Here is a 66198-nt window from a genome sequence, read left to right as displayed (position 1 = left end):
ACCTGGCCAATTTGTTGTAATTTAGTCTTTTGATAGTAAATTTCCACCCACAGACGCCCCCACTCAGCTCCTTGGCTATAAATTCCCACTTATCCGTGTTGCATTTGGAGTTGCGTCTGATTCCCCGCAATCTGTTGCAACACCCCTACTGCAATAGTCTTAAAGTTCTCTTCACCATTTTGACAAGTGTCAGGATAATTTTCCTTTCACATCTCCAATCTGAACAAAAAATATAAAAGTTAACCCAGGAGAAAACCCATGTCAGACAGTAAAATCCCACACTCCCATCGTAAATTCCATACTATCCCAGTACCTGGCACAAATGTCCAACCCATGATCGGACAAATACTCAGAAAGTATTTGTTGAATGAATAATTGCTGAGTGTCCCTGGCATGGCAAAAATAATGGAAGCCATAGTGTCTGGGAGGTGGGTCTGATCTGTTCCTTTACCTCTGGAAGGTGGGATGGTGTGGGGAGACAGGACACTGGGAGTCAGAAACCCCAGTGTCCAATCCCAGCCCCATTCTAACTCTTTATAAGCCTCAGCCCCCTCATCTGTGAAATGAGCAGGCTGGGTTTGGTAAGAAGTTAAAACTTTTTTTTTTCTTACTGCAATCCATGAAAGATTCATTTTATATTATGACTCAATACACATATAAGGCCGGGAGCAGTGGCTCACACCTGTAATCCTAGCACTTGGGGAGGCTGATGTGGGAGGATCACCTGAAGTCAGGAGTTCAAGACCAGCCTAGCCAACATGGAGAAACCCTGTCTCTACTAAAAATACAAAAATTAGCCGGGTGTGGTGGTGCATGCCTGTAGTGCCAGCTACTCGGGAGGCTGAGGCAGGAGAATTGCTTGAAACTGGGAGGTGGAGGTTGCTATGAGCTGAGATCACGCCACTGCACTCCAGCCTGGATGACAGAGCGAGACTCCATCTCAAAAACAAACAAACAACAAAAAAACAAAAAACAAAAACAAAAACACATATAATACATACTATATGTAAAATTGCAACTTCAGTTTCATGAAACCAATAATTCTTACTATATGGGATACACTCTGATATTTTCCTTTTTATTTTATTCAGTTCTAATTAATTTTATCTAATTTAACTATGCCATTTGTGGCCAAAGAAATAATTTTTATTACTCACCAATGGATCACAAGCTGAAAACACTTATTAGAGGGCCTCTTCTCTAGGTCTGGTATTCTAATCTGCCCACATATTTCCACCTCTACACCTTTGATTCTCTTAGCCTGCAATGCCCTCTGCCTCCTACTTATCAATTTGGTCTTGACTCCTTCTTCCAGGCCCAACATAAGTCCTTCTTCCTCCAGGAAGTCTTCCCAGCTTGTCACAAGTCCCATTTCTCAGTCAGTTTTTGTTTTGTTTCCTTAAATTGCTGTATCTGTCAATTAGCCAGCAAGTATTTATTTGTCTGTTTTATGTGTCTAGAATTGTGCTTGGAGGAGGAGTCAAAAAGGCATAAGATGCGTTCTGGGGCCCAGGTGCTGAGTTGGAGTGATCAGCAGGACACAGAGGACAGGGGACATGAGAAGGTAGCCCATTAGGGGGTGCAACCTCTTGGAGGAAGAGGGACAAGGAAAAACCTGCCTTCCACTTCCCACTCCCATCCTTGCAAGGGTTCAGAGACGTGGAGGGAGGGCAAAGAGAGTTAGGGATAAGGACAAAACAGAGCCCAAAGGGGCTGGGGATGGCAGGAGAGCTGTCTTCTGTACAAAGAGAAGTCAGAGTCCAGGGCCCCAACATAGGGGTTAAAACAAATGGGTCAGAGGGAGGCGCTTCATGCCGCTGGACTGGCTGGGTCACCGGCGACTGAGCAACCGCAGCAAAGTCTGCAGCTGCAGTTTCCACTCTGAGCAGATGCCAAAGCATCCAACTGGCTGGGCACTCCCGACTCCAGTTGGCTGGAGAAGCTGTGGATAGGTTTGAACTTCCAGGAAAAGTTGACTGAACGACTTCATGGTTTTACATGAATAGTGACAAAGATTCCTTGACCAAACTCTACTCAGGCCTTGAACTTTTCTTTTTTCTTTTTTTCTTTTTTTTTGATGGAGTTTCGATCTTGTTGCCCAGGCTGAAGGGCAATGGCACACGATCTCAGCTCACCACAACCTCCACCTCCCGGGTTCAAGCGATTCCCCTGCCTCAGCCTCCTGAGTAGCTGGGATTACAGGTATGTGCCATCATACCCGAATAATTTTGTATTTTTTGTAGAGATGGGGTTTCTACATGTTGGTCAGGCTGGTCTCGAACTCCTGACCTTGGAAGATCCTCCCGCTTCAGCCTCCCAAAGTGCTGGGATTACAGGCAAGAGCCGCCGCGCCCGGCCTAGCCTTGAACTTTTCAACGAGACCTTGACTTCTGTGTTCATCTCTGCATTAGTCAATGTCAGCAAGAATCCTGTGAAGTTGATTTAGCTAGAATCTCCTGTCCTCCATGTCTGATCACCTTCAATATCTGATAGGGTCCTTCATCCTCCACCACCTCCCAGGTGACATCTGATGATCCTGGCTTGCCTTCAGCCAGGATGTTAGGTTAGTTTAGCCAGAAGCCCCCCTCCCCTTACTTCTGATGTATCCTCTTAGTAATTTTTCATCCAGTGGTCCCCATCCTGTTCCTTGGCTATAAATTTCCACTTGCTGATTCTGTATGTGGAGTTGAGTCCAATCTGTCTCCCCCACTGCAAAACCCCATTGAAGTGGTCTTTATACCTATCATGATGCGCCCCGCTTGAATAAACATTTCTTTACCATCTTGAATGAGTGTCACTAATAATTTTGTCTTTAACAATAGCTTGCAGGACCCATAAAAGGGTATAGCCAAAAGTTAATAACCGGGGGTTCGGGAGATCCTTGGATGGATGAGGAAGCAACAGAGGAGGAAAGAGCAGATCAGAGACCAAGTTCTAGTTCTGGCACTGCCTCATCCTGCCATGTGGCCTTGAACAAGTGTGAGCCTCAGATTCTTCTCCTACAAAAGCAGAGGATGGGAGAGACCATCCTGCTCTGACTTTCCGTGTGGGACTAAATTAGACATAACTCCTGCCCTCAATGTGTTTATAGTCCAGTTAGGAAGGTGAAGCATTGGCTGAACTGAGTTATAACACAGCCCCAGGTGGCTGGTTCTGGTGTATAGTCAATAGTTAGTAAATGTCTACTGAATAAATGAAAGGAAAACACTAATAAACCTCCTCACTGAACCCTCATTGTATACCAGTCACAGAGTTAAACTTTTCACAAATATTTTCTCATTTAACCCTCACAACACTTAGCAGTAAGGATTATATATCTATATTGTGTTACATATTCAAATATAACATAATATTCCCCAGGAAGTAGGTAAGAGGAGCTCTAGGTGTTTTGAGTAAGACCAAGTTCACCATCCTTTGTACTCCGGACTCTAATCTTCACATGGTCCTATAGGTCAGGAGGCAAATCTCCCACCTCACTCCAGAATTCCTGTTCTCTGACTCATTTTATTTTTAAAAATTTTATTTATTTATTTATTTATTTATTTGAGATGGAGTCTCGCTCTGTCACCCAGGCTGGAGTGCAGTAGAACTATCTTGGCTTACTGCAGCCTCTGTCTCCTGGGTTCAAACGATTTTCCTGCCTCAGCCTCCCGAATAGCTGGGATTATAGGCTGGGATTACACCAAACCCAACTAATTTTTGTATTTTTAGTTGAGACGGGTTTTTGCCATGTTGGCCAGGCTGGTCTCGAACTCCTGACCTCAGGTGATCCACCGGTCTTGGCCTCCCAAAGTGCTGGGATTACAGCGTGAGCCACTGCGCCTGGCCCCCTGACTCATTTAGTATTTCTCCAAAGCATTTATCATCACATGACACCTACTGTATATTTCTTTTCTTTTCTTTTCTTTTCTTTTTTTTTGAGACAGAGTCTCGCTCTGTCCCCCAGGCTGGAGTGCAGTGGCGCCATCTCGCTCACTGCAAGCTCCGCCTCCCGGGTTCACACTATTCTCCTGCCTCAGCCTCTGGAGTAACTGGGACTACAGGCACACGCCACCATGCCTGGCTAATTTTTTGTATTTTTATTAGAGACAGGGTTTCACAGTGTTAGCCAGGATGGTCTCGATCTCCTGACCTTGTGATCCGCTGGCCTTGGCCTCCCAAAGTGCTGGGATTATAGGCATGAGTCACCATGCCCAGCCAATACCTGTTGTATATTTCATTTGTTCATTTTTCTGTTCCTCCTTCCTAAAATATAAACTTCATGACAGCAGGGATCTATATCTATTTTGGTCACTTCTACGTCTCCCGTGTCTAGACCAGTGTTTGGTACATCCCCAAAATTAGGTGTTCAACATCCATTAGGTGCTCGACTAATATTTGTTGAATGAATAAATGAATAGACAAATGAGGTAGGTGAGTCTCAGAAAAGTTAAACAAAGCAACTTACCCAAATTATCCAGCCAGCAAGTGGCACAGCTGGAATTCAAACCTAGAATTGGGACTGGCTTGGAGTCAATCCATTTAACCACTTAACCATAATTGTCTCATTCATTCAACAAATATTCACTGAGATCCTAATCCCTGAAGGACACTATTCTAGGCACTGGGGATATAGCAGGGATGAAAACAGACAAAATCCTTGCCCTTGTGGTGCTTGCTTCTTAGTATTGACCCATATGAAAAGAGATGTGGTTTTGTAAGATTGGGATGCAAGGCCCGTGTGCCAACATACCTGGTTATGTATCAATGGCAGACATAACTAATGGATCAAGTCCCTTATTCCTGCCCAGCCCAGAGTCTGCTCACGATCTTTCTCAACTCAGCACTCCATGCTGACACTCAGCTGACTTTTGAGTTGGCACCAAAATAACTCCTGTTGGTCATGTGTGAATAGGTGTTGTCTCCTCAATAAGGGCATGAATCCCAACCCTGCACTGTGCAGCCAGAACCTCTGGGACCACAAGTGGAAGTTCCATAGCTGGCACAGGACTTGGGGTTCCTTCCCACTGGCCCCATACAGTATTTCCCTTGTTCCTTTCCCCAGCCCCTCTGACCAGTCCTGGGGGCATGAAGAGCACAGAGCTTAGCCAAGGTACAAACTCAAAAGCCTTGAAGGCAGCAAGGTTATGCTGATCCTGGGAGGGCAGTCTGGTTAAGGAATGGGCATAGGCTCTGGAATGGACAGTTATGGGTTAAAATCATGGGTTCTCGACTCATTCACATGACTGCACCATTCTGAACCTTAGCTTCCTCACGTGTTAAATACGGGGATTATGCATTTACTTCAAAGGGTTGACCTGAATATTAGATGAAATAATCTATATAAGGGGCCTACCTTAGTGTTTGGAGAGCAATAGGCACTCAACAAATGTTGAATGAGGGAACAAATGAGCACCTGAGTGACTGCATGAATGAGTGTTCTGGCAGGAAAGGTAGACACAAAAGCACGCCTGGCGGGTTGTATTTTCCAAAGATAACCTGAGAAGACATTTAAGACCATTTCAACCAATAGAGTATGTTAGAGTGATAATTTTTTTTTTTTTTTTTTTTTTTTTTGAGAAGGAGTCTCGCTCTGTTGCCCAGGCTGGAACGCAGTGGTGTGATCTGGGCTCACTGCAAGCTCCGCCTCCCGGGCTCACACCATCCTCCTGCCTCAGCCTCCCGAGTAGCTGGGACTACAGGAGCCCGCCACCCACGCCCGGCTAAGTTTTTTGTGTTTTTAATAGAGACGGGGTTTCACCGTGTTAGCCAGGATGGTCTTGATCTCCTGACCTTGTGATCCGCCCGCCTCGGCCTCCCAGAGTGCTGGGATTACAGGCGTGAGCCACTGCTCCCGGCCCGCTCTGAGAGTAAATGAAGGCAGAGCTATGCCCATCCAGCTCCGTCCACCATTCACCACCAGCAACCACATGAGAGACCCCAAGTCAGACCACACAGGCAATCCCTTTCTGAATTCCTGACCCTCTGAAACCTTGAAAGATGATGAAATGATTGTTGTTGCCTTAAGCCACTAAATTTTGGGGCAATTACTCTTCAATAACAGAATTTGTACAGTGTGTTTGGGAACACAGAAGAGAGAGCAATCAAAAGTAATTGAACATTCAGCTGGGCACAGTGGCTCACACCTGTAATGCCAACAGGGAGGCCAGGCAGGTGGATCACCTGAGGTCAGGAGTCCGAGACCAGCCTGGCCAACACGGCGAAACCATGTCTCTACTAAAAATGCAAAAATTAGCTGGATGTGGGGTGGCATGCACCTGTAATCTCAGCTACTCAGGAAGCTGAGGCTGGAGAATCACTTGAACCTGAGAGACAGAGGTTGCAGTGAGCCGAGATCACGCCACTGCACACCAACCTAGGTGACACAGTGAGACTCCATCTCAAAAAAAAAAAGGTGTTGAACATTCAATGTAAAGAAAGAAATTACACTAATACATTGAGTAGGATACCCAATAAATTGAGTTGCTGTTGAAAATAATCCTTAGACGAAGGCTTTCACATACAGCAGCTCAAAGAAAGTCTCCATTACATGTTATCGTAGGAGACCTCTCTGGATCGCCACTCCTCCCACTTTCTACTCTTCCTCCGCAGCCCCTGGGTCAGGTCCTGGCCTCCCATAGCTTTCAGGCTGCTAAACAACAGAACGAGCACTGGACTTGGAGCCAGAAGTCTTGGGCTCAAGTCCTGCCCTTACTGCTTACTAGCTGAATAATTCTGGGCAAATCAGTTGGACCAGTTACACCTCAGCCTTCTCATTTAGGAAATGGAGATGTCACAACTGCTAATTCATTGAATGCTCTCTATGAACTGACCACTAAACCCTTTAAACTGACCACTTCACTTAATCTGCATAACCACCCAACAAGATAAGGAATATTATTACTATTATTATTATTATTATTTGAGACAGGGTCTTGCTTTGTCACCCAGCCTGGAGCACCATCACGGCTCACTGCAGCCTAGACCTCCTGGGCTCAAGTGATCCTCCCACCTCAGCCTCCAAGTAGCTGGGACTACAGATATGTGCCACCATGCCCAGCTAATTTTTGTATTTTGTAGAGATGAGGTTTCGCCATGTTGCCCAGGCTGGTCCTGAACTCCTGGGCTCAAGTGATCCTCCCGACTTGGCCTCCCAAAGTGCTGGGATTACAGGCGTCAGCCACTGTGCTGGGCCAACAGGAAATATCATTTTTACTTTCCCAATGGGGAAACTGTCCCAGATATGTTAAGTAACTTGCCCAGAGTTATGCATCGTCTGCACGGCAGAGCTGGGATTCAACACCAGGCTGCCTTGCTCCAGAGCTTGTGCTCTTAACCTGTGCTGTCCCCGCGGGGGTGGGTGAAACTCTCAGGACAGCTTGTGAGAGTGTAGAAAAGGGCTTCTGTAAATGAAAGGAATGCCATGTGCAAACGGGAGGAAACTTTATTTATTTATTGGAGATGGAGTCTCACTCTGTCATCCAGGCTGGAGTGCAATGGCACGATCTCGGCTCACTGCAACCTCCACCTCCCGGGTTCAAGCGATTCTCCTGCCTCAGGCTCCCGAGTAGCTGGGATTACAGGCATGCGCCACCACACCCGGCTAATTTTGTATTTTTAGTAGAGATGGGGTTTCTCCATGTTGGTCAAGCTGGTTTCGAACTCCCGACCTCAGGTGATCCACCCACCTCAGCCCCCCAAAGTGCTGGGATTATAGGTGTGAGCCACTGCACCCGGCTGAAAACTTTTTCTTTTTTTTGAGATAGATTCTCACTCTGGTTGTTGCCTGGGCTGGAGTGCCGTGGCGCAACCACAGCTCACTGCAGCCTTGACCTCCCAGGCTCAAGTGATCCTCCCACCTCAGCCTCCCAAGTAGCTGGGACTACAGGCTTGAACCACCATGCCCTGCTCTTTTTTTTTTTTTTTTTTTTTTTTTTTTTTGTAGAGACTGTGTTTGGCACATGTTTATGGTTACTTGCAACTCCCTGATAGCATCTGGCCTGTTCTGCCTTATAGCAGACATGGCTGCTCCTATTTCTGGGTCTTCCTGTTAAAGCTCCTTAAGGGAAAGCCCCACGTCTTATTCCTCTCTGCACCCTCACAGCATCCCATCCAGTGCCAAGGACTGAGTTGGGATTCAGAAAAAAAAATATTTGAATGGAGTGGATTCCTCTATTAAGCTGAAGCACTAAGACAATTATACCTGCTCATAAAAACATAATGAGAACAAGAACCTTTAAGAACACATTCTAGGCCAGGTGCAGTGGCTCATACCCATAATCCCAGCACTTTGGGAGGCTGAGGCAGGTGGATCACCTGAGGTCAGGAGTTCGAGACCAGCCTGGCCAACATGGTGAAACCCCATCTCTACTAAAAATACAAAATATTAGCTGGGCCTGGTGGCGGATGCCTGTAATCCCAGCTGCTCAGGAGGCTGAGGCAGGAGAATCACTTGAACCTGGAAGGCGGAGGTTGCAGTGAGCTGAGGTTGCGCCACTGCACTCCAGCCTAGGCAACAAGAGCGAAATTCTGTCTCAAAAAATAAAAAAAAAAGAACACCTCTAAAAATTCTCAGCATTCCTGAAACATTTCTAATGCCAGCTTTCTATTCTGGGTTTTAAACCCAAACCAACATGTTCTTTCTTCAGAGTTTGCAGATGTGGTCACAAAAGAAGGGGGAAAAGAGGAGAAGAGAATCTTTATAACTCATTCAGACACTCCCTGACACGTTCCCCAGGGTGAGAAGGAGGTTGTCTCTTCACACCAGTGTTAGAATCTGGCTGGGGAGGAGGTGCGGATGGAGTTATTTGAAAGCAGAACTTTCTTAGGAGGAAAGGCTCTGTGGAAACTTGTTTTCACCAAGTTCTGTCATGTGTGACGTGAGTCAGAAGCTCTAGGAGATGTCTGAGAGAGATTTTTACGTTATGATGCAGCTGCTTATGAAATTAGGTCCAGAAGCTTCCTTCGAGCCAAGCTTCTTCTTATAGAAGCCGGAGAACATAAATAGTTTCCATTGCGGCAAGAAGAAAAATTCTTCAGTATGTTTGTGGGTTTGTCCTTTCTTTTCCACAGTGGGTAGCAAACTTCTATAACAAGTTGGCATTGAACTAAAATAGGATTTCTCAAATTCATTTGACTAATACTAAATTCAGCTGAGAGCGCTTATTCTTCTACTCATGAGCAGTCATCTGAGACTTTTGCAAATTATCAAGCTAAGCTCTAAATGATAACCAGCAACATTTCCCATTCATCTGAGACATGGAAGTAATTATGTGTGCATAGGCAGTGTAAGGATTAAAAGCACAGCTTTGGAGTTGGACAGACTGGGTTTGAATCCCAGCTGGAGGGCCATGGGTAAATTGTTTAATCTCTTTAAACCTCAATTTCCTCTGTTACAAATCAGGCATAGTAATATTTCTGATTCCCAGGGCTGTTGTGAAGATTATACGAGTATATACACATATGGCTTACTATATTAAGTACTCAGTAAATGTTAGCTATTGTAGGCCGGGTGCGGTGGCTCACGCCTGTAATCCCAGCACTTTGGGAGGCCGAGGCGGGCAGATCACGAGATCAGGAGATTGAGACCATCCTGGCTAACATAGTGAAACCCCGTCTCTACTAAAAATACACACACACACACACAAAAATTAGCGGCCCCCAGGCCCCGCCTGCCCCGTCTGCCGGGCCATGGTGGCGCTGAAGGGTATCCCCGCACTGCTGTCCCCCGAGCTGCTCTACGCGCTGGCGCGGATGGGGCACGGGGACGAGATCGTTCTTGCGGACTTGAACTTCCCGGCCTCCTCCATCTGCCAGTGTGGGCCCATGGAGATCCGTGCAGACGGCCTGGGCATCCCGCAGCTCCTGGAGGCCGTGCTGAAGCTGCTGCCCCTGGACACCTATGTGGAGAATCCGGCTGCAGTCATGGAGCCGGTGCCCAGCGACAAGGAGAGGGGCCTGCAGACCCCGGTGTGGACGGAGTACGAGTCCATCCTACGCGGGGCCGGCTGCACGAGAGCCCTGGCAAAGATAGAGAGGTTTGAGTTTTATGAGCGGGCTAAGAAGGCTTTTGCTGTTGTGGCAACGGGGGAGACGGCCCTCTACGGAAACCTCATCCTCAAGAAGGGGGTGCTTGCCCTCAACCCCCTGCTGTAGGCCTGGTGAAGACCACCTGGGCCAGAAGAGGAATTGGGGGCACCCTGAGCTCCAGTACCACCACTCACAACAGGCCTCCCAGTGACAACTCCCAGACCTGGGCCCTGGCCAGGGCTCTACGGGGCCGGCAGTCTTGGGGTGGGCCCTGGCCAGGGCTCTAGGGGGCCGGCAGTCTTGGGGTGGGCCCTACCAATTGGGATAAGTGTCCCTGATTTGTGAAAATGATGGAAAAACGTAGTCGCCAATCAAAAAAAAAAAAAAAAAAAATTAGCTGGGCGTGGTGGCGGGCGCCTGTAGTCCCAGCTACTCGGGAGGCTGAGGCAGGAGAATGGCGTGAACCCGGGAGGCGGAGCTTGCAGTGAGCCGAGATTGCGCCACTGCACTCCATGCTGGGTGACAGAGTGAGACTCTATCTCAAAAAAAAAAAAAAAAGTTAGCTATTCTGGTAGTCAGCCCCTAAAATGTCTTGCAGTAATTTCTGCCTCCCTGTATTCAAATCCTTTGGGTAATCTCCCCTCCTTGAGTGTGGGGATTAGTGATTAGCGTCTAACAAATAGCATATAGCAAAAGTGATGGCATATTAGGGACCTCGAAAAGCCAAAACAACTGAAAAAGACCAAAGTTGGAAGTCTCACACTTCCTGCTTTCAAAACTTACTACAAACTGCAGTAACAAAAACAGTGGGAACTAGCATTAAGACAGACATAAGATCAATGGAACAGGGCTGCCAAGACCATTGAATGGAAAAGGATGATAACTTTTCAACAAATGGGGCTGGGAAAACTGCATGTCCACGTGCCAAAGAATGAAGTGAGGCCCTCACCTAACATCATATACAAAGATTAACTTAAAAATGGGATCCCTTGAGTCCAGGAGTTCGAGGTTACAGTGAGCTATGATTGTATCGCTGCACTCCAACCTAGGTGGCAGAGTAAGACTCTCTCCAAAAAAAATAAAATAAAAAATTGACTCTTAAAACTGATCAAACATCTAAATGTAAATGATAAAATTATAACGTGCAAGAAAGCATAGGACAAATGCTTCATGACACTGGATTTGACAATCATTTCTTGGCGATGACAACCAAAAACACAGGCAACAAAAGAACAAAACAGACAAGACTTCATCAAATTTAAAAACTTTTCTAAATCAAGGGATAGTATCAACAGTTTCTCAAAAGGCAACCTAGGGAATGGGAGGATATATTTGCAAATCATATAACTGAGTAAAGATCGTCTAGGGAGAAACTGTCCTAACACTGGGTTTTTCCTCTACTCTCACACCACAACGATCAACTACACAGAAGAAAACTTCTGTGACTAAGGGAGGAGACCACCCCTCATCTTGTCTTATGCCCAATTTCTGCCTCCAATGAAAGAAGAAGTAAAAACTAAAAGGCAGAAATGAAATCCACAGGCAGACAGCCTGGCGCCGAGCCCTGGGCCTGGTTAAAGATTGACCCCTGACCTAAACCAGTTATGTTATCTATAGATTACAGACATTGTATGGAAAAGCACTGTGAAAATCCCTGTCCTTCTCTGTTCCGTTCTGATTACTGGTGCATGCAGCCCCCAGTCACATACCCCCTGCTTGCTCAATCCATCACGACCCTCTCATGCGGACCCCCTTAGAGTTGTAAGCCCTTAAGAGGGACAGGAATTGCTTACTCGGGGGACTTGGTTGTTGGAGACGTGAGTCTGGCCGAAGCTCCTGGCCGAATAAAGCCCTTCCTTCTTTAACTCAGTATCTGAGGGGTTTTGTCTGTGGCTTGTCCTGCTACATAACCAAACGTGTGCGGGTCTCTCCCCACCACCAACCAGCAGACACCAGCCAGGTGGCCTCCAATTCAGGTCTGACGCTATCTACCCGGAGACAGTGCCAGATCCCACAGGTTGAGGGTTCAGTCCCCAAGACTGCTCCCTCCTTCTCCACTCTCCCAGTCACAAGTCTGGCCTCCAGAACTTCTGACCTACTGGCTTCAAGCTGGGGTTCCCCCAGCCTCCTCTTTGGATTCGATTAATTTGCTAGAGTGGCTCACAGAACTCAGAGAAACACTTACATTTACTGATTTACTAAGAAAGCTATGTTAAAGGAAACAGATAGCCAGCCAGATGAGGGGATACATAGGGTGAGGTCTGGAAGGGGCCCAAGCGCAGGAGCTTCTGGCCTTGTGGAGTTGGGGTGCGCCACCCTCCCAGCACCTGGACCAGTTTTTCTTCCCCTTCCTGCTGGCTTCCACGTGTTCAGCTATCTGCAAGCTCTCTTGACCTAGTCCTCTTGGGTTTTTATGGAAGCTTCACGATATTAGCATTCTTTCCCACAGGGTATAGAGTGGGACCCTCTCATCGGAGAGTCTTAAGACTCCAAGTCCTGCCTTGGGGCAGATGAAAGGAGGCAGGAGAAGGTCAGAGACCTGCCCCTGAGGCCTAATGCATCCAACATTATAACAAAAGACTCTAGCCTTCATAAACAATTGTTGGTGATCGCAATGGGAAAGATATAATGAGAATGGACAAGGAAGCTTTTTAAAATGCATTTATTTGTTTATTTTTTGAGATGGAGTCTTGCTCTGTCACCCAGGCTGGAGTGCAGTGGTGCAATCTTGGCTCACTGCAACCTCTGTCTCCTGGGTCCAAGTGATTCTCCTGCCTCAGCCTCTGGAGTATGGGATACTTCTGAGATTAGGTTTCAGAAAGACGATGACTTCTACCTTGCTGGCTCTCATCCTCCCTAACTTACCCTGAGGGAAAACAGTTGCCATAATGTAAGCTGCCCCGTGGAGAGGTCCACATGGCAAGGAAATGATGCCTCCAGTCAACAGCCATGCGGTGAGTTTGGAAGTGGATTCTTCTCAAGTCAAGCCTTGAGATGACTACAGCCTCTGCTGACACCTTCACTGCAATCTTGTGAGAGACTCTGAACCAACTCTCAATCTTGAGAGACCCTCGTCTTCTGGACGAGCTAAGCTGTACCCAGATTTCTGACCTACAGAAACCGTGAGTAAAACGTGTGTTGTTTCAAGCTGCTAAATTTTGGAATAATTTGTTATGCAGCAATAAATAACAAATACAGCTGTTATACTTTTTATAAAACTGGGTTATTATTGAATATACTTTTATATCATACTATAAAACTTTTTTTAACTTGGCAATATATTTTGACACTTACCTTTAACAAAACATAACTTTTCTTTTTCTTTTTTTTTTTTTTTTTGAGATAGGGCCTTTCTCTGTCGCCCAGGCTAGAGTGCAGTGGTAAAACCATGGCTCACTACAGCCTCAACCTCCTAGGCTCAAGTGATTCTCCCACTTCAGCCTCCTGAGTAACTACAGGCATGTGCCAGTACACCTGGCAATTTTTTGTTTTTTGTAGAGATGGGGTCTTACTATATTGGCCAGGCTGGTCTGGAACTCCTAGACTCAAGCAATTCTCCTGCCTCAGCCCCCACAATGTGCTGTGATTACAAGGATGAGTGACCATGCCTAGCCATGAAAACATACTTTTCTTCAACTTGATTTTTTATTTTTATTTTTATTTTTATTGTTTATTTTTTTTGAGATGGAGTCTCGCTCTGTCACCCAGGCTGGAGTGCATTGGTGTGACCTTGGCTTACTGTAGCCTCCACCTCCTGGGTTCAAGCAATTCTCCTGCCTCAGCCTCCCAAGTAGCTGGGACTACAGATGTGCACCACCATGCCTGGCTAATTTTTGTATTTTTAGTAGGGACGGGGTTTCATCATGTTGACCAGGCTTGTCTCGAACTCCTGACTTTGGGTGACCTGCCCACCTTGGTCTCCCAAAGTGCTGGGATTACAGGTGTGAACCACCGTGCCCGGCCCAACTTGATTTCTTTAATGCCACAGTATGGGGCACAGTTTAGGACATGTTACCCCAAAATACGGCCCCTTTGACATTTGAGAAAACAGCAGAAGCATGAAGGTCTCTCTGACTTTCTATTATTCTTCCCTAAAGTAAGCCATTAAAGAATTCTCTGACTTTCCTTTAAAGCTGGAGTTATTCCCTGTACCCAGAGGAAGGGAATGAAGACACAGACACAGAGAAGAATTGGGACAAACAGGTCTAAGTTCCCCTGGTGTATTATCAGAAAAGGTATTAGATTATACCTTTTCTTCTTCCAGTCATACTTCTGCATAACTGTCCATAAAAATAAAGTTTCCCCTGTTTCTTTGAGTCTTCATTTCTTTTTGTTTCCTTTTCTTTTCTTTTTTTTTTGAGACAGAGTCTCGCTCTGTTGCCCAGGCTGGAGTTCAGTGGCACGATCTCGGCTCACTGCAGCCTCTGCCTCCTGGGTTCAAGCAATTCTCCTGTCTCAGCCTCCTGAGTAGCTGGGATTACAGGAGCCCGCCACCACACCCGGCTAATTTTTTTATTATTTATTTATTTATTTATTTATTTATTTATTATTATTTTTGAGATGGAGTCTTGCTCTGTTGCCCAGGCTGAAGTGCAGTGGCATGATCTCGGTTCACTGCAAGCTCTGCCTCCCGGGTTCAAGCAATTCTCCTGCCTCAGCCTCCTGAGGAGCTGGGACTACAGGCGCCTGCCACCACGCCTGGCTAATGTTTTGTATTTTTAGTGGAGACAGGGTTTCACTGTGTTAGCCAGGATGGTCTTGATCTCCTGACCTTCTGATCCGCCTGGCTAATGTTTTGTATTTTTAGTGGAGACAGGGTTTCACTGTGTTAGCCAGGATGGTCTTGATCTCCTGACCTTCTGATCCGCCTGCCTCAGCCTCCCAAAGTGCTGGGATTACAGGCGTAAGCCACCACGCCTGGCCTATTTTTTATTTATTTATTTATTTTGAGACGGAGTCTTGCTCTGTCGCCCAGGCTGGAGTGCAATGGCACAATCTCGGCTCACTGCAACCTCTGCCTCCTGGGTTCAAGCGATTCTCCTGCCTCAGCCTCCCGAGTAGCGGGGATTACAGGCGCTTGCCACCATGCCTGGCTAATTTTTACACCTGGCTAATTTTTGTATTTTTAGTAGAGATGGAGTTTCACCATGTTGGCCAGGCTAGTCTTGAACTCCTGACCTCAGGTGATCCACCCGCCTTGGCTTCCCAAAGTGTTGGGATTACAGGCATGAACCACCGTGCCCGGAGGAGTCTTAATTTCTTAGTCACCTATGTCACATAAAATTTGTATTAAATAGATTTGTTATGCTTCTCTGTTGTTCTATGTTCTTTCTTTCTTTTCCTTTTTTTTTTTTTTTTTATTAGACAGAGTCTTACTCTGTCACCCAGACCTGACTGCAGTGGGGCAATCTCGGCTCACTGCAACCTCTGCTGCCCAGGTTCAAGTGATTCTCCTGTCTCAGCCTCCTGAGTAGCTGGGATTACAGGTGCCTGCCACTGCGCCTGGTTAATTTTTGTATTTTCAGTAGAGATGGGGTTTCACCATCCTGGCCAGGCTGATCTTGAACTCTTGACCTCGTGATCCACCCGCCTTGGTCTCCCAAAGTGCTGGGATTACAGGCGTGAGCCACCATGCCTGGCCTATCTGTTCTTTCTTATGGACTCTCAGCCGTGAATCCTGCGATGGGTAAGGGAAAGATCATCTTCTCTCCCTTACAGATGCCTAATTAATTATGTGAGGCCACGTCTTTTTCAACAGACACATGGAGAAGTTTGAACAGGCTGCATCCTGTCAGTCAAGGGAATAGTTTGGCAAACAGGCAGCCATAATGGGATTTCCTACCGGGTTTCCAGGAAGGAAAGTCCCTGTGTATAGAGCCTGTAACTCTTATGCGTCCAGATCCTTGAAAAGGAGGGAAGAAGGGAGGGCTTGAAGTGTCAGCTTTGCTGGGGTCTTACCAGATAAGGGCTGCCAAAAGGAAAACCCTGAGCCATAGTATTTGGTGGCAATTGTGGTCCTTGTATGTGGTCAATGCCTGCTCCAGGATCCTTCTAGTGGAGATAGCTGTCGCAGAACTATTAGATACCATAGTTTATCTATATTTCATTATATTAGATTTTAAGGACATACAAGCAAATATATTACCCCCGAGATTAGGCAAGAGAGGCCCTTGCTCTGGGCTCCACAACCCTTTGCTCTGGGTTTAGAGAACCCCATGTCACAAGTATATATAAAATTAATTTATTAAATAAGATAAAAGTGAAATATTAGGTCGGGCACGGTGGCTAATGCCTGTAATCCCAGCACTTTGGGAGGCTGAGGTGGGAGGATCACCTGAGGTTGGGAGTTCGAGACCAGCCTGACCAACATGGAGAAACCCTGCCTCTACTAAAAATGCAAAATTAGCTGGGCATGGTGGTGCACGCCTGTAATCCCAGCTACTTGGGAGGCTAAGGCAGGAGAATCGCTTGAACCTGGGAGGCGGAGGTGGGAGGATCACCTGAGGTCAGGAGTTCAAGACCAGCCTGGCCAACATGGTGAAACCCCATCTCTATTAAAAATACAAAAATTGGGCCAGGCACAGTGGCTCACGCCTGTAATCCCAGCACTTTGGGAGGCTGAGGCAGGCGGATCACTTGAGGTCAGGAGTTCAAGACCAGCCTGGCCAGCATGGTAAAACCCTGTCTCTACCAAAAATCTAAAAAGTTAGCCGGGCGTGGTGGTACACGCCCGTAATCCCAGCTACTTGGGAGGCTGAGGCAGGAGAATTGCTTGAGTCTGAGAGGTGGATGAGCCGAGATTGTGCCACTGCACTCCAGCCTGGGCGACAGAGCAAGACTCTGTCTCAAAAAAAAAAAAAAAAAAAAAAAAATTAGCAGCGTGTAATGGCAGGTGTCTGTAATCCCAGCTACTCGGGAGGCTGAGGCAGGAGAATCGCTTGAACCCAGGAGGCAGAGGTTGCAGTGAGCCAAGATTGCGCCACTGCACTCCAGCTTGGGTGACAGAGCAAGACTCCATCTCAAACAAAACAAACAAACAAACAAACACAAATGAAACGTAGAAAGTGATAAAGCAAGCATGTTTTACAGGAATCCAGTCAAGCAAACACTGTGTGGGAGCTTCAGTGGTTTCACGTCTCCTTTGATTCTCTTTAGAGCCTCCCATTATTTCTGAGCTGGGGATGGTGTGTCTCTTCCTCATGCCACAGGTGTGAATAGTTGGGGGACAGGCATTGTTATGGTCTTACATGTAAGTAGATGGCTCAAATATACCATTATTTTGGGGGGAGTGAGCACGGTATGTTCCAGATTTCCTCTTTCTATCAACGCAAGTAGCAGTCTCAGCCTGTTTCATAAGTTCCTCTCAAGATCGCTGCCCGTCTCTCCGTTCAGCCAGCTTCTGGCCTGGGGACTGAGGCCAAAACTCTGGAATGGGCCAAGAATTAGACGGCTGGGATCAACAAACTAGCAAGGAACCCCATGGCCGAGCTTGGGAGTCCACCTGTGTGAAATCACTTTTAAAAGCTAATCTAAACAACTCCGGGTGTTCAGGAGCTAGTTTCTGACTTGTTGAGGTTATTTGGTGTTATCACCAACTTTGAGAATTACATAGGACAAAGGGGGTCTCCTTCATAAACATGCCTCCACACCAGGGGATTGCCCTTAGCAAAACTGAAAGCAGTGATTCTCAACTAGAGTGAGACATTGGAATCAACTGGATTGGAATAGCCGCAGCCCCGTGCTCAAAGATTCTGATTCTGGGATGGGATCTGGGCATCAGAATCCTTTAAGGGTCTTGAAGGTTGGACCCCTGGATCAGCATCGACAGGAGGCATGGGAGTTCAGCATTAACTTCCTGTGCCCCGTTTAGTAAGTAGACCGAAATGGCTGCAATGGTTAAGAACAGATTTGACACTTCTCAGGAACGTCTGAGCAAGCAGGGAGGCAGCAGATGCTTCCCCAGGAAATGAATTCATGGTGTGGGGAGGGGTGTGTGTTTTGCAATCAGTTTGGCAACAAGATCAGAGCTCTAAGGCACATCGAAACAGTGGGCAGGTGTTCCATTTCACTCTTCTGGCAGGTTCTAAGAATTTGCTTGCTTCTTCAAACTGAATTAAGCCCTGAGCGGACAGACCTGCAAACATTCAAAGTTGACCATCTGATTTCATATATGAGCTTGAAGAAGAAAAAGAACCAAACCAGCTTTTGTTTTGAAATGGACTCGCTAAGGCAGGGGTGGAGTTGGGGGATAATATTAAAGTACCTAACATTTTTAGCATGTTCTGTTTATTTATTTTTGAGACAGGGTCTTGCTCTGTTGCCCAGGCTGGAGTGTAGTGGTGTGATCATGGCTCACTGCAGTCTCAACATCCTGGGCTCAAGGAATTCTCCCACTTCAGCCTCTCAAGTAGCTAGGACCACAGGGGCACACCACCTCCCACTCCCAGCTAGTTTCTGTATTTTTTGTAAAGATGGGGTTTCACCATGTTGCCCACGCTGGTCCCGAACTCCTGGGCTCAAGTGATCCTCCCGCCTCTGCCTCCCAAAGTGTTGGGATTACAGGTGTATTCTAAATCTACATCATAAAAGCGCTTTTACATTTATTATTTCATTGGCTCCTACCATGAGCTCTACAAGACAGGGAGGATTGCCATTCTACAGATGAAGAAACTGAGACTCAGCCTGAAGGCCAGTCGATTCTACTATAGACTTATTCCAAAGCCATGGCAAACCTGGGTGATTTCTCCAACTACCCCGGCACTGGTGCAGTTGTATGCCTCAGCCTACAACTTGTCTCTACCCCAAAGCTGGGCTTTCAGAAACACTTTCTTTTTTTCTTTTTTCTTTTTTTTGAGACAGAGCTCTGCTCTTGTTGCCCAAGCTGGAGTGCAATGGCGCAATCTCGGCTCACTGCAACCTCTGCCTCCCGGGGTCAAGCGATTCTCCTGCCTCAGCCTCCCAAGTAGCTGGGATTACAGGCACGTGCCACACGTCCAGCTAATTTTTTGTATTTTTAGTAGAAACAGGGTTTCACCAAGTTAGCCAGGCTGGTCTCGAACTCCCAACCTCAGGTGATCCACCTGCCTCGGCCTCCCAAAGTGTTGGGACTACAGGCATGAGCCACTGCGCCCGGCCCAGAAACACTTGCTTTTTGCTCCACCTCTACTTACAGATTAGGTGGATAATGTTTTCCTAATGATTTCATTGATTTTGGTTGCCACTGATACATAGGTTAAAACAGATCCTCCAGTGAAAAAATTTCAGCGAGTTGTGAGAGTCCCCCTCCTTTTCTACTTTATTCACAGGGTCCAGTAACAATGTTCGTTACCTGCACCTCCTGAGTGAGGTTAGCAGGCTGATTTTGGCCTTGCTTGTCCTTGACTCTCAGGGGAAGAAGGGAGGGAATAAATCTTCCCAGACACCAGTTTCCCTCTCTGGTAAATTGTAAAGGAAACAGCTTTTGGGTTCCTTTAGGGCCAGGATGGAGGCTCCTTCACTGTTGTATCCCCAGGGCGTGGCATAGTGCCTGGCACAAAGTAGGCACCAGATAAATCTTTGCTAAATATTTTGTATTAAACATCCATGTATTTATTATGCATTTGGCTTCCAGTTTAGGTGAGCTATATCCTGAGAGCTGTTTGTCGGCATCAACATTTTCCTATTTGAATTGAGAACTGCTAATAGGATTGTGCTGGTGGAGCTGAGTTTAAAGACCGCATGGGTCTGGCAGAGGCTGTATCAGATGTCCCAAAAAAGGTATTATTTTAACTTCTCCTCTCTAGTTCTGAGCTGTTGCGGGCACTTGGTAAATACTAATGAATGATGAGGCCGGAGGTAGCCTGAGAGGGTGCTGGGAGTCTGGGACGCGGTAAGAGCTTTAACAGTGCTTTCCCCAAGGGCATCTCGACTCTGACCTTCTGGCAAAGAAACTGGTTCTGCCAGATGGTAGGATGGAGGCTTCTTGCTGCCCGAACAGCCCCGGCAGCCCAGTCAACAGTCAGTGTCTGCTCTGGGCAAAAAGCCTTTTAGGTGCTGGGGAGCACAGATGCTGCAGGTAACCTGCAGCCTGGCCTCTTGAATCCCAGTACCTGGCTTTCAACTCGAAACCGTCTGAGCCTCAGATTCTTCATCTGTACAGTGCGGATGAAAACAGCTCCTACCTCACAACATTATTGTGAGGATTAAATGATATGATGTAAGAAAAAAAAATTAGCACAGGGTAGGGGGCAGAGTAAGGATACTCTGTGTGTGTTTATACATTTCCGATGTTATGTGTGCGTTTATGCAGATAAAATTCAGAGTGGCTGAAGAGAAGAATTTTTTTTTTGGGACAGTGTCTTACTCTCACCCAGGAGTGCAGTGGTGTGATCACATCTCACTGCAGCCTCTAATTCCTGGGCTCAGGTGATTCTCCCACCTTAGTGTCTCAGGTAGCTGGGACTACAGGTGTGTGCCACCATGCCCAGCTAATTGTTTGTATATTTGTAGAGATGGGGTTTTGCCATGTTGCCCAGGCTGGTCTCAAACTCCCGAGCTCAAGTGATCCTCCTGCCTCGGCCTCCCAAATTGCTGAGATTACAGGTGTGAGCCATACCCTGCCATGAAAAGACTAACTCTAGATTGCAATGGCTTTCAATAATTTTCTAAACGTTTAGTCTAGATTTTAGTCTGTATTACAATTTGGAGCCACGGAAGTGTTTTTTTGTTTGTTTTTTGTTTTTTAAAGTGACACCATTAAAAATGCATTAAATACAGCTGGCTATTATCTGGCTAGACATCTAAGCAAACTTCTTGAATGTCTGGGAAACAAATTACACTTTCACTAAGACACCTGTTGGTTTACCACATACTTCTTATTTGATTATGATTAGCATCAGAAAGTCCCTATGCTCAAAAATACCTTTTATCATATTAGATTAACAAACTGCATCTCTTAAGATGCAGTAACTTTTCTTAAGATCCAGTGGCTAGAATATAGGAATTTGGGTTGGATTGGGAAGTGGGGGATAACAGTGGCAAAAAATTGAAGATGAAAAAACGAAATACAGGCCAGGTGTGGTGGCTCACGCCTGTAATCCCAGCACTTTGAGTGGCTGAGAAGGGAGGATCACGTGAGGTTGAGTTTGAGACCAGCCTGGCCAACATGATGAAATCCTGTCTCTACTAAAAATACAAAAATTAGCAGGGTGTGGTGGTGGGCGCCTGTACTCCCAACTACTCAGGAGGCTGAGGCAGGAGAACCGCTTGAGCCCAGGAGGCGGAGATTGCAGTGAGCCGAGATTGTGCCACTGCACTCCAGCCTGGGCGACAGAAGGAGACTCCGTCTCAAAAATAAACAACGAATTACATGAGATTTATAAAAAGTTGGTAAATATAAATTCTGTAACGTAAACTTGGGTATATATGTGTATACACGAACAAACTGTGAATGTAATGAGACTGATTTTGTACCGTTTATCCCAGAATTATTCACGCTCATTGAAATTAGTGCTCTTTTAAAAAGATTCACATTGGGTTGCTTATACATTTACTCCAAAGAAATTGCCATTTTCCCCTTACCTGCATCTGGCTGGCATAATCAACTGAACAATATTCTCTTTCTTCCCCTTTTTCACTTACAAGTGGGGCAGAAAGGGGAGGAGAGCAGTCCTCATTCTTTCAGCAAACTTACTGTGCACTTAAAACGCGCGAAGGCGCTGTGCTCAGAGAAACAAAACCTAACCGGTTGTGGCCCTCGAGGGTGTGTGGGTGCGGAGAGCTGCAGCCACAGGAAACTGTAACACGGCGCGTGAAGGGCTCTAATTGAACTTAAGGACCAATGGGGCCACCAAGCAGGAAGTGACTGACTTGCCCGCGTGTGTCTGAACCGCCTTCACAGGGAGGCAACTTTTGAGTAATTGCGGGGCTGGAGGGTGGGGGCACCGGAGGGAACCGCGGGGACGCGCCGGCTTCGGACGCGGAGTTGTGGGTATGGGAGAGAGGCGACCCAGAAGCCGAGGCCCGAGGCGGGCGGGGGCTGGGCCCTGGCAAGCGGCTTTCCGGAGTATCTTCCAACTATCAATACAGGCTACAGGACTCAGTGGCCCTAATTCGAGAACCAAACGTCCCCCGCCGGGGGGACGTTTCAGTATTTCCCCCGGGGCAGTCCCAAGGGCGGCGAGCCCGCGCGCACGAGAGCCGAGCGGTAGGAAGAGCCGAGGGCTAGCGGCCGGGTCCTCGGCAAGCCAGTGGCGCGGGGAAGCCGCCGGGGAAAGGACTGAGACACCGGTGGACGGGGCAGTTACTCCCGGCATGCTTCTCCTCCCCGGGCGGATTTCAAACCCTCTGCAGCCCCACCTCCGCGCCTTCGCCCCCGGCCTGCCCCAGCAACAGGCGGCGGCCCGCTTCTCATTGGCCAGGCCCGCGCTGTCGTGTTTTGATTGGCCGCGGATCCTCCCGGCCCTGCTTCTGCGGTCGCCGGCGACTCCATTTTGTCGGTAGAGGCAGAAGGAGGAGGTCGGGTTGTAGCAGCTGGGGTGGCCGGCAGCTCGCTCATCGGTGCTCGTGGGCTTCGTCGGTCCGTGCCTCATCTCTCCCTGGAAAGGGAGGGAGGCTTCGACGTCGAGAGGGAGCCGCTGCCGCCGTAGTTCCGAGCTTGAAGTCAGTAAGTAGCGGCTGCGCTAAGGGCGCGGCCATGTTGGTGGCCGCGCTCCCCATTGTTGGGGGAAGGAGGCGAGCGGAGGCGAGATCCGGGTACCCCGGGCGGTCGCGGGCGGTCGCAGCGCCGCGACCCCTGTGGCTCCGGAGAGATGGGGCCACTGGGAAGCCAAGCCCGTGTGGCGTCGGAGGCGGCGAGTTTTCCGGGTTCGAGTTGTGAATGACTCACAGTCCGGAAATGGCAATTTATTTAGGGTTGTTTATCTGTTTGGAAGGGGCTCTCTTACCCCTTTTTACCCCTTGGAAAGGAGGGGGCTTAACTATTTGGTAACTTACTTTCTTGGAACATCAAATTAAAACCAAACCTTGAGAGTTGAGCTGTTCCCTCTAGGGAGACATTTTTATATATTTAAGATGGGCTTAGACTGTTAGGGCTTGTGAGAACTTATTTTAAGACGGGGAGGAGGCGAGGGTGTTCATAACCAAAGGAAACACTGCGTGATGTCTACATGTTCCAAGAGACTGAAAATGGATGTGACGTGTGGAAAGATTGGAAAATTCTGGTGGGAGTTTAAAAACACGGTCTCTTTAGAAAATCCGCCTGAAGCCAATTTTTTGATATGACTCAACATTTAACACTTCCTTGATTTTATACGCGAGAGAATCTGAAGGTCTTTCCCAGGAAAAAGATAAAGATAAAACTTATTGCGGGACTTGGAGACACTTACAAAAATTCCCCAGGAGTGACTGGATCTCAAGGGTGAAGAGAGTTTTTAAATGGTCGTGGTTATGAGGTCAAAGAAAGCCATCTTACGAGAAATTTTCTACCTTTTAGTTCAGGAAGTAGCCTTCTTTACAGCCAACGATCTTCGTAGTAAATCTAAATGATCACTTTCTCAACGTGTTTTTGAAATAATGAAGTAATCTTTACTTTTCTAGCTAGGACTTCTCTCAAATTTGTGTGCTGAGGAGACTCAGATGTTGGCCTCAGCTCCTAGGCTGAACTCAGCAGATCGGCCCATGAAAACTTCTGTATTGAGACAAAGGAAGGGATCTGTCAGAAAGCAACTCTTGTTATCTTGGGCTTGGCAGCAAGGAAGAGGACAGGTAGTGGCGATCCTGCAATCTGAAAAGCAGACTGAAAGGTAATAATCACAATGGGCAAACATTTTATGATGGAGCCATCCTAAACCAATTGCTTTTATTTTAAAATAGATTATGCAGATTTGTGGGTAAGCTCATTTTTCTTAGGGAAGGTGTAACAATAAAGGTTGTGCATATATTGAAGTCTGTGTTTTTTTGAGTTTAAAGCAGCTGAATAGCCTGTTATTGAGTCTTGTCCAAAATATCTGGAGTTATAAGTCGGAGCCATAGACGCTTCTTAAAGATTTTGAACTTTTCTTAATGGAATTTTACTCAATATTTGTTTCCATTCACTTGTAGGTGACAAAGAAGCTGAAGATGGGTGGTGGAGAGAGGTATAACCTTCCAGCCCCTCAATCTAGAAATGTTAGTAAGAACCAACAACAGCTTCACAGACAGAAGACCAAGGATCAGAATTCCCAGATGAAGATTGTTCATAAGAAAAAAGAACGAGGACACGGTTATAACTCATCAGCAGCTGCCTGGCAGGCCATGCAAAATGGGGGGAAGAACAAAAATTTTCCAAATAATCAAAGTTGGAATTCTAGCTTATCAGGTCCCAGCTTACTTTTTAAATCTCAAGCTAATCAGAACTATGCTGGTGCCAAATTTAGTGAGCCGCCATCACCAAGTGTTCTTCCCAAACCACCAAGCCACTGGGTCCCTGTTTCCTTTAATCCTTCAGATAAGGAAATAATGACATTTCAACTTAAAACATTACTTAAAGTACAGGTATAAAATAAGACAAATGTTTAAATTTAGTTATGTTCACGGATAGTTGTCAATTGGTCTGAAACAAATTCGCTAGGGAATCTATTTGTGTAGAACTGCTAATGTAAAAAAATAGACTTCATCTCGTGTTGTGTGCACTGTGATATAATGGTAGTATCAGTGCAACTTAATGATTGTACTTGATATTAAGTGTTCTCAACTGAGTAACTTTTAAGTGGAAACCAAGTTTAGATTTGGGGAGTGGTAAAGGAATCAGCTTTTTCTATTGTTAGGGGAAGACAGTAATTTATCATTCATGGACCAGTAGATTGTTGAAAGTTGGTGAATCGGATTATAAGCTTCTAGCTAACACAAGGATTCAGAATTAGGTAAACATCTGAAGGTTTAGTATATTAGAAACACCCAAACCAGTAAAATGCTAACAACCTGATGCACTGCTGAAACAAAATGTGAATTTTTCCTAATAATTGCATTTTAGTGAATTGTACAGTGGGTGGAAAGGGCATTTGGAGCTCATTATAATGAGACATAGTACACCCCAATGGCCCTGTTTATTAAATGTAGTGGATTAAGTGTCTGTCAACAAATACACCAAAACCATTTTTTATAGAAACAGTATTTAATGGTCACTCTATAGCTTTCAAAATACATTTTTGTATTACAGCACTGCACAAGCTATTCTAATAGTGATCTGGCCTCATCATTCCTGCAAAGCTTGCTTTGGGGAGTTGGATAATGTGAAAATTTTAAGTACCTATGGGAGAAAGAGCCATGTAAATATCTGTAATAAACTTGTAGCATATGTAAAGTTTTCTTGGCCTTTATCTTACAAAAATGGAATATTTTAGTATGAATTTGCTGAATGTAAGACCGTGGACTGTTTTTTATAGTATGGCCTAATTTTAAAGGTCCAAAATAACTTGTTTTTAAAGTTTGCCCTTGTGCTAAAGTGCCAGTGTATGTATGTTATACTTGATTTGGTTGTAAACTATATTTCAAAGTAAAACCTAGTGTAATAAGTTTTATAACTAAAAAGGTTTAAGCTGCTAAAACTATTTTTAAGAGATGTGAAATGCAGTATGGGACTATCTTTTTTTCCTCCTCTAAGCCCAAAGATTAACTAGAGTCCCTCCAACCTTATAGATTTTTGGCTTTCACAATCTTATAACCTAGGATACAGGTAGTTTCGAGTATGGTGCCAGTGATGTTTAGTTTTTGTTTGGTCAAAGGGTAGGTGCAACCCAACGGACCACTTATGCAAAAGATGTAAACTCTTGCATAATACATTGATAACATGTTTTGCCAACTTTAAATGCTTAAACATAAGCGAAACCAGTAGCAAGTATGTGGGTCAGTTTAAAAATTGTGATTGTTAATGCCCTATTTTCTAATTTGGCACCTCTTTTGATGCCTAAGCAGGTAAGCAGATGCCTAAGCTGTATATCTCCAAATAAATCAAGATGAAGTACTGCCCAAGTTAAATATTGATAGCCTAAAGACAAGTTTATGTAGTACTTAATGTACATGATATGAATTTGAAGCGTAAAATTAAATAAAATTTTTTCCTCATTGGCTTGGTTTTATTTTAAAAATGGTTTTGATTGCTTAATATTGCTTTTAAAAATGTGTTTTACTTGTTACTGACTTGAAGCTCATAATACACTCAACAATACTCAAAACTCTTGGATTTCTCAGACTCCAGAACTATTGAGCCACTAAATTTCTGATCATATATATATATATATATATATATAAAAGGTCACAACTAAAATGTGATAGGACTGTTGGCTTGAAAAGGGGCAACTAGTTTGCTGACTGATACAGAAGATACTAGGATTTGACAGCTATGCAATTAAGCAACTACTTGGGATTTCTCTCTCCTAGTAGTTAACAATTAAAAAGCAAAAAAAACGCCACACATGGAAGACGTCGCAAAGCTTTTGAAAGTTAATTCCATGATCTAGGTTCAGAGAAAAAAACTATAAGTGAATTTATCAAGTTGACAAGAACCTTTGTGTTTTAACTATGTTGACAAGTGAAAAGTATATAAGGGGACCCCTCAGAAGAAAAGCATCACAACCACACCTTTCTGATACAGATTCCAAATGACAGGGCATCTTAAAACTAGTTTGAGTAATCCTTAAAATTCTACAACTAGTCCCATGGCAAAGCTGTATTTTTTTCATGCAAACTAGGAAACGATTTGGACTTAAGGCAGAACCAGCATTTGGGCGTTCATTTTGTTTGTTTCCAGGGTAATTTCTGTGAACAATGCCAAGGATTGCAGAATTGAACTTCATGTATTGAACAAATCTCAGCCTAGGTGTCTGTTAGTTTTTAAGCTATATATTGAATACACTAGATTTTTAGTGATTAATGTGGTAATACACTAGATTTTTGGTTTGACTCAAGCAAAATGGGTAAATGGAAGTGGGAGTGGAAGATTACCTAACTTCATACTTTAGGAAAGGTACTGATAAAGTTTTGGTTAGCCTATATAGAGAATGGTGATAGGAATTTCCCAAATCGATGCAATTGCGAGAACCAAAAATAGCTGGTACAGAGAACTTACCATGTAAGGCTGCTGAAGTCAGCCATACTGTGAACCTTAGGTAAATGCTGTAATTTCAATTTGTCTTCTTTTTGATGGCAGTTATACTATGATGGAATCCAGGTCCAAAACCTATCCTTAAGCTTTAAATACTGATAAACTATCCTCTTCCCTAGAACTACAACACAGGAAAAAATCTGAAAGGTTTTGTGTAAGTTTCAGTTTCTAGTATTTTGGTTGCATTCTTGTAGGCAATTTGTAAAGCAAGAGGGACAGAGTGCATCTCTAAAACCTCTTATACAAATTAGGAAAAAGTTATACCCAGGTGGTTACAAATCTTAAGGTAGAGCAAAATCTTAAAAAAACCCAAGATTTATTTTTGGCTCCTAGACCAGTTTATTTCACTTTCCAGCATTCAAAGAAATGTGATCTGCAAAAAACTAGATACAAAGGCCTTTTACTTCTTTACAAACTACGGTTAGTTCTCAATGAATTTACACGCCTCACTTTTTATTCCAAGAAAAATCCCCATTGTGCAATACAAGGGTGAAACAGCTGTTACAAATACACAGAAACATAATAAAGATAACCAACACTGTTAAAAGGGGCAGAGGAAAAAACCCAAGAGAAGGAAACTTTTCCACAGTGACTAGCAGAATGTCTTGTAGATACCAATAACTGAAGACAAACAGGTTGCTCACTTCATCCTATTTATCAAGTCATCCTATCTAAAATGAGAATAGTTCATGCCTAGGATAGGCTAACTATAGGCTTTGCTAGTCCTCCTTCCTAATAGAATGCCATCAGATTATTCCTGAGCTATCGTTCAAGTCACAGCTACTTCAGAATATAATCTTAGGTTTTGTAAACAGGAACATGGTCAAAATTCAATACAATGGAAAATCTCTACAAGAGAATGAGATTTGGAAAGCCATGCTTAGAGTCTCTGAGTCACACAACCATGAGATCTTGGATTATGTTTGATCTTTCATCCAGGAACATTATCCATTTACCTTGTAAGGTTGTGAGGAATGAACAGCATATGCAAGAAGCTATCACATGATGGGTATTCTACAGAGGACAATTTTCTCATCTGTAAAATGGGAATAATACCCATTTCCCAGGAGTGTTTTTAGGATTAAATAGAAATATTTGAAAAGCACATGGTTCGGCACAGTAAGTGCTCAATAATATTGACAGCATTCAATATAAAGAGAAACAACCACAGAAGAGATCCTAAAGCAATTCATTCAACAGATGCAAAAATTAAAGGGCCTTTTCTAATTTACCATAATTAAATACTTTAGAAAACTACCAACTGTTGTTATTGTAGTTATATATGTATTTACCTAATTTTTTTTAAACAAAATCCCAACTCAATAGGCACCTTAATTCTCCCCCTTAAATATCTTAACTTTAAAAGGAAATGGAGAAGGGAGGTAGAGGGCAAAAAAAGCCTATAACCTCTACATATTCTTTTAAAAATACATAGAACCTCTGTCCATAAGAACCCACTATGTTAATGAGTGTATAACGGTATACAACAAAATACTTTTTGTAATTAAATCTAGTCATTTTGACTCTAAGTATTTTCTAGATCCCATTATATCAATGTTACTATCTCCATGAAAATAAAGCTATAAAAACACTTCCCCATTTGATTAAACAACAACAAACATGGTAACAAAAGATGAAACAAGTGAAAAATTATGGGCTGTAACCTAGGATCTGACACTTGCTGTGTGATCTTGGGCAAGTTCAAAAAAAATTTCTAAAATAAAATACAAACAATAATACCTGCATTTCACACCTCCCTTGAAAATATACCTCTGCTATATTTTCAAAATTGCTATAAATTAAAAGCTTAAATTCCACTTCCAGATTTTTAGTTAATAATTTTACATGGAAAGTTTTAAGTATGTGGCAAAAAAGATGACAAAAATCAAATGTGATGGAATCAATGTATAGGTAAAGAAACATCATATCCTAATAAGAAACTAAGGAATCCAAAACATTTTGTGATACTATAAAAGTTATTTATTCGCTATACACAGAACATGTCCCCTATAAAATGTACATGTAAATCACTAAAAAGTATAATTTGGTGAACATTTTCTCAATTACAGAACATACTAAATCAGTTAGGATAACAGCTCTCTGTCTGCCTCAAAATAATCTAATTATAGCACCCAGTCTCCTTTATATCTAATGCAAAGTTAAATACTTATTTTGGGGGTTATATCCTAGCATGTGTTTGGTGAGGCAGAGTAAACAATTTATTATAACTCTAGTATATTACAGTCACTGCACAATAAACCAGTTTATTACAGATTAAAAGAAATCATTTTTTCATTATTTGTAATAATGGGATCAAATACTGGATACTTTTAAATGGCAGATAACCACACAATTACTTATCCTTGATAGTATATTGTGTTCTATAATTACACTGATACGAATGGTGTAAAATATTGTTATGAATAATACACCTCAAACAAAACAATGAGGCCATACTGTAATGATTCACTAGATTGTGCTCAGTAGACATTTACTCAATAAGGGAATTATCTATTTTTCTCCTCAATTATCCAGTACAATGATTTGCCCACAGTAAGGGCTCAATAAATATTTGCTGAATATATTAACTAGGAAAGAGGTGAGAAGAGATGGGCCCTCTTAGCTGGATGTCAAATATAACTGGAATTTACCTGGGAAGGAGAGTAGTTAAGAAAGATGTAAACTGCATGTGGTGTACAAGTAAATAAACACAGATGCCAACAAAGCAAATGATTAAGCAGAAAACACTGGCACCAAAATAAACAAAAGGCAAGATTTGCCAATAATGGCAAAAATGGAACTTTTATATTGGACCATACCCTTTCCCACCCAATTCAGTTTGAGACAGACCAACAGAGGCACTGTAAGAGACTATGGCTGTCTTCCTTGATATTCAGACATCCTAGTTTCCAATAATTTATTATGGACCTGTTACCCATGAATCAATATAAACCTATTCATATTTAGGGATTAGTTTCCACAAGTACAAAGTTGAATTTCCTTTTATTTGTCCTAAAATGCTTACTTTCAAACTTGAAGGGACTTCAATTATTCCATGTAGTTTTCGATAACATTCTTTTATCTTTTCAGACCAGAGTCAAAATATTCGTACAGTATTCATACTGCAGCACCTTCCACCCACCCTTTGGTCGCTTGAACTGCCCTTCTTTGGTTCTTTTTCCGCTTTCAGATCTTTCTTGAAGTGTAGTAAGCAGAACTGTACTGGGTATTCCAGCTGCAGTTTGGTCTTAAATAAAAGAAGGATGTTTGTCAGTTTGGTTTTCTTTATTCTTCTCTGTGGTATACAGGATTTTGTTAGTTGAACTGGATGTAGCAGCTTACTGGGCCAAATTTTCAAGAGAATAATACAATAGTTCCCAGGTCTTTCCCCTGGGATGTAACTTAACAGCTCATACTCTATGTAGCACCTTTCCTCTCTCACTGAAGCATTATCTCTCATTTTTCTTCTTGCTTACTTGGCTTCAAAAAAAAATGCAGAGAGATCTTAAGTAAAAGGAGAGGTGAAGTGTGTCAGCCCTCATTTGAGTGTTGATATAACCACTCTATTTATTATTGAGCCCAGTACACATACATAGTAGGTACACTCAGTAAGTGGGGGACTCAACTACATCACCCAAAACTAACATAAAACACTATGTAAAGATCCTCATCAAGTATCAGTAGGATCCAAACTACCATGGGTTCAACTGTAATATAGTCCTTTTGAAGCTGTTAGGTGTGTCGCTTTAGGAACAACATACAAGGTTCTCAATAGTCCAAGTCTAAAAATAAGTTGACACAAGTAAAAATAAAAATGAAATTAGGCCTTCTAGTTCTATACAGAAAATGAACAATTCCAATGAGCTATCTCCTCAATCTACTTCTCTCAAATTATAGTCTGTAAAACAAACAAAACCCCCCCAAAACTAAGGGACCAGGCCTGGGCTTAAATCCTGGCTCTGCCTTATAGTCATTTCTTTGTGCCTCAGTTTCCTTATCTGTGATATGGGGAAAATAAAAGTATCTTTCTCGTAAGGTTTTGTGAAGAGTAAGTAAGTTAACACATAGCCTTTTCAAGTGTCTGGCACATCATGAATACTTAATAAATTAGCTATAATTGTCATAAAGTAGATAGAATTCAAACCACAAAATACCTAACCTACTTCCCCAAAGAGGTTATCACTTAATATTAGTTGCTCATCAACATTCAATTCAAAATGATTTAAAATCATGTCATAAACGTTAAGTCCTAATGCATCTTGTTTACGAAGAGGGAGAGCAGAATTACTGATCCATCCAATAATGAAAATATAAACTTGGAATTAGCTGATCCAAATTTCATCTTAACACTACCAAATAACCTCTTAAGTTAGTTAACCCAAGAGGCTTAATGAGCAATCATGAAACAACTTTGATATTACACAATGAATTTTTAACTACTGTGTAAAAGATGTACCTTTCTGGCAAGTTCTATCATTTCCTAAGTAAAAGTTAGTTGTGCCTAGTGCAACAATGATTTAAAATATTCCTAAATCTACAAAGGACTGTTTCCACTGTTATTTTAGAATCATATTCAATACTGTAATAATTCCAGTTAATCATTATTTCCTTCATTTTGTTTTTATTATAGCATGTTTGCTTAATTTACAGCAAGCAGAAAATAAGCTGGGTCTTGTTTTGATCCAAACATTGATGTTTTAAAGGTTGTACACAATATTTGTTAAAAAGAACATATAAAAATACCTTTTTAGAAGCCTCTATAAGAAAGAAAATACAAAGTTTAACCCCACAACTTTCCTCTTTGCTAGAACTGTAAACTACTGCTACAGTTTTAAATAGACTTTTTGTTGTTTAAACTATACATCCAGGAAAATCTAAAAAAATGAAAGAAACGTGCATATAAACGATTGCATAGCAGAACATGAACATTAACTGCAAACAGTAAAGAAATGAAAGTTAGAAATACTATCAAATATACAAAGGTTCTAGAATCAATCCTTTAAACACATTCCACAAACAGTATTTAAAATCCATCATTGTATTCTTTACAGGCAAAGCCTAGATTACTAAAACCGAAATTGAAAAAAGTAATCCTCTAAAAGGAATCGTTTCTCCATAGTTCTTACTTATATCTGTAAGCAAGCAATCTGAGATTTTTAAAGATGCTAGCTTTTTATTCTGAAATGAAATTGGACATGTCAAGTCACTTTTGTCCCCAAAACGATCTTTCAGAGAAATACTAGAAATTATAAATGGTTACGGGTATTACTTCATTTTTAGTCAGGTACTACACTGATAATCGAAAGCTCAGAAGATGTGACTCTTGCTTAAAACTGACTAATCCTTTTCCCCAAATTATCTTAAATTTCATGGCACCACAGAATCACCTAGAATAAGTGTTGTCTTTCAACTTGCCTCGTAGTAAATAAACTGAGGTGTGAAAAGCAGGCCTCCCTCATAAAGAGGCAGGCAAATTTTGATACAAATGCACAAGCCAAGTGCTGTAAGCATCAAAATTTCAGTTAACACTAGGCACACACACACAAAACCTACTTTGAAACAATTTACTTGCTTCTAACAGCAGTAAGAAAACTAAGCAATATTATGGTCAACAACGCTCCTTAAACTTTAGAATAACTACATAAGAATATTCCTTTTTCCTTAAAATTATTTTTGCCATCATCGACCTGCTCAAATTTTAAGGTGAGTTTTTGTGTTTTCTATGTTCCAAATCTTCATAGGAACCAGAAAAAAAAGCAGTCGAGGCTCCATGTTTCGTCAAAAACTTGATTTCCCAGCTGGCATCATTCCCCAAGACAGTGGGGTTAACAAAAGAACTAATCCACACTGCATCAAAAATAATTATCATTGGCCTAGACATCCTTTTTTTTTTTTTTTTTTTTTTTGAGACGGAGTCTCACTCTGTTGCCCAGGCTGGAGTGCAGTGGCGTGATTTTGGCTCACTGCAACTTCTACCTCCCAGGTTCAAGCGATTCTCTTGCCTCAGCTTCCTGAGTAGCTGAGATTACAGGCATGCGCCACCATGCCTGGCTAATTTTCGTATTTTTAGTAGAGACGGGGTTTCACCATGTTGGTCAGGCTGGTCTCGAACTCCTGACCTCGTGATCCGCCCGCCTCGGCCTCCCAAAGTGCTGGGATTACAGGTGTGAGCCACCGCGCCCAGCCAGGCCTAGACATCTTGACAAGACATAAAGGTCCACCCTGAACCTAAATGTGTCTGAGCAGTCAGTGTTGTACTGTGGCTACTACTTCACTTTTGTATCATTCTATCTTATTAGCAAGCTACATTTCTAGGTTAACAGTTCTACCAAATATGAATATGAAAGTTTATTTTTAATGAGACAATGTTGCAAATTATGGTCAACCAACATCTTTTCACCAAATACTTCAAGCATAAAAAATGAGAATCTTTACAAAAATATACAGAGACACCACAAATTGGTAGCTGCCCATAACATTAAACAAACTGGACTCTTAAGAGTGGCTTCTCAACAGCATATCATTTTAATTATAACCATTGCCTGGTACAGGGAAAACTAACAAGTGTTTTTTAAGCATCATTGCAACATTGTATTCCTGATAATTTAAGTAAACCAAACTATGAGTAAATGAATGATACATGCCTAAAAATGACCATGGTTTATACTATCAGTGGCCACTGGACTTAGGACTAGTCCAAGACCTTGATCTAGATTTTGACCTAGACCTAGACTGTGATCTTGACTGAGATTTGGATCTAGGTGGTTCTTTTTTCCTTGATTCCTTTTCATATCTTGAGCCAGACTTATAATGTGTTTTGGAATCTGTTTTAGAGGTGCCTCTAGTTTTGGTGTGAGATGCAGACCTAGAACGTGATTTAGCCTTCATTTCTTTCTTGGGCTGGGACTTGGACCGTGATCTTGAATTGGATTTAGATCTTGAAAAAGATCGATTTCGGTGTTTGAATCTTTCAAAACAGAGGAGAGATATAATTAGAGTAAAAATTAGATTCTATATTAATCAAATTTGTTATTTTTAGAGCAAAAGTTCACTCTGAAATTAAAAAATACGTTGAGTCTTTTTCAAAGCAAAGTTATTTACCTATCATTGTCGGAATGGCTTCTGCTACGCCGTGGTCTTCCAGTCGGTCTACTGCTAAAAAGCATATCAGAAAAAGCAGTGACAAATATCTATTCATAGAGGCAAAGTTCCTAATTAAAAGCAAACCATAAAACTTTTAAAATAAAATGCTACAGTATTTTTTTGTCTCAATGAAACATCAATGTATATAATTAAAAGTATACAAAATAGTAAAAAAAAAAATTAAATGCTAACAAATACATTTTTTAAACAGATCACTGTGCTACACAGCACACTTACTTTCTAGGACTATACGATCTTCTATAGTTGTAATCAAAAGACCGACTTCTTGATCTCCTCCTTTCATAACTTCGGCTTCTAGAACGTCTGTATCTGTCATAATCATCATAGCGTGAAGAACTGTACACATTCCTCCCTTCCTTGGCTTTCATCTGATTTGGTGCTAGGAAATACAAAGTACAGAAATACTTAGAAATATTAAAAACAGTATTAAAGCCCTCAATAAATAGGAAAAAAAATCCCTGCATCCCCTCTTATATCCCAAAGAGAGTATGTATGACCCGGGTGGTGGCTCATGCCTGTGATCCCACTACTTTGGGAGGTTGAGGTGGGAGGATCATTTGAGCCCAGGAGTTTGAGACCAGCCTGGGGCAACATGGCAATATGCCATTTCTACAAAAAATAATTAGTTGGGCCTAGTGGCTTGCACATGTATTCCAGCTACTCAGGAGGCAAAGGGGGGAAATCACTTGAGCTCATGAGTTTGCGGCTGCAGTAAATTGTGATCACACCACCGCATGTCAGCCTGGGGGTCAGAGACCCTGTCTCCAAAAAAAAAAAAAAAAAGTGTGTATGTGTTTTGGCGTGTTTTTTTTTTTTTTTTAATTATTTTAATTTTTGAGACCAGGGTCTTGCTCTGTCACCCAGGCTGGAGTGCAATGGCGCAATCTCAACTCACTGCAACCTCCACCCTACACCAGTTGAAGCCATTATCTTGCCTCAGCCTCCTGAGGAGCTGAGATTACAGGCACGCGCCACTACACCCAGCTAATTTTTGTATTCTAGCAGAGACAGGGTTTCACCATATTGGCCAGGCTGGTCTCGAATTCCTGACCTCAAATAATCCACCCGCCTTGGCCTCCCGAAGTGCTGGGATTACAGGTGTGAGCCACCGCACCCAGCCTGGAGTCTGTTTTTTTTTTTTTGAGATGGAGTTTTGCTCTTGTTGCCCAGGCCGGAGTGCAATGGTGCGATCTCGGCTCACCACAACCTCCGCCTCCTGAGCCCATGCAATTCTCCTGCCTCAGCCTCCCAAGTAGCTGGGATTACAGCATGCGCCACCACACCAGCCTAGTTTTGTATTTTTAGTAGAGACAGGGTTTCTCCATGTCGGTCAGGCTGGACTCGAACTCCTGACCTCAGGTGATCTGCCCCTGCCAGCCTTGACCTCCCAAAGTGCTGGGATTACAGGCTTGAGCCACCGCGCCCAGCCCTGGAGTCTGTTTTAGAGGTGTCTGTAGTTTTGGTGTGAGATGCAGATGCAGAACGTGATTTAGCCAAGGCTGGGTTGAGGTAACTGCAAATTTTCATCTTGGAAAAGGCATGTATTTATTTTCAAGAAAGTATATTAGAAGGCTGTTTTATGTTAAAAATAATACTAATATCCCCAACTATTTTCAAAGTCTTCTCACCATCTAGTTTATCAGCCAAGACCTGGCAACTATTCTGACACTGGGAATCCATACCATAAAAGGATTTTTAAAAACTCCAAATGGAAGTGAGTGCCTTTTTGTTTTGAGACTGGGTCTTGCTGCCACCCAGGCTGGAGTGCACTTGTGCAAACACAGCTCTCTGCAACCTCAACCTCCTGGGCCCAAGTGATCCTCCTGCCTAGCGGGGACCACAGTCGTGCACTATCAAGCCTGGCTAATTTTTTATTTTATTTTTTGTGGAGACGGGGTCTCACTTTGTTGCCCAGGCTGGTCTCAAACTCCTGGGCTCAGGCAATCCTCCCACCTAGGCCTCCCAAAGTGGTGGGATTACAGGCGTGAGCTACCACACCCACGCATTTTACATTTTCAAATGGTTGAAAAAAATGACCACTGAACCATATGCTGATTTGGAACAGTCCCACCACAGATTCCATTCATTAAGAACACAATTAACAAAATATTTATAGGTGGTCTATGAACAATGTGCAGTGTCAACATGCAGTAATATATTATTACAGTTCTAAGACCCTAAGTAGAATAATAAGGCATTCCTAAATGCCTTATATACACTTCAATTCTTATCTCATTCAATTCAATGAAGCAGATACTTTATGTATTGGAGTACATAAAAATAACACAATGCATAACCAGGAATCTATTACCCAACTCAAGAACTAGAGTTCCAATAGTTTGTGTCTACTCAAGAGCTCCTCTTCTCCTCAGCAGCTATTTTTTTTTTTTTTGAGACACAGTCTCGCTCTGTTGCCGTCTGGAGTGCAGTGGCATTATCTCGGCTCACTGCAACCTCTGCCTGCCGGGTTCAAGCAATTCTCCTGCCTCAGCCTCCCCAGTAGCTGGGACTACAGGTGCGCGCCACCATGCCTGGCTAATTTTTTGTATTTTTAGTAGAGACGGGGTTTCACCATGACCTTGTGATCCACCCGCCTCGGCCTCCCAAAGTGCAGGGATTACAGGTGTGAGCCACTGCACCCTGCGGTTATTTTAATCTCTTCATTAGTATCTTGCCCAAGGTAACATAATGGCTAAGCCAGAATTCACACACGTCTATTTGACTCTAAAACCTGTATTCCTGCCTTATAAGTATGCAGCGAACATCTGGTAAGCCTGCATAACCAACTTTCAGAAGAGTCCACATATATTTCAGGCATTCTCATCTCCACCTCCTACTTACACTTACCCCAAAACTTACAATCTGGAAAACATGATGAAATATTCAAGATACTCCATTTTCTTAAAAATGATCCTTTTGGGCCAGGCACAGTAGCTCACGCCTGTAATCCCAATCCCAGCACTTTGAGAGGCTGAGGCGGGTGGATCACCTGAGGTGGAGTTCGAGACCGGCCTGGCCAACATGGTGAAACTCCGTCTCTACTAAAAATACAAAAATCAGCCAGATGTGGTGGCATGCACCTGTAATCCCAGCTACTCGGGAGGTTGAAGCATAAGAATCGTTTGAACCCGGGAGGTGGCGGGTGCAGTGAGCCAAGATCGCACCACTGCACGCACTCCAGCCTGGGCAACAGAGTGAGACTCGTCTCAGAAAAAAAAAAGAAAGAAAGAAAAAAACCATCCCTTTGGGTTTTAAACAGAAACACAAATTGCTTAAATTCTTAAAAAAAAATCTCAAAACACTAAAAAATAATGTTTCATACATATCAGGCATAAGGGTACTTACTCTTTCGATCCCCCTGGGCAAACTGTATTTCAATCTGCCGTCCACAAATCCACTTTCTGTCCAAATTATGTAAAGCGTCTTCAGCATCACGAACATCCTCAAATGTGCTAAATGTTAAGGGGCTTGGGAAGTTTTGCAAACTTTGATAATGAATGAAAGTTCAGTTGGTATGTCTGGCACAATTCACAATCTCCCAATATTATTCCAGAACATCAACCAGACCCCCACTTACTAGTTGGTGATTCAGTTGGATTCAGCCATTAACACTTCACACTATAAAAGCACTTGTGATTTCCTAAGGCACACATTTGAAAATGTATGAATACATACTGCAGTAAAGTTATTATTGAAATAAGATCTGTTATAGCTGAATCACCAAGTTGTCCCATCCAAAAATTTTCCTAAGTTTTAAGAATTAAGTTTACAAGACAAAAAAGAAAAACAAATGTCAGTTATATGTTGTATGCTAAAATAAAAATTTCTTAAAACCAAAATACTATTTTTCATATTTGTTTCAAACGAAAAAAAGAAAATGCCAATAGTTCTTGTGTAAGCAAGCAGTATATGCCTTACCTTACAAGAGACGAAAGCATTAACTTCAAATTTATTTTGCAGTTTTTTCATATATATCTAATACTACTATTTCATTTAAATGTCTTCCTTCTACTGCATGGGAAGACAAGCACGCTAGCCATTTGTGGGCATCAAGACAAGAGTCAAGCAGTACTCAAGACAATCACTATACCAAAAGCGTTATTACAACCATGCAGACTGTAAAAGCATGCTATCAAGAAACAGACCACTGTAAGGACTCCTAGACTGGAAAGCCTAACCATGACCCTAAATATACAACTTCTTGCAAAGAAATGGGTTTGAGACTGGTTTCCAACTTGAGAATTTCAAGATATTATTTACCAGCCTTAAGCAGGAACTACTGGTACTTGTTTTTGATCTGAGAAGCTAAGCTGCTTGTCCTTCCTGGTCATGTCAGCAATACTACTACGAGAACTCCTGGCTTTATATAGCTATTCTGTCCAAACCTAGCTCCTTTCCTAAAACCATCATTTTAACAGAGGCCAAGTACATATTCAAAACAGTGTTTGATATAAACGGTTTGGAAAGAGAGCTAGGTTAGGTACAGGTATAGGTTTTCATTCCATCCTAAAAATCCCTATTCTAGTTTGCACATTTCTATTTCCTAAATTTGAGAGATAACACAAGACTGCAGATTTAGAGAGGTGATTTAAAAAATCCCTGAAGTGACACACTCCTTTTTCGAGACCGATACTGGTATTCTTTTATTATAGAGACTAAAAGGTCTGCCTTACTAGACTTCCCACTTTTTGCTCTGAAAGGAATTAAGGACTGCAGGTTTCCAGCTCTTTCTTCCCAAGGCCATTATGAACAGATTAAATGGAAGGACAAGTTTTAAATAACCGGGCTTTCAACATGAAAAGGTAAAGGCTGACGGGGAGTTCAGAACCTTGAATACTGTAACTGAACATCCCTCAAGGTTAATGCAGCTGGGCTCTAAACTAATTAGAAGGAATATGTTCACTTAATGGGTACACTACTTTGTTACCCCAAGAGACAGAATATAATAAGTATAAAAAGGATTTATATTGAGAGACGTAAAAATTATTAATGAGAACAGAGCATCCTCTCTGGGGCTACCCTCAAAAACAGAATCCTGGGCTGATGGCAAGTTTCTACTTTACTCAGTAAGCCAGGGATAGGAAGAAAAGGCTATTGCGAATGGAGTCAGACAGAAGAGACAGCAGCAGCAGAGGCAGCCAAGTATCACTCTGATGTCAGTCATGGAGAAATTTGTACTTTATGGTCTTTTCAAAAATGAAATTCATAAGCCTGTTACTTTCTTTTCAACTATTTTAAGACCATAGACTTACTGAATATGTATTTTAAAATTATCATTCTCCTTTAGATTGCTTTGAATTACTAGCCTTTTCTGCCTCAAATATCACACACTCCTGAATCAAACTACTACTGACCTTGATTCCTGGGCCACCCAACACTAGGTAAAATCAGGCCTATGTTGTAAGCCAGAATGCACTGCTACCTTTATTTACTAAGCCAGATATAGCTATTATTTTCTCTGTAATGGAGCTTTGCAACCAATTCTCACAACTGTCCTTGATCACTGGCCCTGCAGGAGTAGCTTTTGGCTTTTCTCTGTTAAGTCTCACTAGGACTCCACTAACTTAAAAGTTTGAGGCTCACTGAATTTAAGCAGGAAGAACTTTTCCTAGTCTGAGGTCCACAACCCAAACCCTTGTTGCAGGGAGATGATCTCACTGAAAGAATGGAAGTAAGGTCACCTGAAACTCTGGGTCAGGGACCAGTCTCCCATAGGTCCCAGTTAGGTACCTATATCAGGGAGAAGGCCTTCTGCAACTTATTCAGGGCCAACTGATCATTGTGCTAAAGCAGCGCAGGGCCAGCAGTCTTCACAGGGCTAAGTTAAAGAAGTTAAGGGTTTATATGTGTCCCCAGCAACCACTCAATATATATATAGATCTATAAATAAACAGAATTTCTAGTGGCTCTGACCCTACAAGACCACCAGAGCTGTTTCTAAATAGTCCCCAGTGCATGCACCTGTCTCTCCTTTAAGCAGGGCTCTGTGGCTTAACCCCAGAACCCCATGCTACTCCAAAGAGCATTGCCTGCTACTCTGTGGCATCTGACCACCTGGTCCAAAACCAAAATATGCTGAATTTAATCTTAAGAATATACATCCTGTTACACTTTAACTTGATAAGAGAGAGCGCATTTATACAAGACCACAATCACAACATCAAAGGCCCACATAAATCAAGTTACAGGTTTTGTCACTAGACCAAACCAGAATAATTTTGAAAATTAACTGCTTACAAAACATTAAAAAAAAAAAAAGAAAAATAGTTATTCTGTAGGATACATCAGGTATGACTCCTTTAATCTTGGCCATCATTCAACTTCATCTTGACCTTTAACTCTTTAAGTGCTTGTCAGAAGGACTTGTCATGAGATGCTTGGCCAAATATGACAGATGGCTTTATCTTTAACTTTGAAAAACAACCTTTTCCCCCTTTTGTAGATAAAGCGAGGCTTTGTCTCCCATTAGGCTTGTCCTTCTTCCAGCTTTTCTTTATTTTTTCTTTTCCCAAACTCTCCCTTCTCTTCAAGCCTGATCCTTAAGAGGTCTTTGGCTTGTCTACTTGCCTTAAGTGTTGAACTCTACTCTAAAGGTTCTTTCATGCTTTCTCTTTGGGGTCGCCATAACTGTACAGCTTTACATTCTCTGAGGTAACAACAGAGGACAGCAAATTAGGGGACAATATTAAAGAAGTTTACCTCATTGTTATACAATTTGTTTTTGATCAAGTGATTCAAATTAACAAACAAGAATACCAAATTTTAATTGCTAAGCACAAGAACATATTAACTTTTAAAGGACTTACATTAAAGGTAGTAGCAACCAGAGTGCATTCAAATTTAAATCACATATATAATCATCGATTTGAGTTTCAGAAGCATGAATGGGAATTTAAATATTTTACCATTTTTGGATTAACTTTAATAACGAGAGCAATGTGTGAGTCAGAATTAATTTTCAAAAATTTGAAGACAGACATTTATTAGAGGACAAAAAGAACTACTTTTTAGATGTTACCACTTACATAAACTTGAATTTCAAACTTCAACACCCCTCACTAATCAGCCATCTGAAGAAAGGATATTGAACATAAGCAAATCCTCTTGGACGGCGAGTGTAGAAATCAAGTGGAACATACACATCAACTATAGGACCATAACGACCAAATTCACGCCGCAAGTCTTCAGACCTAAAACATCATAAAAAGACCTCAAATTTTTATGTCCAACTCCTTAAGATGTATAGGCAATATATCTTTTTGATGAAGGAAAGCTAGGATCCAAGAATTTGGAAGATAAAAATACAGTTTACATTAACAGGACAACAGCAGACATATGTATGGTACAAGGTTAATGACCACAATTTATTTTTATCTACAGCCTTCATTTTTCATAAAAGGTACAGCAGCATTAGGTTGTATATAAGCACTGGTACTTTTTTACTTTTTTTTTTTACAGCATCAAATCGACTCTAGCACTCTGAAAAATACCAAGCACTTATCTTTACTCCCCAATTTTAGCGACACGTTTAGACACTTAACAGTAGGTAAATATGGTCTGAAAAAGTCACAAATATCGAACTCCTTAAATAGTGTCAAGATGACGTAAAGGGAAAATTTCTCTAGATGCTAACGTAATTATTAGAAATTATGGAAAGATTTACGGAAATAATTATTGCTTTCTTTCCTGCTTAAATTTAAGACTAAAGCAAATCACAAAGCTAGCAAAAAACTCCCACAAAACACCAAAAACCCAAACCACTTATTTTCTGTGTGTAGATTCATTATTTGTGAAATAAGAAGCCTCATCTTGTAGTAAGAACTCTTCCAAAATAATCTGAAGGCAACTCGAAACAAGGGAATGGTGAGAACAAAGCCTATTTAAGGTAGGTCTGAATTAATCTAACTTAGCTGTCAACGTCCTAATGATTGAGGCTTCCCAAACCTCCCTTTTCAAAGGGTGACCAGAATTTCCAGGAAACAAGAAAAACTACTCGCAACATTTAACCGGAAAAATTTAACTCCCCAAATCTCAACGCTCCCTTTCTCCAAACACCTCCAACTGATTAAAACCCCCAAATATTAACAACGGCAACAACAACAAAGATAAATGGTAGCAACATTCCTCTCCCTCGATCCCGTTATTTCACCTCACTATTTTTTGGCTGGGGAAAAAAAAAAATCTCTGGGCCAAGGGGGCGTGAACCTCGAAGAATGTGAACTTCAAATCAATGGGGGGCTGCCGTCGGGTCACGGAAAGGCCGCGGCGGGGGGCTGCTCGCGCCGGCAGGAAGCGGGAGAAAGGGGCTGCAAACTGCGGAGGGGGAGGGGGACCGAAAAACCCCGCCACGCTGCCCGGCGAGGGCAGAGGCGCCGCCCTCGCTCCCACGCGGCGGCTGAGGCCCGCTGCGCGGCCTAGTTCGGCGCCAAAGCGGGCGCGGGACCCGCCATCTTCACTCCGTCCCCTCCCCCGGCCCAGTGCCGCCACCACCAGGGTCCTCTCCGGGCGCCTGCGGCCTCCCCGCCTAGGCCCGGAGTACCTGCCTTGTACCTACCTGGTGTCGTCGGCCACGTTCCTGACGAACAGAGACGTGTTGGGGGGACGCAGGTAGCGGGACATGGCGGCGGCGTGTCTCGGCCGGGCGCACTAACGGGCTCAGCAAACCGTCCGCGGCTCCGGCGACCGAGCCTCAGACACACACAGCTAGAGGGCTCTGCCACGGCAACCGACTCTTCTCGCGAGACTTCACTCCCGCCTCCACTTCCCCCTCCTACCTCCGCGCAAAGTCGGGCCGCAACGGTTCTTTCCCGCGAGAACACCAGGCGTGCGCCTGCGCATGCGGAGGGCTGGCGCACGCGCCTCAGCCTCGGTCTCATTCATTGGCTTCTTGCGGTGCCTCTTACCCTTCCCCCAGCCTGTTCTTTCTTTCTTTCTTTAGGTCTTCATTTCCCGCCGTTTTCTACCTTGCACTCCCCTTCATCCCCACCCCCAAATCAGGAAGCAGATGTTTTAGTCTCTAGGCCAAACTTTGCAGTTACTACTAAATGGACAGATTTTTAAACTATTTAATTCAGAGAGGCTGCCTTAAATTTCCCGTTTGGTCCAAGTTAATGCCCTGCTTTTATTTTGCCTTAAATTTCCCGTTTGGTCCAGGTTATGCCCTGACCTGCGAAAGAAGGATTTACAGCTTCTTGTATTGAGTGTGTAAAGGAAGGAGGTGTGTGCCCTTGCGCAGAGCTGGGCCTGTCTCTCCAGTGTTTTCAGCCCGCCTTTGCCCCTCACCCACACCCTAGCCATCTCCACTTAGTCACGCATTTGGCTCCCATCCTGGATGGGACCAAACCTCACACTGTAGGTTCATGACTGTGGTCATTTGTAGCGTATTCTTTGTTGCTGACGGCTTCCTGGGTATGCATCGGACCTGTATTGCAGCGGTTCTCAAACTTTTTGGTCTCAGAACGCCTTTATATTCTTGTGTATTGTGGAAGATTCCAAAGAGCTTTTTTTAAAAAAGTGTGGGTTATACCTATTAATAAATAGTTAATGAGAACTTAAAATAGAGGAAATTTCGGCTGGGCTCGGTGGCTCATGCCTGTAATCCCTCCCTGTACTTTGGGAGGCCGAGGCGGGCGGATCACGAGGTCAAGAGTTTGAAACCAGCCTGACGAACACAGTGAAACCCCGTCTCTACTGAAAATACAAAAATTAGCCGGGCGTAGTGGCGCGCGCCTGTAATCCCAGCTATTTGGGAGGCTGGGGCAGAAGAATCGCTTGAACTCGGGAGGCGGAGGTTGCAGTGAGCCGAGATTGCACCACTGCATTCCAGCCTGGGCGACAGGGCGAGACTCCCTCTCAAAAAAGAAAAAAAAAAAAAAATAGAGAAAACTTTGACACACTCCACTACCCTTTATCGCACATCACATCATGTACCCTCTGGAAAACTCCACGTTTGTAAGAGAATGAGCATGAAAATAGCAAATAATCTTTAGTATAGTTTTGATTTTGGAGGCCCTTTTGAGAGCCATTTCCTGCTCGATAAGAGTCAACTTCTGGAGATGAGAGATCTCCTGTTGGAATGCCTCCAGCGTCTGGCAAAGTGCCAAGCAGGTAGCAGGGACTCAAGTACTGTTAAATTAAATGAGCTTTTATTTAATAAAAAGTCATAAAAGCATTATTTTTGTGTCAATCAGCATCTAAGACAATTAAGTGATTTGATACAGATGATGATAGTTTGTAGCAATCTGTAGCAGAGGTATTCTAAATTTTTGTTTCCCAAGATTTGCATGCTTAATTTATTAAAATGTTGGGCCAGGCAAGGTGGCTTACACCTGTAATCCGAGCATTTTGGGAGGCTGATGTGAAAAACAAAACAAAACAAAAAAAAGTTTGATTCCCTATTATGTGTCAGACATTGTGTTAGAAGCTTGAAATTCAGTAATGAAAAACATACAGCTTATATTTCTAGGGTGAGGGCAATGAGAAAATAAGCAAAGTAAATGCAGGTTTGTTATATGAAAGAAACAGTAATGTGATAGGTTTTTTTCTTGTTTTTGATTTTTATTCATTTTTATTTTATTTTATTTTTTGAGACGTGGTCTTGCTCTGTTGCTGGATCTTGGCTTACTGCAGCCTCCGCCTCCCAGGTTCAAGCGATTCACCTACGTCAGCCTCCCGAGTAGCTGGGACTACAGGCGCCCACCACCATGCCTGGCTAATTTTTCTATTTTCAGTAGAGACGGGTTTTCACCACGTTGGCCAGGCTGGTCTCGAACTCCTGACCTCAAGTGATCTGCCTGCCTCGGCCTTCCAAAGTGGTGAGATTACAGGTGTGAGCCACTGTGCCCCCCGCCGTGTTTTTAATTTTTAAAACAGGGTTGCCTAGGAAGGCCTTGCTGAGCAAGTGTCTCCCCTGCTCCTCTCAGTTGAGTACTTTCAGTGGCAAGAAAACAGTCTTGCAACTTACCTTAAGTAATGGAGGAAATTTACACAGTCTGGTGCTACTCCAGCCACTCATATTTAATAGGGTGAAGATTTAGAATGGAGTCTGATGCATAGAAAGTGCCCTAAAATGTTAACAGGATCACAGGGGCCCAGTACAACATGAAAATGCAAGGCCCTTCATTCAATATTTATTAAGAAATTCAAAACGACAATCGCAGAGTACTAAGCCAAGTGCAGGGTCCTTCTGAGCATGGGGCCCCTTCCGGTGCACAAGTAGTACGCTCAAGAAGCTGGCCCTGAATGCTAGCAATTATTATTATTCATAATGCCTTGAGAAATAATACAGGCAACTGAGGGACAAATATTTACTCACCACAATTGCTTTCCGCCTCACACTCAAAAGTGTCTCTTTTTTTTTTTGAGATGGAGTCTTGCTCTGTCGCCCAGGCTTGAATGTAGTGGTTCAGTCTCAGCTCACTGCAACCTCTGCCTCCTGGGTTCAAGTGATTTTCCTGCCTCAGCCTCCCCGGTAGCTGGGATTACAGGCATGTGCCACCACGCCCAGCTAATTTTTGTATTTTTAGTGGAGGTGGGGTTTCACCATGTTGGACAAGCTAGTCTTGAACTCTTGACCTTAAATAATTCACCCACCTCGGCCTCCCAAAGTGCTGGGATTACAGGCGTGAGCCATTGTGCCCGGCCCACAAAGTGCACTTTGATGTTTTCTGCTGTAGGATCCCAGAACCTAGAAAACGGTGATGCTGGGAAAAGTAGAGAGAGAGTGAACTCCTTTCTGCCAGAGATAGGGCTTGAGCTGGGTAATTTACCAAACTACAAATCTGCTGGGGGTTGGGGGACAGGGACAAGGGAAGATACACTAAGGAATTTTGGAAGCACAACATCGCATCCTGGAAGTGCTGCCCAGTGTGCTAAGAGCACTGTATTTAATTCTGAGTATAATACTAGGGCTGGTAATTTTTTTGAAGACCCAAATGTTAAGTTCTCTCTCTCTTTCTTTATTTTCCTTTTTTCTTTTTTTTGCTCTGTCGCCCAGGCTAGAGTACAGTGGTAGGATCTTGGCTCACTGCAACCTCTGCCTCCTGGGTTCAAAAGATTCTCCTGCCTCAGCCTCCCAAGTAGCTGGGATTACAGATGCCCGCCACCTCGCCTGGCTAAGTTTTTGTATTTTTAGTAGAGATGGGGTTTCGCCATGTTGGCCAGGCTGGTCTCAAACTCCTGACCTCATGATCCACCCGTCTCAGCCTCCCGAAGTGCTGGGATTACAAGCATGAGCCACCATGCCTGGCCTCTTTCTTCTTTTCTTTCTTTCCTTGCTTTTTTTTTTTTGAGACAGAGTCTTGCTCTGTCTCCCAGGCTGGAGTGTAGTGGTATGATCACAGCTCACTGCAACCTCCACCTCCCAGGCTCAAATGATCCTCCCACTTCAGCCTCCCTAGTATCTGGGACTACAGGTTCGTGCCACCACGCTTGGCTAATTCTGTAAGGTTTTTGTAGAAATGAGTTTTACTGTATTGCTCAGGCTGGTCTCGAACTCCTGGGCTCAAGCAATCATCCTGCATCAGCCTCTCAAAGTGCTGGGATTACAGGTGTGAGCCCCTGCACTTGGCCTCCAAATGTTAATTTCTGAAAATGATCTGTTGGGTGCTGCACCTCTTCTTGAAGACACTATGTTTTATTGAGATTTGTGTTAGAAAACCACTTTCCTTGGTACTGTTCTCAGAACTGCACAAATAAGACCCAAATGTAAACAATATAACTGGATTTCCTTGACCCTGAAATAGTTCTTTCTTGATTTGTGGGTAATGGCACACTCATTGAGCCATTCTGCTTGCTGGAAGGAGACTCACAGGGACAAATTCTGTGTGTTAAGTCAGTGGAATTACAAGCCTGACTCCATAGGCAGAACCAAAGCCTTGAGTCAATACAACATTAATTTTATTGGTACAATTGCTTAATTCAGACAACTGCCACAGACAGTGCTTGGTGTTGTGTCTCTGTCTCCATGAGCAAACAATTAATTAGAAGCATGTTCATTTAATTTGTTTGATAAGACATGCCTGGTGTTTCCTATAAGCTGCCTCGCTCTAGTGAGTGGGCAGCAAGCCAAGTTCTTCAGACTGCGAGAACTCAGTGTTCTCATTTAAACATTCCTTTACTTGTGAGTTGGAAACTTTTGGGCACATACATGTGTACACATTTATCAATTTATTAATATCTATGTGCAGACTCACCTTTCAACCCCTGCTCTGACTAATTTTGCTCTGTGGGAGAATTCATGGCTAATGGACATATTTGTTCACCACATTATTTTTTTAATTTTTATTTTTTTGAGACAGGGTCTCGCTCTGTCACCCAGCCTGGAATGCAGTGGCAGAGTCATGACTTATTGCAGCCTTGACCTCCCAGGCTCAACAGATCATCCCCCCTCAGCCTCGCGAGTAGCTGAGACTGAGACACAAGCCAACACGCCCCTCTAATTTTTTTTTTTCTAATTTTTTGTAGAGATGGAGTCTCACTACATTACCCAGGCCCATCTTGAACTCCTGGGCTCAAGCCGTCCTCCCACCGAGGCCTCCCAAAATGTTGAGATTACAGGTGTGAGACACTATTTCTGGCTTAATGCCTTAAAATAACACTTTCCTAGTTGTACATGTTAAAACTTTGGAGATGAAAAATTTAAAGGAAACAAAAATCACCTGTTATCCTACCACTCAGAGCTAATTACCATTAAAACTTCGATTATTATTATTATTTTGAGAAGGAGTTTTGCTCTTGTCACCCAGACTAGAGTGCAGTGGTGTGATCTCAATTCCCTGCAAACTCCACCTCCTGGATTCTCCTGCCTTATCCTCCTGAGTAGCTGGGATTACAGGCACCCGCCACCAAGCCCAGCTAATTTTTGTATTTTAAATAGAGACGAGGTTTCACCATGTTGGCCAGGCTGGTCTCGAATTCCTGACCTCAAGCGATCTGCCCACCTTGGCCTCCCAAAGTGCTAGGATTACAGGTGTGAGCCGCCACGCCCGACCTAGAGCCTGACTCTTAAATGCTACATGACATCTCCCTGGAAAAGTAGATCAGGGAGCTCTGATTTACCGAGGAGTGCGTGTAGGGGCTGAGAAAAGGTAAGAACCTTTACCTTAAGACTTTATAGAATTGTCAAGGCTTACTGTTCTTTGCAGCCTGGTTATCTAGGCTAACATGTAACAATTGGTATCATGTAACAAAGGGCATGGGAAAGAACTGAAGAAATACAATCATGGGCTTCATAACAAGGTTTTGGTCAACAATTGGTCCTCTATACCAGTAGTCTCCAACCTTTTTGGCACCAGGGACCAGTTTCATGGAAGACAGTTTTTCCATGGATCAAGGATGGGGGATGGTTTCAGGAAGATTCAAGCACATTACATTTATTGTGCACTTTATTTATATTATTATTAAGTTGTACTATATAATGAAATAATTATATAGCTCATCATAGTGTAAAATCGGTGGGAGCTCTGAGCTTGTTTTCTTGCAACTAGGTGGTCCTATCTGGGGGTAATAGGAGACAGTGACAGATCATCAGGCATTAGATTCTCATAAGGAGCATGCAACCTAGATCCCTCACATGCGCAGTTCACAATAGGGTTCGTGCTCCTATGAGAATCTAATGCTGCCACCAGTCTGACAGGAGGTGGAGCTCAGGCAGTAACGCAAGTGATGGGGGGTGGTTGTAAACACAGATGAAGCTTCGCTTGCTCACCCGCTGATCACCTCCGGCGGTGTGGCCCACTTCCTAACAGGCCACAGACTGGTACCAGTCTGTGGTCTGGGGTTTGGGGACCCCAACTATATACAATGGGGCTCCCATGAGATTATAATGAGCTGATTATAAAGATTATAGAATTATAGCGATGTCGTAGCTGTCTTAATGTCATGGGTTAATGTCATTATTGTTATGTGGTGTTGCTGGTATAAATAAACCTACTGGGCTGTCAGTTGTATAAAAGTATAGCGTAGGCCAGGCGTGGTGGCCTATACCTGTAATCCCAGCACTTTGGGAGGCCAAAGTGGGAGTGAGATCCTGTCTTAAAAAAAAAAAAAAAGTATAGCATATACAATTACGTACAGTACATAATACTTGATAATGATAATAAATGATTATGTTACTGGTTTATATATTTACTATACTGTGCTTTTTATTTTGTATAACTTTTTGTTTTTAATTTTTGAGGATACATGGGATGTATCTATATTTATGGGTTACAATATATACACAAATAATATTAGTTATTAATAGTTTTTAATAACTACTAAAAAGTATAGTTTAGAGTGTACTCCTTCTATTTATATATTAAAAAGTTAACTGTAAAGCAGCCTCTGGGCCAGGTGCAGTGGCTCACACCAGTAATCCCAGCACTTTGAGAGACCGAGGCAGGCAGATCATCTGAGGTCAGGAGTTTGAGACCAGCCTGGCCAACATGGTCACTGTGTTACAGTTGACTATAGTATTCAGTACAGTAACATGCTGTTCAAGTTTGTGGCCTAGGAGCAATATCCTATATCATCTAGGTTTGTGTAAGTATACTTTGATGTTTGGACACTGATGAAATTGCCTAACGATGCATTTTTCAGAAAAAAATCCCCACCATTAAGCCATGCATGACTGTGTGAGAATGTTGAAGCCAGGCCGAGGTGGGAGGACTGCTTAAGGCCAGGAGTTCAAAACCAACCTGGGCAACATACTGAGACTCTACCTCTAAAAAAATAATTAGTTAGGCATGGTGGCATGTACCTGTAGTCCCACCTACTAGGGAGGCTGAGGTGGGAGGATCACTTGAGCCCAAGAGGTTGAAGCTGCAGTAAGCCATGACTGTACCACTGTACTCCAGCCTGGGTGACAGAGGGAGACCCTGTTTAAAAATATATATAGAGAGAGGTCATCCTGTTAATGGATTTCAGTCATCTTTAAAAGGCCTCAAAGCTTCTTTTTCAAACAAATTATTATCAGAAATCCAGTATATAGAATTGTATCTGTCTTGTCTCATGTTGGGGAGAGGAAAAAAAAAAAAACACAGAAAAAAACAAGTTAAGGTACAGTGGCTTATCCTGTAATCCCAGCATTTTGGAGGCTGAGGCAGGAGGATCACTTGAGCCCAGGAGTTCAACCGATTAACATAGCAGAGGCCCCCTCTCCACAGAAAAAAAAAAAAAAGCTGGGCGTGGTGGTGCATGATTACAGTTCCAGCTACTCAGGAAGTTGAGAAGGAAGACTGCTTGAGCCCAGGAGGTTAAGGCTGCAGTGAGCTATGATTGTGCCACTGCACTCCAACCTGGGCTAAAGAGTGAGACCCAATCTCCAAACAAAACAGAACAACAACAACAACAAAACCATACCTGGAGGGTGGAACCGCCTATAAAAGACTACTGATCTGGTTTAACCTCCTCACTTTATAGGCAGGAAGGGAGGGATGCACCCCAGCCCACACCGAAAGTGAGTGGGAGAGTTTGTTCTAGAAAACTGCCAGCTGGCTGCTATGCCTACATATTATCTGCAAACTACAGTTGTTTGAAGGAAGCCTGTAAAGCCACTTATCCATTTGGTGAAGATGAGTTTAGTTAAAATTAGATTATATTATTAAATTACATTTATTGAGCTATAAGTTTTTTTTTGAGACGGAGTCTTGCTCTGTTGCCCAGGCTGGAGTGCAGTGGCATGATTTCAGCTCACTGCAACCTCCACTTCCCAGCTTCAAGCAATCCTCCTGCCTCAGCCTCCCGAGTAGCTGGGATTACAGGTGTGCACCACCACGCCCGGCTAATTTTTTGTATTTTTAGCAGAGACGGGGTTTCCCCATGTTGGCCAGGCTGGTCTTGAACTCCTGACCTCAGGTGATCCACCTGCCTTGGCCTCCCAAAGTGCTGGGATTACAGGTGGGAGCCACTGTGCCTGGCCCATTTACCGAGCCATAGTTTAGATATGATAACATGTGCCCACTCTAAGTGTACTTTTCCAGTGAGTTTTGGCAGATTTGTACACCTGTGTGAGAGTCATCACAGTAAAAATATGGGACATTTCCGTCACCCCAAAAGGTTCCCTTGTGCTCCGTCCCACTTGATTTCTCTTCTAACTCATGCCCTAGGCAACCACTAATCTGCTTTCTTTTACAATCATACAGTATGTTTACTTTTTTGTGTATCTGGTTTCTTTTGCTGAGTATGTAAGATTCATCCATTTGTTGTTGTTGTTGTTGTTGTTTGAAATGGAGTCTCCTTCTGTCATCCAGGCTGGAGTGCAGTGGTGCCATCTTGGCTCGCCTCAGCCTCCCACAGTGCTGGGATTATAGGCGTAAGCCACCGCGCCCTGCCTGTTTTGTATATATCTGTACTTCATTCCTTTTTGTGACCGTATAGTATCCTATCATATGGTGTGATGGTTAATTTTATGTGTCAGCTTGACTGGGCAATGAGGTGCCCAGACATTTGGTTAAACATTATTCTGGTTGTATCTGTGGGGATATTTTTAGATGAGATTAACATTTGAATCAGTAGACCTAGTAAAGCAGATTGCTCTCCCTAACAGGGGTAGACTTCATCCAATCCATTGAAGACCTGAATAGAACCAAAAGGCTGGGTAAGAGGGAACTTCACCTCCCTGACTCCTTGAGCTGGGACATTGCCCTCAGATTGGAATGACTCCATCAGCTCTCCTGGGTCTCCAGCTTGCTGACTGCAGATCTTGGGACTCCTCAGCCTCCATAATCATATGAGCCAATTTCTCATCATAAATCTTTTTACCTCTATAATTATCTCTAGTCTCTGGATAGCTATACACATACTATTGGTTCTGTTTCCCTGAGGAACCTTGACAAATACATGTGGCTATTCTATAATTTGTTTATCCACTCACCTGTTGCTGGACATTTGGGTCGTTTCCAGTTTGGGGCCATTAGGAATGAAGCTTCTAGGCCCGGTGTTGGGGGGTCACGCTGTAATCCCAGCACTTTGAGAGGCCAAGGTGGGTAGATCACTTGAGGCCAGGAGTTTGAGTCCAGCCTGGACAACATGTTGAAACCCCGTCTCTACTAAAAATACAAAAATTAGCCCGGTGTGGTGGCGCGTGCCTGTAGTCCCAGCTACTGAGGTGGCTGAGGCATGTGAATCGCACGAACCTGGGAGACAGAGGTTGCAGTGAGCTGAAATCAAGCCACTGGAGAGTCTGGGTGACAGAGAGAGACTGTGCAAAAAAAAAAAAAAAAAAGAAAAGAAAGAAAAAGAATGAAGCTTCTATGAACATCTGTGTACCAGTATTTTTGTAGATATATGCTCTCACTTCTCATGGGTAAATGTCTAGAACTGGATTTACTAGGTCCTATGGTGAGTCCTCTAGGAAGCAGATGCCAAGATAGAGCAAGAAATGCAATAAATTTATTGAGGTTAATGCCTGTGAAATATAAAGGAGAAACAGAACAGGAGGAGGCAGACCTGAACAGGGTCTTCAGACTAGATGTGACCCTGTGAAAGGAGAGGGGGATATCTTGATGGTTTACCTGGTTACCATGCCCTTGAAGGGTGGCAGAATATGCCACTCCAAAATATGCCACTTTGGCATAGGATTATTTTGAACTGAAGGCACTTGAAAAACAGCAGATATAAGAAGGGCACTCTGACCTCTCTTCCTTCTTCCTGAAAGCAGGAGATAAAACTCCCATGTGAAAGATGCACTCCCTAAGCCAGGAGGAAGAAACATTCTTGTCAACAGAGATAGGGAGTCAAGGCTGAGAAAAATCTGTACAAACAGACCTTATTAAAATACTCATTATTTTTCCCACATATTTTAGTTACTTTTGTGCAGTTGCCTCTTTCTGTTCAACATGGAATACAAGCACTTAGATTTTTCCACTTCTTTATACACAAATGGTCAATAAACATTATGAAAAAATGTTCAACATCACTAATGATCAGGAAATGCAAATCAAAACCACAATTTGATACAACCTTACTCCTGCATATATATATATATATATATATATATATATATATATATAGTGTGTGTATATATATATATATATTTTTTTTACTTTTTTTGAGTTAGTTTCTTGCTCTGTTGTCCAGGCTGGAGTGCATTGGCACAAAGATGGCTCACTGCAGCCTTGACTTCCCCAGTTTGAGGTGATCCTCCCACCTCAGCCTCCCAAGTAGCTGGGACTACAGGTATGTGCCACCACACCTGGACAATTTATTTGTTTTTAGTAGAGACAAGGTCTCACTATATTGCCCAGGCTGGTCTTGAACTCCTGGACCCAAGTGATCCTTCTGCCTTGGCCTCCCAAAAAGCTGGGATTATAGGTGTGAGCCAACATTCCTATCCTATTTATTGGTTTTCAACCATGGTTCCTGGCTTATAACTCCCATTGCCTTTGTTACAGTCCTTTGTTCTAATGTTGGGTGTGTTAAGCCACAGGAGCAGTTCCTCTGCCCTCCTGCCCTCCTTTCACCTGCGCAATGGCAGGACTCTCATGTTCCCTAGCCCTTTAAAAAAAAAAATTTCCCATAGGTTATTGGGCTACAGGTGGTGTTTGGTTACATACTTTTTTTTGTTTTGTTTTTTGTTTTTGTTTTTGTTTTTTTTTTGAGACGGAGTCTTGCTTTGTGACCCAGGCTGGACTGCAGTGGTGAGATCTTGGCTCATTGCAACCTCCACCTCCTGGTTTCAAGCGATTCTCCCACCTCAGCCTCCCGAGTAGCTGGGATTACAGGCGTGCACCACCACGCCCAGCTAGTTTATGTATTTTTAGTAGATACAGGGTTTCACTACGTTGGCCAGGCTGGTCTTGAACTCCCAACCTCAAGTGTTCTGCCTGCCTTGGCCTCCCAAAGTGCTGGGATTACAGGTTTGAGCCACCGCACTCGGCAGATGAGTAAGTTCTTTAGTGGTGATTTGTGAGATTTGGGTGCACCCATCACCTGAGCAGTTTACACTATATCCTATTTGTTGTCTTTTACCCCTCACCTCTCTCCCACCCTTCCCCCCAAATCCCCAAAGTCCATTGTATCATTTTTATGCCTTCGCATCCTCATAGCTTAGCTCCCACATATCAATGAAAACATATGATGTTTGGTTTTCCATTCCTGAGTTACTTTACTTAGAATAATAGTCTCCAATCTCATCCAGGTCACTGTGAATGCCATTAATTCATTCCTCTTTATGGCTAAGTAGTATTCAATCATTATGTATCTATCTATCTATCTATCTATCTATCTATCTATCTATCTATCTATCACAATTTCTTTATCCACTTGTTGATTGATGGGCATTTGGGTTGGTTCCACGATTTTGCAATTGCAAATTGTGCTGCTATAATCATATGTGTGCAAGTATCTTTTTTGTATAATGACTTCTTTTCCTCTGGATAGATACCCAGTAGTGGGATTGCTGGATCAAATGGTGGTTCTACTTTTAGTTCTTTAAGGGATCTCCACACTGTTTTCGATAGTGACTGTACTAGTTTACATTCCCACCAGCAGTGTAGAGGTGTTCTCTGATCACAGCATCCACTCCAACATTTACCGTTTTTTTGATTTTTTGATTATGGCAATTCTTGCAGGAGTAAGGTTGTATCAAATTGTGGTTTTGATTTGCATTTCCTGATCATTAGTGATGTTGAACATTTTTTCATAATGTTTATTGACCATTTGTATATCTTCTTTTAAGAATTGTCTATTTGTGTCCTTAGCCCACTTTTTTTTTTTTTTTTTTTTTTTTTGAGACAGAGTCTCATTCTGTTGCCCAGGCTGGACTGCAGTGATCTCGGCTCACTGCAACCTCTGCCTCCCAGGTTCAAGTGATTCTCCTGCCTTAGCCTCCCGAGTAGCTGGGATTACTGGCGCGTGCCACCACGCCCAGTCAATTTTTTGTATTTTTAGTAGAGATGGAGTTTTGCCATGTTGGCCGTGCTGGTCTCAAACTCCTGAACTCAGGTGATCTGCCTACCTCAGCCTCCCAAAGTGCTGGGATTACAGGCGTGAGCCACCCCGCCTGGCCCTTAGCCCACTTGTTGATGGGATTGTTTTTTTCTTGCTGATTTGTTTGAGTTTGTTGTAGATTCTGGATATTTGTCCTTTGTCAGATGTATAGATAGTGAAGATTTTCTCCCATTCTATGGGTTGTCTATTTACTCCGCTGACTGTTCCTTTTGCTGTGCACAAACTCTTTAGTTTAATTAAGTCCCAGCTGTTTATCCTTGTTTTTATTGCATTTGCTTTTGGGTTCTTGGTCATGAAATTCTTGTCTAAGCCAATGTCTAGAAGGGCTTTTCCAATGTTATCTTCTAGAATTTTTATAGTTTCAAGTCTTAGATTTAAGTCCTTAATCCATCTTGAGTTGATTTTTTTTTTTTTTTTTTTTTTGAGACGGAGTCTCACTCTGCCGCCCAGGCTGGAGTGCAGTGGCGCGATCTCCGCTCACTGCAAGCCCCGCCTTCCGGGTTCACGCCATTCTCCTGCCTCAGCCTCCCGAGTAGCTGGGACTACAGGTGCCTGCCACTGCGCCCAGCTAATTTTTTGTATTTTTAGTAGAGACGGGGTTTCACCGTGGTCTGGATCTCCTCGTGATCCGCCCACCTCGGCCTCCCAAAGTGCTCAGATTACAGGCGTGAGCCACCGCGCCCGGCCGGAGTTGATTTTTGTATAAGGTGAGAAATGAGGATCCAGTCTCATTCTCCTACATGTGGATAGCCAATTACCCCAGCGCCATTGTTGAAAAGGGCGTCCTTTCCCCACTTTATGATTTTGTTTGCTTTGTTGAAGATCAGTTGGCTGTAAGTATTTGGGTTTATTTCTGTGTTCTCTATTCTGTTCCATTGGTCTACGTGCCTATTTTTATACCAGTACCATGTGGTTTTGGTGAGTATGGCCTTGTAGTGTAGTTTGAAATCAGGTACAGTGATGCCTCCTGATTTGTTCTTGTTGCTTAGTTCTGTTTTGCCTATATGGGCTCTTTTTGGTTCCATACGAATTTTAGAATTTTTTTTCTAGTTCTGTGAAGAATGAACCCCTACCCTTTCTGATTGTGGTTTCTTTCTTTCTTCTTCGTCTTCTTCTTTTTTTTTTTTTTTAAATGAGATGGAGTTTCGCTCTTACTGCCTAGGCTGGAGTGCAATGACATGATCTTGGCTCACTGTAACCTCCGCTTCCTGGGTTCAAGCGATTCTCCTGCCTTAGCCTCCCAAGTAGCTGGGATTATAGGTGCCTGCCACCACGCCCGACTAATTTTGTATTTTTACTTGAGATGGGATTGCTCCATGTTCGTCAGGCTGGTCTCAAACTCCCGACCTCAGGTGATCCGCCCGCCTTGGCCTCCCAAAGTGCTGGGATTACAGGCGTGAGCCACTGTGCCTGGCCTTTTTTTTTTTTTTTGAGACTGAGTCTCACTCTTGTCGCCCAGGCTGGAGCACAATGGCGTAATCTCAGCTCACTGCAATCTCCGCCTCCTGGGTTCAAGCAATTCTCCTGCCTCGACCTCCCCAGTAGCTAGGATTACAGGCGCCTGCCACCATGCCTGGCTAATTTTTGTATTTGTAGTAGAGACGGGGTTTCGCCATGTTGGCCAGGCTGGTCTCGAACTCCTGACCTCAGATGACCCACCTGCCTCGCCCTCCCAAAGTGCTAGTGCCTGGCCCAACTGAATGTGGGTCTTAAGACCCTCCCATAAGAGGGTCCCATCCTATACCCTGAGGTAAGGAATGCTGATGTCATGAAGCCTCCGTGAAAATCCACGAGGACAGGGTTCAGAAGCTTCTGGATACTTGAAAAAGTGGAGCCTCCTGAAGGGTGGCACAACCAGGGAGGCCATGGAAGCTCCGAGCCCCTTCCCCCATACCTTGCCTTACATGTCCCTTCTGTATCCCTGGCAATATCCTATATAATAAACCAGTAAATGTAAGTGTTTCTCTGAGTTCTGTGAGCCGCTCCAGCAAATTAATTGAACTCAAAGAGGGGGTCATGGGAACCTCAACTTGAAGCCGGTTGGTCAGAAGTTCTGGAGGCCTGGACTTATGACTGGTGTTTGTATGTGTTGTGGGGGGCAGGGGCAGTCTTGGGGACTGAGCCCTCAACCTGTGGGATCTGGCACTGTCTTAGGGTACATAGTGTTAGAGCTGAATTGGAGAACACCCAGCTGGTGTCTGCTGCTTGCTGTGTGTGGGAAAAAAACCACTCATTTGGTCACAGAAATCTTCTTTTGTGTTGACGTGGTTGTTGTGGTATGAGAGTAGGGGAAAAACACAGAGTTCTGGGGGTGTGGGGGTGGCTCACGGCTGTAATCCCACCACTCTGGGAGGCCAAGGTGGGTGGATTACCTGAGTTCAGGAGTTAGTGACCACCCTGGCCAACGTGGTGAAACCCCATCTCTACTAAAAATACAAACATTAGCCGGGTGTGGTGGTGGGTGCCTGTAATCCCAGCTACTCAGGAGGCTGAGGCAGGAGAATTGCTTGAACCCAGGAGGCAGAGGTTGCAGTGAGCTGAGATCGCACCACCGCACTCCAGCCTGGGCAACAAAAGCGAAACTCCATCTCAAAAAACAAAAAACAAAAGCTACAGAGTTTTTCCTACACAGGGTCTTTATTTTCAAATGGGAGCTCCTATGTAGATGTAAACATCTGTATGCTTTCCTCTTGTTAATTTGCATTATGTTAATTTAATTTGCAGACCCAGTTGGAGACCCTAAGAGGGTAGAGAAAAGTCGTGCCCCCCATTCCCTTCTCAGGCCAGGTTGCAGCACTTGTCCATTCACTTTACAATTGGCAAAGAAAATCACAAGACACCTACATAGATCACCTGGGTTCCAGGTATATTCATCCCAACCCCCATTCTATTATTTATTTATTTATTTATTTATTTATTTATTTTGAGAGTCTCACTCTGTCACCCAGGCTGGAGTGCAGTGGTGGGATCTCGGCTCACTGCAACCTCCTCGTCCTGGGTTCAAGAGATTCTCCTGCCTTAGCCTCCTGAGTAGCTGGGATTACAGGTGTGTGCCACCACGCCCTGTCCCAACCCCCATTCTAGAACAATAACTCTATCTTTCCCTGTTGAGGAGGGTCAGTTGAGACCAGTTGTGAGGAATAGTATCAGAGGCTCAGCATTGTTTTTGTTTTGTTTTGTTTTGTTTTTGAGACAGTTTCACTCTTGTTGCCCAAGCTAGAGTGCAATGGCATGATCTTGGCTCACAGCAACCTCTGTCTCCCAGGTTCAAGTGATTCTCCTGCCTCAGCCTCCCAAGTAGCTGAGATTATGGGCGCCCACAACCACACCTGGCTAATTTTTGTATTTTTAGTAGAGATGGGGTTTCACCATGTTGACCAGACTGGTCTTGAACTCCTGACCTCAGGTAATCTGCCTGCCTCAGCCTCCCAAAGTGCTGGGACTCCAGGCGTGACCCACTGCGCCTGGCCACAGCACTGATTTTTGTAGCTGTTAGGTAAGCAGCAGCTAGATCAGTCTTGGTAAATGGGAGTCTATTCCAGGTGTCAGAAAACTACAACCCTCAGGCCAAATCTGGCTTGCAGCCTGTTTTTGTATTGCCCACGTGCTACGAATGGATTTTGCATTTTTATTGATTTATTTTATTTTATTATATTATTTTTTTAAGACACAAGGTCTCGCTCTGTCACCTAGGCTGGAGTACAGTGCTATGATCATATGATGCAGCAGTAGGCTGCTCGTGGGAGCCTTGAAATCTAGGGCTTAAGTGATCCTCCCCCCTTAGCCTCCTGAGTAGCTGGAATTACAGCCTTGAATCACCACCATGCCTGGCTAATTAAAAAAAAAAAAATTTGGCCAGCTGCGGTGGCTCACACGTGTAATCAAGCACTTTGGGAGGCTGAGGCAGGTGAATTGCTTCAGGCCAGGAGTTTGAGCCCAGCCTGGACAATATGGTGAAACCCCATCTCTACTAAAAATACAAAAATTAGTCGGAGGTGGTGGCACGCACCAGTTTCGAACTCCTGTAATTCCAGCTACTCAGGAGGCTGAGGCAGAAGAATAGCTTGAACCCAGGAGGTAGAGGTTGCAGTGAGCCGAGATAATGCCACTGTACTCCAACGTGGGTGACAGAGCAAGACCTGTCTCAGAAAAAAATTTTTTTTTTTTTTAGAGATGGTGGGGGTGGGGTCTCACTGTGTTGCCCAGGCTGGTCTTGAACTCCTGGCCTAAAGCAATCTTCCTGCCTTGGCCTCCCAAAGAGTTGGGATGACAGGAATGAGCCACTGCACCCACCTGTTTTACAGTTTTAAATGGTTGGAAAAAATCAACCATTTCTTTATATTAATCAAAGAAGATTAATATTGATTTACAGTATTTGTATTATAAACTGATTTCCTCTGCTGACTATACGTTTCTTAAAAGCAGGGACTTTGTTTTATTAGTGACAGGATAGTCTGGCACAGCAAAACTGTGGAATAACATGTTAATCTATGGAACCCTTGTGCATTGCTGATGGGATGTGAAATGGTGCAGTCACCGTGGAAAACTGTTTGGCAGTTCCTTAATAAGTTACACATTGAATTACTGCATGATACAGCAATTCCACTCCTGGGTATGTGCTCAAAAGAATTGAAAACAGGTGTCTGAACAAAAACTTGTACACAAATATTTATAACAGCACTATTCACAATAGCCAAAAGCTGGAAACAGGCCAAATGTCCATCAACTGATGAATGGATAAATTAAATATGGTATATTAATACAAGGGACATTATTCAGCTATAAAAAGAAATGAAGTACTGTGACATGCTACACCATAGATGAACCTTGAAAACATTATGTTAAGTGAAAGCCAGACACAATTGGCCACATAATGTGTGATTCCATTTATATAAAATATCCAGAATAGGGAAAATCCACAGAGAACATAAGCAGATTAGTGGTTCCCAGGGGCTAAGGAGAGTAAACTGCTCAGTAGGTGGGAAGTTTCCTTTTGGGGTGATGAAAAAGTTCTGGAACTAGATAGTGGTGATGATTGCACATCATTGTGAATGTACTAAATGTCACAGAACTGTGCACTTCAGAATGGTTAAAATAGTGAATTGTATCTTATGTGTATTTTACCACAATTTTAAAAATAGGCTATACAAATAGGAAAAAAATTTCATCTATTACTGAATGTCAGACATTTGCATTATTTCCTAGTTTTCCTTTTTTTTTTTTTTTTTGAGACAGGGTCTCACTCTGTCACCCAGGCTGGAGTGCAGTGGCACAATCATGGCTTACTGCATCCTCGATCTCCCCAGGCTCAGGTGATCCTCCTACCTTAGCCTCCCGTGTAGCTGGGACTATAGGAGTACATTACCACGCTTGGCTGATTTTCATATTTTTTTCTTTTAGTACAGATGGGGTTTTGCCACATTGCCCAGGCTGGTCTCAAATTCCTGGGCTCAAGCAATCTGCCTGCCTTAGCCTCCCAAAGTGTTGGGATTACAGGCATTAGCCATTACACCTGGCCCTATTTCCCATTTTTTATTGTTAAAACTAACTGATACGGTTTGGCTGTGCCCCACCTAAAATCTCATTTTGAATTGTAATCTCCATAATCCCCACGTGTCAAGAGAAAGACTAGGTAGAGGTAATTGAATCATGGCCGGGGTGGGGAGTAGGGGGATTGAGGGGTGGTTTCACTTATGCTATTCTCGGGGTAGTGAGTGCTCATGAGATCTGATGGTTTTATAAGGGGCTCTTCTCCCTTCACTCAACACTTTTCCTTCCTGCTGCCTTGTAAAGAAGGTCCTTTGCTTCCCCTTTGCCTTCCACCATGATTGTAAGTTTCCTGAGGCCTCCCCAGCGATGCTGAACTGTGAGTCAATTAAACCTCTTTCTGTTATAAATTACCCAGTCTCGGGCAGTTCTTTATAGCAGTATGAAAATGGACTAATACACTAACCTTGAGATAATCATTGTTGTTCATCTCAGAAGCACAAAATTTTAAGGACAAATTCCAAAGTGTTGAATGACTGAGTTAAAGAACATGAACAATTTTAAGAACTTGATATACAAGATAAAAATAACCTTTAGAAAGGTTGCATTGGTTTCACTCTCATTACCCATTCAGTACACACACAGTGAACATGTGTAGAGTTTATACTCTGTGCCAGGTATATATGGAAGACTAAGCCACAGTTCTCAGAGGTTTGAAATTTAACTAGATGATATAGGCCTGTAAATAGCCAGCAACAATAAGGTACAATAGATGTAAATTTCAGGTGACACTGGAAACCCAAAGGAAGAGGACCTGATTTACTCTTTTTTTTTTCAAGATGGAGTCTCTTTCTGTCACCCAATCTGGAGTGCAGTGGCACTATCCTGGCCCACTGCAACCTCTGCCTCCTGGGTTCAAGCGATTCTTCTGCCTCAGCCTCCCGAGTAGCTGAGACTACAGGCATGCACCACCATGCCTGGCTGATTTGTGTATTTTTAGTAGAGACGAGGTTTCACCATGTTGGCCAGGCTGGTCTCGAACTCCTGACCTCAAGTGATCCGCCTGCCTTAGTCTCCCAAAGCACTGGTATTACAGGTGTGAGCCACGGCACCTGGCCCTGATTCACTCCTGTTTAGGAAGGGAGGTGATATCTAAGGAGACCAAAGTGTTTTCTCAGCCTGTGTCAGCCATCCTCACCTATTTTGGATGTTACCTTAAAAAAGAAGTTGCCATTTTTCATGGATTAAACCTTTACTTCTTAAAAACATGTTTATTTTATTTATTTATTTTTTGAGACAAGAGTTTCGCTCTTGTCTCCCAGGCTGGAGTGCAGAGGCGTGATTGACTCACCGCAACCACCTCCTCCCAGGTTCAAACGATTCTCCTGCCTCATCCTCCCAAGTAGCTGGGATTACAGGCATGCACCACCATGCCCGGCTAATTTTTGTGTTTTTAGTAGAGATGGGGTTTTGCCATATTGGCCAGGCTGGTCTTGAACTCCTGACCTCAGGTGATCTGCCTGCCTTGGCCTCCCGAAGTGCTGAGATTACAGGTGTGAGCCACTGCGTCTGGCCTCCATGTTTATTTGACTGCTAGTGAAGATGAAGGTTTTTCTCATGTTTATTGACAACTTTTATTTCTTCTTTTGCTCATTTTCCATTGAGATGTAAATGCTTTTCTCAGAATTTTGAAGATTTCTGTAGTAAGGGTGATTTTATTTCAGTTATTTTCACAGCAAATATATTCTGCTGGCTTATGTTTGCTTTTAAGTCTTGTACAAGGTGGTTTTTTAAAAAGTTTTATTGAGGTATAATTTACATACTATAAAATATACCCACTGTGGCTAGGTGCGGCGGCTCATGCCTCTAAACCCAGTACTTTGGGAGGCTGAGGCAGGCGGATCACCTGAGGTCAGGATTCGAGACCAACCTGGCCAACATGGTGAAACCCCGTCTCTACTAAAAATACAAAAATTACCCAGGCGTGGTGGCAGATGCCTGTAATCCCACCCATTTGGGAGGCTGAGGCAGGAGAATCACTTGAACCGGGGAGGTGGAGGTTACATTGAGCTGAGATTGTGCCATTGCACTCCAGCCTGGGCAACAAGAGGGAAACTTTGTCCCCCTCCAAAAAAAAAAAAAAAATATATATATATATATATATACACACACACACATATATACACATATATATACATATATACACACCCATTGTAAGTGTACAATTCAATGATTTTTAGTAAAATATATAGAGTTTATATAGACATATCCAAGTCATATAAATATGTAATAAAGTTGTAGAATTGTACAGGGTGTTTTAAAAAGATGTATCTCTTTCATTGTATGTAGTCATAGTTAATTTTTATTTCTTTTTAAATTCAAAGTATTTTAGAGATTAAACATATCAGTAAACAAATTTGTTAACATTTTTAGAACCATGTTCTATATCAATCATTATTTATTTTCAAATCTGGAACAATGCAAGGAGCCACACAGTTATGGGGAAAAAAATCACACTAGATTTTTTTTTCACATGGAGAGACTTTAGGCATGAAAAGCAAAGATGCAGAGATTTAACTGTTTAATTTCACTGCTGTTATTGTAATCCAGTGACTTGCATAACACATGGCCTGCAGGCATGTGGGAGAATCGGGTGACTTGGAGCCCTGGTTGAGAAGGTGAAGCTGTTACCTGATACTGATTTAGGGCAAGACGACCTCTGTTTTAGGACTGTCCTAGGTTGTTTTTTTTTTTCCTTCTGGGTCAGAGTCTCACTCTGTCATTCAGGCTGGAGTGCAGTGGCACAATCTCGGCTCACTGCAACCTCTGCCTCCTGTGTTCAAGCAATTCTCCTGCCTCAGCCTCCCAAGTAGCTGGGATTACAGGCGTGCACCATCATACCTGGCTAATTTTTGTATTTTTAGTAGAGAAGGGGTTTCACCATGTTGGCCAGGCTGGTCTCGAAATCCTGACCTCAGGTGATTCACCCGCCTCAGCCTCCCAAAGTGTTGGGATTACAGGCGTGAGCCACTGCGCCCGGCCAGGACTGTTGTAGGTTTTGACTTTGCTCCCTCTCTGGACTCTGTACACAGAGTGCTTCACTTTAGAGCATCTTTTTCTGTCTTTTTTCTTTATTTAAGTCTGACTCTTTCTTCCTCTTTGCTCAGTGATAACTGTTGGGAAGAAATGGCTTGTGTATCATTCACTTCGCATGGGCATTTCAGCTTAGGTCCTTGCCTTGAGGATCAAAATATTATCACCTTCGCTCATACTCCTTGTGACCATCTCACCCCTCTCTCACATGGTGAAAAAGAGAGCAAGAGAGATGCCAGGCTTTTTTCAAAAGCCAGACCTTGTGTGAACTACCAGAGCCAGAACTCACTCATTACCATGGGGATGGCACCACGCCATTCATAAGGGATCTGGCCCTAAGACCCAAACACCTCCCATCAGGCCCACCTCCAACATTGGAGGCCACATTTCAACATGAGATTTGAAGGAGACACACATCCAAACTACATCATCATCCAAAGATGAGGATAGTAATTTATACCTAATAGGATTTCATAAGGAACAAATGTAGTAATACATGTCCAGTATCTTGCACATGGTAGGTGATCAATACATATTTACAAATGTCAATAAATATTAACATTATTATTATTCTCATTCAATGTACATGATTAGGAGTTAGTTAATAAGAGAATACTTTGGTCAGTCACTACTACATATTAATATAGTTTCAGCTCTGTCAGCAGGAACCAAGGTCAAGAAATAATGGTTATGAAGAAGATAAAAGAGGCCGGGTGTGGTAGTTCAAGTCTGTAATCCCAGCACTTTGGGAGGCAGAGGTGGGCAGGTTGCTTGAGGCAAGGAGTTCAAGACCAGCCTGAGCAACATAGTGAAACCTCATCTCTACAAAAAATTTAAATTAGTTGGGCATGGTGGCACATGCCCGTAGTCCCATGTACTTGGGGGGCTGAGGCGGGAAGATCACTTGAGCCTGGGTGGTTGAGGCTGCAGTAAGCCATGGATCATACCACTGCACTCCAGCCTGGGCGACAGAGTAAGACCGTGTCCAAAAAAAAAAAAGGAAAATAAAAAGTAAAACCTTAACTATTTACAAAATTGAAGAGCATAATCAGGGCTGTTATATATGGATATTCAGGTTGTACACTGCCCAACACAGGAATGTAGTTTACATAGACTATAATATGAATGGTGCTCTCTGGATTTGTTCAGTGCACAACTCTAACAGTCATACATGGTAGCTTCCAAGATAATAAATAGTAGCCTCCAAGATAATAGATAGTAATGGTCTTCAATGAATAATTGGACGTCTCGTAACAAGGAAAGCAGAAAGCAATCAAAGATGTTTTTGGATTTCATGATTGGAAGGGTCCTTGGAGATGATCTAGTTCAACCCCCTCATATTTCAGATAAGAAAACTAAGATCAGGGGAGGGAAAAGTACAAGGTTCATCCAGGGCAGAACTGGGACAAGAACTATGTCTCTAGGGTCTTTGCTAATTGCCCTTTGTGTTTATGTGCAATTTCATTGTTGGTAGAAATTAGCATTCCAAATCACATCTTAAAACCCCTGTAGAGAAGGAAGACTTGCAATGGCTTTGCATCTTCTAGCCTTTGTTGGGAACAAACCCAGGATGGCTAAGCAGGAATGTGTTGAGTTCTGGGTCTTAGCTCTTCAGTGTCCTGCACGTTTCCTTAGGGTGAACAATTCCTGTTGAGCAATGCACCTTTGAAAGCATTTTGTTTGCCTCTGTCTTTGACTTGATGTTAGCTGGCAAGCGGTGTGGTTTGCTAATGACCTCAACCAGGTGGCTAGCTTGGTAGTAATCTGAGAACAGTGTCTCTGGAGACCAGCTGAACTCCTTTGAGATTTGTTGTGGTGAATTGATGTACTGCTTCAGATTTTAATTCAGAATCAAACAGAGCCTGAGTAGGGACGATGGGAGGCTACAGGAAGCTGATGTTGGGCATTAAGTGCCTTGGGCTTTGAATTAATAGCTAGCTATGCGTTGCCTTTTCCCTATCCTCCACAGCCAGGTATTTGTCAGTAAATGGATATGTGGGAGGCATAGTGCCACTAGGTGCTGTGGGGAAGCCAGGAAGAATCAAACCCAAGGGGGTTAGTTTGTCCCAGAGGGCTGGTGCCTTTGGGAGAGAGCTGTGTGCAGACATTGAACCTGAGCCATACCTTGAAAAATTGGTAGGTTTGGAGCAGAGGAGATAGAAAAGAAAAAGAGAATGGGGAAAGCATTTTGGGTGGGAGTAATGACAAGCTGAAAAGCTTAGAGGGAGAAATATACAAGGTGTGTTTGGGAAATGAAATACAGATCAATCTAATCAGTAGTGAGAAGTTAAGAAAGGAAGATCGAGCTTTGTGCAGTGGCAATATCATAGCCAATGAGGTGCGATTGTTGCTAATTGGGGAAAAAAAAAGGAGGACTTTGGTCTAGCTTGATAGGT

The 66198-nt window shown here is 43.2% G+C and overlaps 3 protein-coding genes across 8 annotated transcripts; 2 read left to right on the top strand and 1 right to left on the bottom strand.

Annotated features, from left to right (window-relative positions):
- Positions 1-9651: 9651 nt before the first annotated feature.
- On the top strand, positions 9652-10375 carry LOC129008261 (fucose mutarotase-like). Its single transcript, XM_054440276.2, has one exon. It carries the CDS (start codon positions 9670-9672, stop codon positions 10132-10134), a length of 465 nt encoding a protein of 154 aa, XP_054296251.1. The 5' UTR covers positions 9652-9669; the 3' UTR covers positions 10135-10375.
- A 12086-nt stretch (positions 10376-22461) lies between these two features.
- PNRC2 (proline rich nuclear receptor coactivator 2) lies at positions 22462-26088 on the top strand. The gene is made up of 3 exons (XM_054500541.2): positions 22462-22651; positions 23584-23789; positions 24088-26088. The coding sequence occupies exon 3, from the start codon at positions 24106-24108 to the stop codon at positions 24523-24525; it is 420 nt and encodes a 139-aa protein (XP_054356516.1). The 5' UTR covers positions 22462-22651; positions 23584-23789; positions 24088-24105; the 3' UTR covers positions 24526-26088.
- Positions 26089-27426: 1338 nt separating this feature from the next.
- SRSF10 (serine and arginine rich splicing factor 10) lies at positions 27427-43081 on the bottom strand. 6 transcript variants are annotated; one of them, XM_054500483.2, is made up of 6 exons: positions 42846-43081; positions 41377-41481; positions 37637-37740; positions 34508-34670; positions 34229-34282; positions 27427-34094 (listed from the first exon to the last, which is right to left on the bottom strand). In XM_054500483.2, the coding sequence occupies exons 1-6, from the start codon at positions 42908-42910 to the stop codon at positions 33797-33799; spliced, it is 789 nt and encodes a 262-aa protein (XP_054356458.1). In that variant the 5' UTR covers positions 42911-43081; the 3' UTR covers positions 27427-33796. The 6 variants fall into 6 exon arrangements, with proteins under 6 accessions (XP_054356458.1, XP_054356483.1, XP_054356467.1 ...); XM_054500508.2 differs by having other exon boundaries at positions 27427-30374; XM_054500492.2 differs by having other exon boundaries at positions 34229-34279.
- Between the last annotated feature and the right edge of the window lie 23117 nt (positions 43082-66198).

This window comes from Pongo pygmaeus, chromosome 1, assembly GCF_028885625.2.
Source record: "Pongo pygmaeus isolate AG05252 chromosome 1, NHGRI_mPonPyg2-v2.0_pri, whole genome shotgun sequence".
Classification (NCBI taxonomy): Eukaryota; Metazoa; Chordata; class Mammalia; order Primates; family Hominidae; genus Pongo; species Pongo pygmaeus.
Note: the sequence above shows the minus strand (reverse complement) of the source record. Positions and strands in the feature narration are given on the sequence as shown.

Excerpts from the sequence above, each read along its gene's own strand:
- LOC129008261 (XM_054440276.2), top strand. The coding sequence starts at position 9,670 with ATGGTGGCGCTGAAGGGTATCCCCGCACTGCTGTCCCCCGAGCTGCTC.
- PNRC2 (XM_054500541.2), top strand. The coding sequence starts at position 24,106 with ATGGGTGGTGGAGAGAGGTATAACCTTCCAGCCCCTCAATCTAGAAAT.
- SRSF10 (XM_054500483.2), bottom strand. The coding sequence starts at position 42,910 with ATGTCCCGCTACCTGCGTCCCCCCAACACGTCTCTGTTCGTCAGGAAC. Across the intron at positions 34,283-34,507 it reads AGATCGTATAGTCCTAGAAA|CAGTAGACCGACTGGAAGAC; the intron begins GTAAGTGTGCTG and ends TATGCTTTTTAG. Across the intron at positions 34,095-34,228 it reads AGCCATTCCGACAATGATAG|ATTCAAACACCGAAATCGAT; the intron begins GTAAATAACTTT and ends CTGTTTTGAAAG.